The sequence below is a fragment of the Rhyacophila brunnea genome, unplaced genomic scaffold (genome assembly GCF_057557595.1).
Source record: "Rhyacophila brunnea isolate RB1 unplaced genomic scaffold, BYU_Rbru_1.0 scaffold_15, whole genome shotgun sequence".
Lineage (NCBI taxonomy): Eukaryota > Metazoa > Arthropoda > Insecta > Trichoptera > Rhyacophilidae > Rhyacophila > Rhyacophila brunnea.
Window position 1 is genome coordinate 11,632,459 of NW_028232806.1, and position 72,089 is coordinate 11,704,547.

Below are 72,089 nucleotides of genomic sequence, written 5' to 3' on the forward strand. Positions count from 1 at the left end.
TATGAAAATCGTTGACAAAGTTGACTGTTGGTGTCATAACTCACATTTTTCAATGAATAATTGAGTTATGTCATCAAGGCCTTTTTAACCAATCAGCGAGCTCTATTTCTCATAGTGTGCTGTGTGTCTGCAGCGCCTTAGGAGTATTATATATTTAAAAAATAATATAAATCGACTCAATCACTCATTAATATTCAAGGGTGATCAATATTTTTCTTCTAATTACAAAAAACAGTGCTCTGGTGGTTTTTTGCGATTATCTCAAAACTCGATTTTTGGAATATATGAGTTATGAATCTAGGCAACTCATATATGTAAGTACAAACATATATAATATAATATACTGCATTATACTGGAAGCAAGATTTATTTTATTGTTATCAATAAACGCTAATCCTCAAGTAGCAACGGAATCATTTTTAGTGATATTGTTATTTTGGCAACCCTGTCAAGATAAAGCTTAGTAATAAATATACGATTAATATTTTTCTGTCATATTTGTACTGTTTATCAATCGTGAGCAAGTGGCTTTAATTAAACTGATGTTTTGCTTTCGGCGATGCATAGCTTCTCAAACTAAACAAATGATTTGTTTAATATATGGAATTTCATTATTTTTTTTATTCATGACCTTTACCCGAGTTGTCTCAAAATGCTACAATTTATTAACGGTAAAACCTCTTTACGACAATTTTTTTTTTTGGTCGTTTACTACTATGTTTTTTTTAACATTAAATTGGCTCTTTCCAGTAAATAGGAGTGTGATCGGCTGACAAAATAAAAGTGATTGAAACTACTGACGCATTGAGTCTACTTCGGAAACACTATTATTATTTTTCGCCAGCTGAGTGGAATTAAGTTCACGCCGAGCGGCTTAAGCATCGGCCTATAATGTCGTGAGTCCCAGGTTCGAATCCTGGGTCTGGCAAATACACATATTGGTAGGAATAAGGAGTGGAGAGGTAGGTTTGGTTGACTCCAAGAATGAGAAGGTTTGGTTCCGCGATTACAAATTATACCCCCATTTATTAATCCCCAACAACAAATAATATTTACAGACAGTGTTGCAAGTACAATTCAATGATGTTATTTCTAGGAAGTTACTAGACCGATCGGATAGGGTAGAGCGGTTACCCGATGGTCGTGGTTACGTTGATTGACTGTGAGTGCTGAGTGATGAAATAAGTAGAAATACCTCCTTTATATTATATTGATCGAATGCAATGACGTCATGTATCGAGGCGACACTGTTGTCAGCAAGTTCTTTTTGTCGCCCGGAACCAACTAGAGAGCCTCTTCATATTGCTTCCGAAAGAATTTGTTTACGAGGTGACATTTGATTTGTTCAATTGTTTCAAATTCAGATTTGTTTCAAAAATACATTGTAATAGGAAGTCTTACGAATACTTGTTCCGTAGTAGACATTGTAAATATGATAAAAATGGGCAAGCGTGCGTCTAGTAGCAAAGGTCACTTTGTCTAGATGACGACAAAGGTGACTTCTGGCGTACGTGTTAAAATATGATTTGATGAAGGTTACATAAATGCTATAGTTTACATTGTAAGTTCAACTTAATGCTATGTAGGTATTACTTAAATAAATTAGGCATGTTTGAGATTCACGATGGGCAGCCACACACATATTGTTTTTAAATTTGTGTTTGGATTCAGAGTATGGACGTAATAGGTTGAGCAAGTGGCTAACATAAATTTCTCGTAAAAACAAAATCTGTTAATACAACCTCCGCTCCATAGACTAATATCTCCACTCTGTAAAGGCCCATACGATCCTCGAAGGCAGTCTAAGGATCGAACATGGTGAAGTAGTAGTAGTAGTATGGTCAATGTACTACTAGATACTGGTATCTTAATACTCCGTCACATATTGTAGAACCTCAATTTTATCAGAATATCTCAAAGACACGAACGCAGATTTAAATTCTTCACGCTTATTTCAATTGTTTACCATAATACCATAGACAATAGTGTATACATCACAATATAGTATGCGGATAATGTAACACTGCTGTAAATAATATATGAACGCTGATGTGCAAAAATTAATACTACTTCAATCTAGAGGCGGCAGGTTATATGAAAGTATGGTGAAGCAGGCATGTATGGTGAGGCAGGCTGGTAATTCTAATAATGGTTGCAGCAAAATTTCCACGTTAACATTGTATTATATGGGTAGGTTATAATGACCAAAGTAAATCCTCCGTGATGCCCAGCATTTTTTTTATCGCGTCGCTATTTTCTCGTAAGTTGTCGGCTATATTGTTGGTTTGCTTAATTCAGTTGTATGAGAAAGCCGATTTATTGTCCCTCTCTTTATTTAATACCTCTATGACTTCAATGTATGTAGAGTCCATTTGTTAACCATATTCATTTGACTATACATATTATATCATAAAATATGATTTTTTAAGACCAGTCTCAGATGTCTATGGGGTGTGTTATCTTATTTTTCACATACTGCGTCCATTAGCGAGTCAATTGCACGGAAGCCTCATATTTTCATATTATTTTAACATTTCCGGTAATAAATTCGTCACAATGATGTCCCGAACCAAACAAAACGATTTAAAGTTAACATACGCGTTCGCAGGATGGGTCAATAACGCTGTAAAGATACGTCAATGGATTTGCAATAATTCCATTTATTGCAATGCATTTATCTGTTTTTGAAAGAATGATTTTTATTCTAAGAGTAGTCTTATATAGTCTATAATATAACAGAGTTGTTTACGAAGGCTCTTTTATTTTTCACATGCGTGACTATTATCAAGTAAATGCATACTCAAAACTCACAGTTTCAATATCCCAATCATTTCACAATAAAGATATAATTGCGTTGGATATATTCATTGTTTCGCATTCGTGAGCACGTAGCTGATAATTTATTTATTATTTGTAGCTCCTAAAAGTTAAAACTATTTCGGTTGTATAATCGGAGATTATAATACATAGAAAATGTATTTCAAAGAAAAGGGAATCGCCACTGATAATCAATTTCAAATAAGCGAGTTTGTAGCTTTCGTAAGTAAACACATGCATATTTAAATTAAATTCTATGAACTAACTATGTGCACTAAAATCAGTTAATCTTATTATAATGGTGACAGTTAAAAGCATTAATGTAATTGTTTATGGAACTTTTTATACACATTAAATTAATAATAAAAATATGTATGCTGCTAATTATTTTTGATGAAAACCTGAAAAAATAGTAGGTAAGTCTGTATTAAACTTTTAATAAATTAAACCGCGAAATAAAAACTACTTACCAACAAAAGTGAAAATGAGATAATAGAGTTCTAAATGAATAAGTGTTTTAATTTATTTAAAAAAGAAAGATTAATTCATTTTGTTTTTATTCGTTGTTTGAAATCGATTTGCTTGTATCTCCATCAAACATTTTCATAATATTAATGTTTTGTTTTATTGGATGTCACATAATGTCTTTAATAATATAATAAACCACGTATTGAACTTATAACTCATCCGTTTTTATTATTTTTTTCTTAGCCCTCACGCATCTCTTGTGGAACGTTATACCATTTCGAAGTTTTATTTATTTTTTGCAAATTGATTTTTAGGACCAATTATTACTTTATTTATTTCAGGTAGGCATTAAAATAATGCATACCGGTATTTTCACACAATGCGTATCATTGATCGTGCTTGAAAAAATGTATGAATAAATGCCAGTGATATTATTTATTTAAGTTTATACGATGTGATGTATTAAAACACAATAAAGACATAACCATTTTACTTATTTTCTTACATACTTAACGGCCCACGTGCTCGTCGTAGGTCAAAATTGAGTTTTTATCGTATTTTCAAACCATGATCCTGGACACTCCTTAAACGTTGTAGATAATCTATTTATATAATTTTGAAGCCTTATTATCCTTTATAGTTATTTTAAACATTTGATGACTGCATAAAGTATTTTTGTTACATAAAATAGTATTCTTTTAAACCTCTCGCTCTGAAGTTTTAGAATATAGTCATATTTCGGTACATAACTGTGCAGTGGTGTTAAGATTTTTTACATTTATTAATTTTTAAACGCATTTATAAAACTATTAGTATAATTTATTACGAGATAATTTTTGTAAAATATTCACGATAAAAAATTATATTGATAATCTCTGTGATCCCAAATTTGACAAGAATTACGCATTTTATTATTCAAAAAATCGGCAAGATTAACACATTTGAAGATGATTCTAAAGATACTTATTATAAGCTATGTCTTTGACCATTCAAGTGTGATAAACATTTTATGAATAATGATTGCTTTATAATAATTATTGACCTAAGAATAAGGTAGTGTTTTTTTGAAATACGCCATTTTATTTGTCATTCCCCAGTGGTTAAGCTACAACATACGGCCGTAGCCATAAATTGAAAAACTATAATTGAAGTAGGGAGTAAAATGATATTAACGTGCGTGTTTGAACATGTACCGTTTAAAAAAAAATTAAAAAAAAATCGGTTAGCTACATGTTCAAACACGCGCGTTAACATAATTTTACTCCCTACTTTAATTATAGTTTTTCAATTTATGGCTACGGCCGTATGTTGTAGCTTAACCACTGGGGAATGCCAAAATAAATGGCGTATTTAAAAAAAAAACACTACCTTATTCTTAGGTCAATAATTATTATAAAGCAATCATTATTCATAAGATGTTTATCACACTTGAATGGTCAAAGACATAGCTTATAATAAGTATCTTTGGAATCATCTTCAAATGTGTAAATCTTGCCGATTTTTTGAATAATAAAATGCCTAATTCTTGCAAAATTTGGGATCACAGAGATTATCAATATAATTTTTTATCGTGAATATTTTACAAAAATTATCTCATAATAAATTATACTAATGGTTTTATAAATGCGTTTAAAAATTAATAAATGTAAAAAATTTTAACACCACTGCACAGTTATGTACCGAAATATGACTATATTCTAAAACATTAGAGCGAGAGGTTTAAAAGAATACTATTTTATGTAACAAAAATACTTTATGCAGTCTTCAAATGTTTAAAATAACTATAAAGGATAATAAGGCTTCAAAATTATATAAATAGATTATCTACAACGTTTAAGGAGTGTCCAGGATCATGATTTGAAAATACAATAAAAACTCAATTTTGACCTTCGACGAGCATGTCCCCCCTTAAGTTTTATCCAGACGGGAATTTGTATAAAAAAGACGGTTGGAAATTCTGTTAGCGGAAGTAAACTGACCTACACACAAAGCAGTATCTACTCAAATGTTTTAGCTATTTATTTAACCAATCGTGAAGATATTATTCTAGGATATAAGTTAAGTGGTGTAATATAAGCGTACGTAAAGAAAAGAAATGATTCCAAGCAATATTCATCGAAGTGAAATATAATATAGCTACTAATTTAAAAAGGCAAAGCAGTGAGTCTAAGCCGTAGTAGATCGTAGCCTCTACGTTTTGCGTCTACGCGTACCGTAGAGCTACATCTCGTGTAGGCAAGACAAGAAATAATGTGCGTAGAAAATAAAAGTGAAGTAATTTAAAATTTATTGCATTCGGCTATTCATAGATGTCCAATGTTAAAATTCAGTAGGTTATAGGTATGACATAATATGTATTATAACAGTATTATATTGATTGACTTTGATGTAATTCTGTATATACATTTTTATAAACACGTGCAGTGCTAGCTTTTATTACAAATCTGAAGCCAGTCACGCCCCTTGACAAAATGCCGTACCATTTTTTATCATCCTTTCATGACTAAAATATCTAAGAAATGTGTTGTATAGTTGCATTACTAACAAAATATAGAAATCACTAAATCTAATTTAAATGCCATGTCTGCTTCAATAGAGAATATTGCGAGTCCACGGTTTCAGATACATTTAAAAATACATCTGACAGCTTCCAAAACTCGCGAGTGACTGGCAAAAATATTTGGATGAATTCCAGTATGTACCTTCCTATATTTCGAAAATCTGCACGTGTCATTGCTGGTCATCAATGACGTAACCTCAAAGGACAACGGAAGTAAACTAGACATCGTGAACCCAACAAAAAATACAGTCCTGTTAAACCTTGTACGTTAATTAATACCTACATTGTTTCCAAGCAGTGAGTTATTTTTTTTAATGGAAAGATATTTCCGTTATTACTAAGTTTAAGTAGCTATTTCTAGATATACCTAATGATTTCGCCCTTCGAGTAACTGCCGCCCCCAAGCGATGCTCAATCTGCCTACCCCCACAGAGTAGTTACCTCTACAGGGACCACTTTTAAACACCAAAAGTAAACGATAATTCATACATAAAAGGAGTATTGTATTTATGCGGTCTACACAGGGAACACAAAATTAATGGAAACTGACTTGCCCTACTGAGTGTGATATAACAGGCTATAGATCTCGAGTGTGGAAACATATGGGATAAACTTAAACACGTGTTTAAGAATATGTTATTTGCAATAGTGACGTCTGTATCATAATAATATGTATTTTAGTTTGTCACGTTAATGTAACGCGCTTTCAATCTTTGGAAACTGTCGACGTGGTTTTTTTACTCGGAACAACATACCAAACCGGCCGGGACCAATGTGTGAAACCGGGACAATCCCGGTCAAACCGGGACGTATGGTAAGCCTACCTATACCTATCTAAAACAATCTCATTTCCATGAACCCTGCTATCAAGTTATTAAGTAGGAGCTTACCAAGGCCTGAACAAAAACGAACCATCAGTGCGAGTGAGAAAGCATTCAGCACGCTTATATCTCCACAATATGTGTTAGAGTAAGATATAATTTCTACGGCTGAATTAAATATTTTTTGTAAACGTCACCGGAAAATATTGATTTGAATAACATTCATTTAAAAACTGTGAGCATGTGTTGCTGAAAATTATTGTTTTTGTGTTAAATATAAAGTTAATGGTAATTATTTTTGTTAATTCCGTAAAAAATATGGTTTACTATGTTGTGTTTAAATTTGGTAGCCGTACTGAGAAGCAACATGATGGTATAACGTTTCATAGTTAAGTTAATAATAATAAGATTGAGGTTCTACTGTGCGTTATATGCAAGAAACACAGTTTCATTTTGCCGAACAATAGCCACTTTCTTTAAATTATTACTTAGAGGAACCTACTTAACTATTTATATTATTTCATTTATTTACCATCCCTAAGCAACTATCGTCTTTCTACTTTTCGTTTGGAGCGAAAAGAAGATTGATCCTTTGAAATTTGTATTATTAATATGGTTTTTTTTATAGATATTTATTATTATGTTGCAGGTAGAAGATTTAGTTCAAATGAGAGAATTTGAGCAAAAACAACAAGTTTTGAATAGCCCTGTTGATGGCAAACCTGATTATAGATGGTTGAGTACCAAAAAAGAAGATCCTGTGAAATTGGACTTGAAACAGATCCAGACACTTAAACAACTTGCTTCTAAGGTAAATTAACAATTTGCTGTTCACAGATATTTAGTTTTAATTATTTTTTTTTATCTGAGACTTACGAATGACCTATCTTTCGCTTGCAGGGTAAACACCCTAGCCACTGAGCTGTAGAAATTTGAAACACCTTTGAGCCCAACAAGCAAAAAATGTGTTTGAATCGCATTCAGTCCAAGATTTTTTCTAGTATATTCTAGGTTTACCTCTCGCGTTCAGGCATATAATTTATTTGTATGTCTATCTATAGCTATACATACCATGAGTTGAAGATAAAGATACTACCATAGATTTAATATTCTTACAAATATCATTGTGATCATAGCTATCCTCAGATGAGTGCTCCAATATTGCGATGCAAGCCGCCAACATTCTGCTGACGACTGAAAAAGACATGGACTTCCAGGAGATCCCAACATTTGTCTGCGACCTTCTCACCAAGAAGCAGACCAATTTGCTCTTGGAGCAGGCTGCACCGAGACGGGCACCTATCTTGAGGACTGGATCGAAAAGAATAGTCACCGAGAGGCAACATCCGCCAACTGTCTCATTTGTTTCTGAACCAGTCTATATCATATATAATACCTAATTAAAATTGTAGCATCGTATAATACTGTAATTATTGAATCTTAACCCCTTCTTAATGTAATACAGATGTTTCTCAAAATATAACCATGTTACGTTCCTACACTTAAGTTGTGTTGTTTGTAAATCAATTTTCATACAAAATATTAAAATTTTATCATGAAATTGTGTATGTGAATTTTTGTCAGAAAAAAAGTAATTGTAGAACACGTGACAAAACTGAAACTTCTTGTTAAGCTCTCCATTCTCGGATACGTAGATTATTAGAACTAGACCAGCCATATTAAATTTTATTTATATTGAAAATCCTCACCAATTTAATTTTTAAACATAGGTATATGATAACTGACATCTATTAATACTAATACAAACTAATTCTTTTATAAATAGATAAAAATATATTGGTTTGTGCCTACAATAACAGTTTACTTCAATATCGATGAAATTAAATTATATTGATAAAAATTGTCAATTGTTGTTTGCAAATTGCAAATTGTCATCTGATGGCCGGAATAACACAATCGGCAGCGTCTGTTTGCTAAATGAATGATCTACGGTTCAATCTTGTCTGTTGCCATAGCTTTTTAAATTACTCCGATCACAGACTAGCAGATTTCACTCGCCAAAGAATTTTCGTGTACCACGCATAAAAATGTATTGACTTAAAAAAAACATTTTATTTAAGTTGCAAGCGTGAAATGTCATAACTCGACAGGTTTTCAGTTGAGGAATACCAGTATTAATTAAATTATAGAGGAATAAGTGGGAGCGGACAATTATTAGAAAAATAAAATATAGATTAAGTTGTTGTTCACATGGTAGAATATTATATCTTGCAATTGAGCCCATATACGGCAAACAAGCGATATCCTGAAAACAGCGTTCAGAGATATTGGCAGTTAAACATTTCAGTTGGTTGTTGTGGAGATACCCGTTATCGAAAATATTTAATTCTGATGAATAAAAGTAGTTTGACTAATTGAGAACACGGCTTATTAAACAAAAAAACTATATTGGATAAAACACCATGTTTATAATAAAATATACAGTAACAAATTTACCGCTGTTTGTCCGTATAACATAAAATAATTGTACAACTCTCATTTTGATGGTACCCTAAGTTTTTAAGTAAGTCACTTGAAGTGATGTCTTCATTAGGAGGTCCATTTCCAACATTTATTGGGATAAATTCCAATATATTTTTTAACCAATTGGCACTTTGTTGGCTTCACAAAAGGCAAACCAGACAAAATGTCTTCCATTTACTTTGCATCCCGTTGGATTTTATTTCCCATTTCCCAAAACTTGGAAAATAAATTATTTTGTTCAACGGGCTGAAAAAATGTATTGCACAACTTATGACAGCACTTACCCACATACATCAAAGTATATTTTCTTGATAATCTTTCCTTTAAAAGTTTTATAATTTTGACCACTATTCGTTTTTGACGTAATAAATAGTTTCATCAATGACACGCCTTTTTTAGAACAAATAGATTCAGATTTTATAGTTTGAAGTGTAAAAAAATATGTATCGCAATAACAAATGGTAATGCAGCGACCGTCCGTAAGTATGAATTGTGAGTACAGTGTTGCAAACTTATCTAAAGAATTGATGGGGAACCACAGTCGAAAACTACCCAATCAAGACTCGCAACTGGACAGAATCTGATATTGGAATGGCGTATTCCATATGGGTTCTAGTCAATGACATTATTAATGGACGACGCACTCAATACAGTAGCTAGCAAGTAAATTCGCATGTATAGGTAGACGTCACGCAATTTCCATTATGCGATATCACGCATCGGGAATTTATAGCAATATGACCTTTATTGTAATGGCGTTAGAGGAGTGTTTCTAATGTCAATGTTCCTTTTTAGCGAACCCGTTCGAACCGAACCATTCGGCAGACCCAACAAAAAGCATCAGGAATTTATAGCAATATCACCTTTATTGTAATGGCGTTAGAACAGATTATGCCATTCGGCAGACCCAGCAATAAAGTGAGTGTCATTTTCTTTTCCAGATGATTCGTCCATATTAATGTCATTGGTTCTAGTAGTTCCATTTTGATTATTATTCAGATAAGTTAGTTGGACTGTATGTCGTGTACGGCATAGATATTATGGTATACGGAAAAACAGCATGCAACGCGTGGTCAGTTTGGACTGCCTACTGCCACCTATTGTTAGAATATCAAAGTAATATTTGGTGAGTGCATGCATAGGTGTATGCCGCGTAATTTAAATCGATTTACGAAAAAACAGCATTATCACGATAACGCTCGTTTTCCGGATATAGGCTCAATTAAAAAAAATATGTACATCACAGGTTAGCACCCCTTTAGTCGTTCAGGGGCCATTTGAAAGTTGGATGAAAGCCAGAACCATATCATGGGTATGTAGAATGAAATAGTTTTGGTAAGTGGCCGGTGGTTTCTACAAATGCTTTCATTGGGGGTGCACTGCTTTCTTAGTTCATTTAGAAAAAATAAAATGCATATTTTAAGTTGTTTCACCTCTATAACTCAAAGGTGATGTCTTTACTCAGCCTTTCTACCAGAGGCACCTAGCGGAGAAATATGAAGCTTGCAATTTGAGACATTTTTTTGATAATTTACAATTTCAACTGTATTAATTAATAAATATGTATCTGAAAACATTAAAAAGATTTTTTTTTATTTTAAGTCAAAGATAAACCTACAATTTAAGAAAAATGTTATAAAATGTGAATTTTGTTTACGTCCCCATCTTATTATAACATATATTTTTATGGTCATATTTATTATTAAAATTGAGTTTATTTTTGTTAGCATTGACTAATTTATAGTTTTTAATATCTTTTATAATTTTAAAAAACATCGATTTTTATTAAAATATAAATGTGTATAACTTGAAATTCTTTTTATTTATATCAAATCGAACTTCAATATTGTGACCATACCTAAATAAGTGTAAAACATAGGTGTCACCGTGAAATAGGGCACAATTAATTAAATTAATTATTATAATACCGCGTAATAATGATGTTATTACATAATTTACGATCATTGCTTTATTTATTTGTATAATAATAATATCCCTATAAAATTGCGACTGGTATAGACGGGTAAAATATATTAAAAAGTTCATTTAATCATGTAATTATGTATGTATATTATGACAATGATAAAAATATCGGACATGTATTTTTGACATGATGTGGGGATGATCCCCTGGATACATATATCACTATTATGCTTCAAAGACAAAAAAATCATATTTTGTTTTTTTGGAATGGTTCCGTTCGGCAAGTCATCACTCATTTTATTGACAGCATCTGGGTTGATTCACCATGGATGGCATGTGGTTAGGAGTCGCTTTTGAGAGTTTCTTTTTCATGAAGGGCCATGTGACCCTTCAGAGAACACTTCTGTGTAAAGGCCTTGTCGCAAATATGACAGACGTGATTCTTTTCCCCGGTGTGTATTTTCATGTGCTCCTTGAGAGTAGACTTTCTCTGAAACCTCTTCTTGCACACGGAGCACGGGAAATTTCTCTCACCTGTATGTATGACCATGTGCTTATTCAGATTACCCCTGCCATAGAAGGAGAAATTGCAGATATGGCAGGTGTGACTGCGTTCATTGAGGTGCACCTTTCGGAAGTGAACCGAGCGAGAGGAAGACCACTGAAAGGTGACATCACACAATTTACATTTGTAGCGTTTCGGCTTCATGCCGTGAACGTTCACCAGATGCCTCTGTCTCGCTCGGAAATTGTTGAAGCGATCATCGCAATGAGGACATCTAAAAATAACCACAAAAAAATCCATTCATCATTTGATTTACACGATTACCTGTTATACAAGGATTCTTAACAGATTTTTATGAGAAATACAACTAATAATATAAAATCTTTTATTGTGTTAACTGTTAATTTATGGTGGAAATGCATTGTATTAAATAATCGCTCAACATGATAAGTCCATGCTCTGCCATTGAAAAAAACAACAAGAGTGTTAGCCAACCACGGGATTCGAACCCTGGAACCTCACACGAGAAACAATATAAAAGAACTGCAAAGATGCCGGCAGGAAATTTTCATTGACCAATACAGTTGAAGTATAAACACAAAGTATACGAGTAATTATAGATTTTTTAGTGAGGAATGCCTGTTAGTCATTAATTTTGTATCAATACATCAAATGTAGGATTTGAATCTTTGACAGACGGCTATACACTCTGCAACTACTGCACCACAGATGCACATAAGAATGTTATTTTGGTCATTGTATCAGTATCCAACCTATCGGATAAGGTTCTGCTCACAAATACGATGTATAATCATCAAATTAGTACCTGTGAAACAAACCACAAATCTGCACTCACTTGTTGATTCTGAAATTCTGATGGCAACATTTTTTGTGGACAGCTAGATATTCCCTAGTCTTGAATCGCTTTCCTGGACAAAGTGAGCACTCGATTATTTCGGGCACATGCGACTTCTTGTGACGGCTGATCTGGAGGCTGCTGGCAAACACCCGTCCGCACACATCGCACGTGAAGTTGGGGAAATGGGTCGGCATGTGCTGCTGGATGCCGATGCGGCTCTCGAATACCTCATTGCATATGCTGTAAACATCATTATTATTTGAGTCATGTGTTTCCAAATACTGATATGTCGACAATTCAATATTTTAGGGAAACAACGCTTTTATGTTTCGGGCTTAAATGATTGGTTTTAACTAGAGCTTGTGATTTCTAGAATTCTTTCTATTTTCTAGATTCAAGAATATTTGATGTTTGAGAATTCGAGATTGGTTTATTAATTTCACGAGATGTTGAAAATTTTGAATAAAATGTAAGTATTATACAAGCAAATCGCTGTGGATTTTCCTCGAAATACAGGGAGTGTAATGCACTTGAATGATGATAAGTGGTAATTTTACTTAATAATCGTATGCGATGCGCAGAATATAAATTTAAACAAATAAAAGATAATGAACCTTACTAACAAAAGGGAAATTTTGTTTATATTTTTAAGAATATTTTTGTGATACTAATCACATTACAAACCTCTACTCTGTGGAGGCCCATATGATCCTATTAAGATCGGACATGGTCGAAAGAAAAAAAAACATTACATTACATACAGGGATTAATGGGTGCAGTGATGGCTCTACCCTGGGGGGTCAAGGGGTTGATAACCGGTAGCATTAAATGAAAATGATGAAAGAAAACAAACATTTGTTTCATTCTTCTAACTATACAACATATTTATTGTATTATAAACAAATAAATATACCAACCGTAGAAATTAATTAAATATGTAAGTATGTATCTACCTAAATTGATTTTATATAATTTTTGTCAATGTATAAATAGTAAATCAAATCAAATTGAATAATACGTTTTAATTTTTCGTTTTCGTTTTCCCATCCCTATTATTTTTTTGTCAATCCTATATTTTAGTGACAACAATAGAACATGACTTGCGCCCTAATACATTCAACGGCCAGCACTGGTGATTTTGCCGGCCATCCCTTTCTAATACGAATCTGCAGCATTAATGTGTACGGTAAAGCTTCAATTACATTGAGTTTCTTTACGAGCTGTTTGTTGTGCGAATTTATGCGAATTTTTCGATGATTACACTAGGCGACTTTACAGGCAGATTATAAATTCGCCAACAAACAGCTCGTAAAGAAGCTCAATGTAATTGACGCTTAATACACGTATATTCAGCTTGTAAGCTTCTTGTGCGTTTAGTTGATACCGTGTTGGGTATTTTTGAAAAAATCACTGTTAGAGCCATTATGTGAATATTAATAATGCGTAAACATACTGTCATCCTTTTTATATATCGATGTCAATTTACCATGTCCTATATGATTGGGTTTCTAACAATAATAATTACATATATATGTGTGTATATACCTGCCTATTATTTTATCTTATCAATGATAATGTTATAATAATTACAAATATTCTGAAGAAGAAGAAAACAAATATTAGGTACTCAGTCAGTTTGTTTTAAAGCATTGTTATAAAGAGGAAATGTATTTCTTTATAATAATTTTATAAGTGATTTATTGATGGTATGAAATACGACACCACAAACTGAAAATGTTAGAGCCATCAATGAATTCCGGATCTGTAAGGCATAAAGCTCACCAAAAAAGCGTTCGGTGCGCTCACTACTGAGTAGGCCCCCTCCCACCCGCGCATTACCCTTCACATATGTAATAAGGGGCTCAAAAAGCACAAAATAATTATTATTATCAGCGTCTCTCATAACGAAGCAATAAAAATATTATTAAATTTCTCGGGGCTTGTAATTAATATCGGACACGCAATAACTAAACAAAGAGTTCGCTGTTCTTAAATAATGGCTTCCTGCCCGTCTATCAACGACGCTTCGAGGAGCGTGATTTTGCTTTCCGTGTTCAATGAATGGACTACGTTGTATTTTCGTTAATTCGTATCGTTGAGAAGCCACAAACGGTGACTCATGGGGCAGGCGGACACAAGGCGTCGTCAAATCCAGTGTGCGCTGGCGTATTTGATTACGTTGTATTTTCGATGATTCACATAGAAAATGCGCGAGCCTGCTTTAGTGGACTATATGCCTTAGGTTTTTAAATTCAGCTCTCAATGAAATGCAGCCTTGTGCAAACAATGTTTGAATTAATTTTCCCACCAAATTACATACATTAGACAATTATTTTATTTCACTATATTTGTAGAAATTGTAGAGGTTTCGTATATAACCCTACAACTGGCATATTGTTGTCTATGGTCATTTATATACCATACGACCATTTATAGACCAGAAATGATACAGTTGTATTTTGGCCTTCCTATAATGTAGTTGACATGCCCCACTGTTCCGTGTCTCGCACCATATCTAAATTCCAAATTAATGTAAACCTTTAAACTCAAACTAAAATCAATGTGATAGTAATTTTTTAGTGCTGTGTTTATCCGAAATTTATTACCATAAAATAAAACCAAGAAAATACCAACTCCGTGTATTATTCATCACTGCCCGAACATACCATGTCATACACACCTCAAGCAACCTTCAGAAAATAAACATAACATCGGGGGTAAGAATAGCACGACGTTCATCCACTGATAAAATTCAACCCACAAAAATTATCATTTAAGGGGGGACGTACGCCGCGTAGGTCAAAATGGAGATTTTATGCTATTTTCAAAGACGATCCTGAACATTCCTTAAACGTTGTAGATAATCTATTTTTTATATAATTTTGAAGCCTTATTATCCTTTATATTTATTTTAAACATTTAATGACTGCATAAAGTATTTTTATTACTTAAATAGTATTCTTTTAAACCTCTCGCTATAATGTTTTAGAATATAGTCATATCTCAGTACATCCATCTGCAGTGGTGTTAATATTTTTTGGATTTATTAATTTTTAAACGCATTTATAAAACCATTAAGTAGTAAAATTAATGTTAACATTATAATATTATAGTGACATGTTTACTATAAAAAATTATATTTAATAATCTTTGTGATCCCAAATTTGACAAAAATTAGGCATTTTATTATTAAAAAATGGGCAACCTAACCGATTTTTTTAAAAACGGTATATGTTCAAACACGCGCGTTACCATGATCTTACTCCCTACTTCATTTATCGTTTGTAAATTTATGGCTACGGTTGTATGTTGTAGCTTAGCCACTGGGAAATGCCAATAGAAATGGCGTATTTCAAAAAAATACTACCTTATTGTTAGGTCAATAATTATTATAAAGCAATCATTTGTAGGATGTTTATCATATTTGAATGGTCAAAGACATAGCTTATAATCAGTATCTTTAGAATTATCTTCAAATGTGTTAATCGTGCCCATTTTTTAATAATAAAATGCCTAATTTTTGTCAAATTTGGGATCAGAAAGATTATTAAATATAATTTTTTATTGTAAATATGTCACTATAATAATTATTATAATGTTAACATTACTTTTACTAATGGTTTTGTAAATGCGTTTAAAAATTAATAAATCTAAAAAATCTTAACACCACTGCACATGGATGTATTGAAATATGACTATATTCTAAAACATTAGAGCGAGAGGTTTAAAAGAATACTATTTTATGTAATAAAGATACTTTATGCAGTCAACAAATGTTTAAAATAAATATAAAGGATAATAAGGCTTCAAAATTATATAAATAGATTATCTAAAACGTTTAAGGAATGTCCAGGGTTATGCTCTGAATATAGCATAAAAGCTCCATTTTGACCTACGCTGAGCATGTGGGCCGTTAAGTAAGTATCAGGAGTCAGTACATTATAAATACATAATATGTATAATGACAAGGTAAATGAACATTATTATGACATTTAAAATAAAACTTACTGGCATTTCCTTTGCTCGGGAGTCAGTTTGTACGGCAGGTGGTTGTATCTGACACGTCTACCGTACGGAACATGGGGTCGGACCACAATGGAGGAACCTGTGGTAACCTTCTGCTTCGGAGTCAGTTGGGGCTTTCTGGGTGAAAGGACACGCCTTCCATTTGTAACCGGTGCATTATCATATCTGAAAGTTGTAAATTTTACATTCGCTATGGTAAATGTTTTTGTTTTTCAAGCGTATGTGGTTGGTTTTATTTATTTTATTAGTTTCTTTTTTTAATTGCACTGTATATTCACATTAAAACAATGTGCCCATGTGTCTTCTTCTTTTGCCATATCCGCCCCTTAGCTGGAGCATATGGACACCACGCGGCGCCTCCAAGAATCCCTGTCGCTCGCCAGTCTTCTTGCTTCGTTCCAGGTCAAACCAACATCCCGTAGCTCCGCCGTATACACTCTGTACATTGTATTTAGCTGCCTTCCAGGACGCCGGAATCCGGTCGGCTTGAAGAACAGGCAAGCCAGGTTGAAGTTCTCTTCTGGCATCCGCAGCATGTGGCCGAGCCAGGTCCAACGTCGCCTCTTCACTTTCAGCATGATGAGAGGCTGCTTGGTGCGTTCTCTTATCTCCTCGTTGCTCCTAAAGTCATACCACCCGCACACCCAGTATTCGTCACAAACATCTGTTTTCGAAGCTCAGTATACGGTTGCACTGAGCCTTCGGAAGAATCATTTCTGTGGAGTGCTGAACCGCCCACTCCCTTTGGATCCCCTTGACATATCTGCGGAAGCTTTACTTTTGGGCATTCCCCGAGCGACCGACATTTCCGATTGCCCGCCCACGCACACCGAAATAAAATCGGCTGTCCTGAATTCCGCAAGTACAGCCTGAGCACAATCCTGCACCCTATGTTTCATTCATCTGATGACAAAGGTGTGGGAAGAAGAGCGCTGTCCAAGGGACTGGGTGAACGGTGAAATCATCACACTTCACAAAAAAGGTGACCCTCTAAGCTGCGACAATTACCGAGGCATTACACTACTCAGTGTTCCGGGAAAGATTTTGGCAAATATCCTCTTAGAGAGAATAAGGGACCCAATAATGCACGTCCTCAGGAAAAACCAAGCCGGGTTTCTGCCTGGTCGAGCGTTTTCGGACCAAATCCACAACCTTCGATGTCTTCTCCAGCAGAGCCATGAGCTGAACAGTCCGATGGCTTGCTGCTTTGTGGATTATGAGAAGGCATTTCGACAGTCCGCACCGCTCCTCCCTCTGGATGATACTGGGAGCATACAGGATCCCTCCCAAGATCATTGCCATAATCAAAAGACTACACGAGAATAGCGAATGCTGTGTCAGAATTGGAGACACTGTCACGGAATGGTTCGGGGTCACGACCGGAGTCAGACAGGGTTGTGTCCTTGCACCATTTCTCTTCATCATTCTCTTTGACTTCATACTACGGAAGTCAATACCACCCGACCGAGACATACCTGTTACCCTCACGGTGAAGCTATGCGACCTGGAATACGCCGATGACGCTGTCCTATTCGACAACTCAATCGAGGGCATTCAAGAGACAATCGACAGGTTGCATAACAACTCCTCTCGCGTTGGTTTGAAAATCAACGCGAAGAAAACCAATATCTTGTGTAATAGCACCTGTCCTGATCCAGATTTCCTGATCCTGTGGTGTCCATATGCTCCAGTTAAGGGGCGGATATGGACAAAGAAGAAGAAGAAAACCATTTTGTGATATTTTATTAAGTAGAAAATTTTTCACTTGTCCTTTTCTTTTATATGGTTATCTTGAAAAAATCAGTTTTATACTTTTAGGCCGAGATGCATGGACTGTCACGAATCATTATACGCTATTTCGCTGTCAATCGGCTGTTGGCGGATAGCAAAAAAATGTAAACAAGCATGGTGCATGTTAGGTTAGAACCTGTGTCTGAGACTAGTGACTGCTGACATTTCTCAGTGTCAAATAAGTCATTACTCATGAGTACCTACACAAACAACAACTGAGAAGCGATGGATACTTTACGAGCAACTGCTTGAATTTAAATATTTTGAGTACCGATTAAATACACAAATACAAAAGACTAACAGTATTAAATATGTCTTATTATATAATTAACAATGTTGACATTTCCTATTGTAACCAGAGGCCATATTAGTAAATAAATATGAACTTCTTACCACATCAGTAAAAAAAATATTCAAATCCAGAATACCTATTGTCTTACTAAGTATACTGTATCCGCAATGCGTCAATTGATTCAGTTAACTACTTACAAACAATGACATTATTAATGGACGACGCACTCAATACAGTAGCTAGCAAGTAAATTCGCGCATTCGCATGTATAGGTAGACGTTTCGCAATTTCCATTATGCGATATCACGCATCGGGAATTTATAGCAATATGACCTTTATTGTAATGGCGTTAGAGCAGTGTTTCTAATGTCAATGTTCATTTGAGCGAACTCGTTCGAACTGAACCATTCGGCAGACCCAACAAAAACCATCAGGAATTTATAGCAATATCACCTTTATTGTAATGGCGTTAGAACAGATTATGCCATTCGGCAGACCCGACAATAAAGTGAGTGTCATTTTCTTTTCCAGATGATTCGTCCATATTAATGTCATTGCTTACAAAACAATCATTAAATTGAATTATTCAAAGTTTATATTAACTAGTAATTTATAATTATTCAATTTAAATTGTGCAGCTTACATATTTTTACCATTTTGCAATAATTTGATTGTGGAATGAGATATTATGTTAACCAATTAGAGTTTCATAGTAATCATTCTATTTTGGACAATGTATGTCAATTTGACTATACATATTTCGATTTATAATTTAACCTTTTAGGTGTCTCGGGTTTAAATACATTACATAATAAGTAAACAATAAAAAATAAATAACCTTTTAAGCTTGTTTTGTTTCTTGTTTTTCTGCGTAATATTTCGTACAGGGGGTGGTTTTTTAATAATATCATCATCAAACAAAGACTCGTTATCGTATAAAGAATCATCGCTGTCAACATCCTCAACGTAAAGAGTTAAAACTCCTCCATTTGAATTTTCAAATTCATCATCAACAGCCTTTTTTGAACTCAAATATGAAGGAGGTTGGAACGTCGATATTCCTGGATTCAAAAGAAAAATATAATAAATTTCATGTTCACAAAACAGAAGCTAATGTCTTTATCGTTAACTTGGAAATAATTAATTAATCAATACAATGAGACATAATGTTAATATTGAAATTTAGAGACAAACCAAAGTTGTCAAATCGTCTTTTAAATGGAACCTTCTGTGGTTACCCTAGAAAATTAACTAAAGCAAGTATGACGTAGGTGGTAATTTTATATACAAAAGAACATAAGAGTACCTACTTCACTATAATAATATGAGTTTGTATGGAAATTAGTACAGTACAGTATTTCAGAGGTCCTTTTATACTTTATTGCAATAATATGTTTAAGCTTCATCTTTTACAGGATTTCTTCGATGCATTTGTTTTTTAATTAGGTGAGTTCATTATTTCTGCAGAGATCACAAGCTCTTTTTTATTATTCTCTTCAAGTTTTTATTAAACCTACAACAAATTAAGGTCGTTGGGGAAAATTTTCGAAATTCTTGGATTTCGCATGATTGTGGTTGTGCTCCTCGGGACGGGTCGGGATGGGAGTACAGCTTTTGAATCTTTATTATAATGATATGAACGGTGACTCGTTGTATATAGTTTTTGATATCTCACCGAGGTTTTGTTTGATGTTTTGTTGGGCATTTTCCATTTGAATTTTGAAATCGACCACATTTCTAAGTTTCAAAATGCAAGACTCGCATATCAAGCGGACAATTTGGTCCTTGAACTTTTTTTCCAACTGTAAAGAGAAAAGTATGTAAACATTAGAAATGTGATTTAACAATGTTATTATGAATACAAATAAGTATCAACAAAATAAAAAACTTAAAGAAAAACATTCTTCTATGCAAGTTGAGGTTCTCCAATAATGCAAAAGTGAAGCTTGAAAGGGGTTACCAAAACTGATAATTAAATTTTACACTTTCCTGCATTGGGATGTATTTACCAGGGCGATACACATAAAAATGCTTCACAATAGTGTTTCAAACCCAAAATAGAAAACCAAGATATTCACAAATTAAAAAATCATTATTCAGTTTCAATCAGCGATTCGTAAGATTGTCGAGTAACCTTTCTTTTAACCGGATAACTGCCGCCAGCGTCCTAACACGCTTTTCTATTCCGAGAAGAGAGGGCCAGCCAGGCAAAATGCACGTGCAAAGACGCTCCACTTGAAACGCAATATATCGGCCGAGGTCAATGTTTTGAATAATTCAATCACTTTGCCCACACAGCGACATCTCTTAGGATCATGGTGTAATACTTACATTTGACATTTTCTATATTATCATCAACGAAACGTCAATTTTAAACAAAGCTTTCTTGGGTGACCGAAACGCGTCGCTAGTAGGGTTGTGCCACGGATCCGATATTTATCAAATCACACGCCGGGATTCCCGTTTACTTATAGTAGATGCAATCGAAATTATGGTTCACTTATGCATACGAGAAACGGGGAATACTGTGATTCCTGAATATACACTACTACTCAATAGGAGTGACACATCTTGGAATACATACCACTTGAATATTCATAGTCGTATTTGACGTATCTAATTCGGTTTCGCGGCTGAAATATTTTCACTTTATAATTTATTTCTTTTTTTTATAATAATTACTGTTAGACTTTTGGCATTTTTATTCGTAATTTACGGGTACGATTTCGTAATTTTTAAACCTTCGTAATCCGTGTTGTGTGTCGGTAATTGTTTATTTTATAAGATATTAGTGTCGGGACTTATTTTATTCGCATAGTGTTTAACTTATTTGACTTTTTTGTGTTATATCTTTTTATAATAAGTCAAGTTTCTGGGATATTTGAACTTTTTTACATATAGGTAAACCTTTTGATCATCTTCCTAATCAAAATGGAAGGAACAGAAAGTATGAGTGCAAACAGTGCAAAGTTTGTTTGTTGTGAACCTTGTTTTGAGACATACCACACTGTAGAAGACAATTAATTTTTTTTTAATTCGTTATATTTTTATATGGTTTTAAGATTAAAGTAGCATATTGTAGAATTACTTCTCATACATAATCACGTTCTCATCTTTACTGTGTAAGTGTTGTGACAACCCTGACGTTTTGTGAAACATTAAGTTTGATTTATTTGGATAAATGGCGGCGTAAATGGACACATTGTGTATTAATTTGGTAAGTCTATATGATATAGTATTAATATAATGCCAAAAAAAGGATGTTTACTAAGGTTTATTTTTTCAAAGAAAATCGCGGCCCTCCGTATATGGCCATACTAATACCTCTTGGCATAGAACAGGTTATTAACCTGTACCAAATTAAATTTCATAACTTTTTGTGGGTTGCATTGATATACATACATAATTATTATTCAAACCGATTACTTACGTATTCTACAAAACATTTATTCATTGACATATTATTAAATAGAAATCCTTGTTAGGCCGCAGAAAATCACCCTGTGCCTATTACTGGTTTATATAAACAATCATGTAAAATCGCAAATAACAGTACACAAATAAATAACCAAAGCAACAAGCTGTCATTTACTTTTCTATTTAAGTACAAAGAACGCATCCAATGTTGCAGTTTGTAAGTTTTTCTATATATACCAGTGTTGGCGAACCTTTTTACGTACGCGTGCCAAAATTTTCCAAATATTATTTGTTGACTGTCTGACGTGCCAAGCAGATTTTCGTAGGGTGAAAAAATAGTTATAAGAATTCTATTAAAAAGGTTCAGAAATTATAATTGAGTTCACGAGTATTATTGTATTACTTAGTATGACTCTTTACGAACAAATTAACGAGGTTAATTAACGTTGAGGTCAGTGCGAAAATATTATGTGTGACGCATTTAATCTAAGGATCGACCTATGCGATTTAAATTAATCACAATGCTTATTCATGAAGAGTATCTGCCTGCCATTTTTTGTACAATGCGATCTATCATTAATGCAAGTATATCGTCATTTCACGAATAAAGTACTATATACTTAATATATTATATTTGTTTGTAAAACTTTGTGGTAAAAAAATATTTTTTAATTTGTTACATCTATTTTTTTTCTTCAACATAAAACATTCGCGTGCCATAGGTTCACCATCACTGATATATACCAATTCATCCAACTAAAATCACAAACCAATCCCAGGAGATCAGGAAACTTCCTGTATTATTTATTGTAATTTAGTTGTATTGGATGTACTCAGAAATTTCAATTTGAATTGAATATGTAGAATAAATTGACATTCTTCTTATTTTGTTAATGAAATTAAAAGCGCCCCTGTACAACAATTTTTGGTGCTTTTTACTGGTTCTCCGTCATCGTAATCTGTCAGTCGCCATTTTGAATTTTAGCTATCTTTTTGTCATCGAATTATAGTACGCGGTCCAAGCCATTATAGTATTTCGGCAAAAATTATAGTACGTGTAGAGAAAATGAAAGTTTTTTGTTTGTCACAAACATAACGGAGAATTCGAGAAATTACGATGTCTTACTTAATTATAACACCTCTGACGACCGAAAAATGCTAACACCGGCCGCCGTCATTAACTGTCACGTTAGTTTTTTAGAGTAGGTATACAACGCAAAACCATGTCCATTGACTAAAATCGCACACTGAGATCTTATTTATGCTATTTTTTTATAGTACTTATTCCACTTTAATTAATATATTAGGACCGGTTTCGTCCGCCTCAGTGGGACATTTTCAACGTTGAAAATGTCCCACTGAGGCGGATGAAACCGGTCCTAATATATTAATTAAAGTGGAATAAGTACTATAAAAAAATAGCATTTTTTTAATTGTGGTATTTTTGACGTACTATACTTTTTTAATAGTACGCGGACGAAAATGTAACTTTTCGAATAGTACGCGAATCAAAATGTACTATAATTATAGTTCGGTTGGCAACACTGCGCTCACTGACAGATGACAGCGGCCGGTGGCGGAGAACCAGTAAAAAGACCCCAATTTTTCTAGTCATCTGCATGGCTGATGGTTTCGAAATTCCTATAGTGTCCTCGACGTGATCAGACCATCGATTAGGAAACATCCCTCTTTGGCAACGATCCTTGATGATTCTGCCGACAATAAAGCCCTGAGAAACACATTTTGGAAAGCGAACTGTCACCGTTATTTCCTCTAGTACCTATGTACTTAATCATCAAATTGTATTGCCATTATAATTCATTCAAAATTACCTTCATAGAAAAGCAATAGTCCAGCATTTCCGAATACATTTCGTATCTGCCATTATACAAATGTCTGTGAGCCATATCTTTTAAATCATTATTTTCGTTAGCTGTTAAGCAGGCCTGGCAGAATTCTGGCAAAATATTTGAGTTGTCGGCATTAACTTCTTCCGCATCATCATCATTCTTCCTCATCGTGGAAACTGATTCTACTTTCACTTCAAACATTTCGTCCATTTCCATTGTAGCTATAATTATGATTGTATATTATAGTGTGTGTAAAAACCAAACACAGACCAATAGCAAAATTGTAATGTTGTTACAGGATTGTAAAATTGAAAAATAACGTCTTAAATTTAACTTTGGTTATATTTTCAATTTTGACATTTGGTTTCACAGATGTTGCCAATATAAATATTGAAATTGAGTTTGCCGCGATTTTTTTTGGTAAGTATAGCCACACCGCAGTCAGTGGTACCAACATTTCGACTAATATTTTAAAGATGAAAACATTAATAATTTCTTGTCGTAATGTTGCATCTCTGAAATAATCTTACACGTCAAAAGCATACAGTATCAACAAATTAGACAATTTGGTTATCATGGAAGGTCTCGTTTTAGTGAGTAATTAGCTTCGTTTAAATAATTTTACTATTATATGATATATTTTAATATCAAAGGTCTCAATAGTACTTACTCCAATCATCATTTGGCCCATTTACACGCTGAAATAATAATATGATTCAATCCGTCACCGGCAGTGTATAATATCAATGTTTCATCATTTTTAGTAATATATTAGCTTATTGTAATGATAATTTCACCCCTTATATCTCAATAAAATTGTTTCCTATCGTATGATGTAATTGAGAGAAGGTACTGATATCATTCGGTTGTATTTAAAATGAAATGGGAATGACTATGCAAATGTCACATTCAGTGGATAGTTTTACAAAGAAGTCATAATATCCAGTTTAAAATGATTGTATGTAGTAACTTGCTTGAAACAAATTTAATTGAACTACTGTGACGCTTTGAACAATACTTAATTGATCTTTCTAGGAAAAAACAACCACTTACAAAAAATAATTAAAACCAACAAGAAAACCACCTAATCAAGTTTTTATCAATAATCTGGGGAAGCATAATAGCGCCTTTACATGTGCATGGATTTACTGGCAGCAATAGTGCGTATTTTAAACTATTGTGACAATAACTGTTTACATGTAAAAGTCTCCAATTCTTTCTTTAAGAGTGAGCGAGACACAATGTTGTCATTTTATGGTACTATTTGACAGGTAGTGAAAATCGGTCAACCTAAAAATCCGTTTGTAGTTATTTTTTTGCCGGCAGGTTCGCCACTATCGTTCTACTGCGCAAGCGCAGATCGAAAATATCCCTACCGTTGCATGAAAATTCAGAAGCTTCCAAACTTTATTGATTCATGCAAGCAATCTTGCCAACTGCAGGATAATACATGTTTACCCATACATTTTCTTGTTATGGCCGCGATAATACTTACAGTCAACTGTAAATCCATGCATGTGTAAACGGGGTATTATGTTATAAGTTTTCAATTAATCATGATATTTTGTTTTTTGAATTAATTTTTAGCCACCTACGCTGTACGTAGTGAAAGCTCTGTGCATTCTGGATAACGATGGCAACAGAATCCTCGCCAAGTACTACGATAAAGAAAGATTTCCAACCGCCAAGGAGCAGAAAGCATTTGAAAAGAACCTATTCACTAAAACACATAGGTAATTAATCCTTCTCGTGCCATTCCTTACCGGAGGTCCATCACCATCGTGCCTATATTTGCTTTATCGTCTTCTACCTGGAACAGTTCGGTGATGGTGCTCTTGTACCAATCGCGGACGTTCTTAAGCCATGAAATGCGGCGTCGTTCTCTACTGCTTTTCTTGGATAATGAGTCGGGGAATGCTGTTCTTATGTCCTCAAAATGTGGTCAGCGTACTGTGGTTTTCTCTTTTTTATATGAACAGCTCCATCTGTTAAGGTACTATGATTTGTATTATAATAATATGGTGGATTGGTAATTCATAAAGAAGAGAATATCAAATATGTATGTAAGAAACTATTTTTTTTATTCAATTTAACAAATAATTCATAAGATTTAAGAATGTAACATTCTTTTATTGAACATACATAATTTGAAAACACTTCTGAGAAATATATAACCACTAGAAAAAGTCTTTGAACAAAATATGACACCCAGCAGGATTCGAACCTGCCCATGTGCACTGACCACTATGCTATAGGTGTCTTATACCTATACTATCTGCAATTTATAGTCTTCGTTCAATAAAAACCAATACCAATCGTTAATTATATTATACTTTTGTATTTTAGAGCAAATGCAGAAATTATCATGTTGGACGGCTTGACATGCGTCTATAGAAGTAATGTCGATCTCTTCTTCTACGTAATGGGAAGCTCACACGAAAATGAGGTAAGTTGCGTTGACATTATGTTATATTATTATTATTATAATATGGGGTTCATACGTTGATGTGAAAACTATTTATATTGGCAAAGTTTCACTTCACACTTAAAATTGATGATCACAGCTGGCAGGCAAAATGTCATCTTATATCTTATGTCAGGGAATCCATGAAAATAAATAGCAAGTAATGATTAAATTAGCTGTCAGTCATTTCGTTCTGAGATATGTTGGTCTGGGTCACACTAGATAAAAACCCTCGTGTATATTAGTGTTGCATGTCTAAAAAAAGCCTTTTGTACAATGAACAATCATGTAACATCGCAATGTATATTAATAAGTATCCAAAGCATGACATTAATAGAAAGTCAAGAACACCATTCATTGCTGGTAACGCAGAGAATATAAATTTTTCAATAGTAACAGATAGAACTATTCTAATAGTTCTCCCTTTATTATATTGTACATAGTTCAATCTCTTTAATATTATATTTGAAATCATTGATATTATACTCAAAACAGCTACACATACATGCGTGCAATCAACGTGTCACCTGGACCTGGGGTCGATTCAGCTCTGGATAGAAAACCTTTCCCTGGGTTTTGCTAATAGTAGTCCTACAGTGGACTATTTACATCACATGTGTTAGAATCAAACTATTGATGACAAATAGTGACAAACCATCTCTGTATTTTTTTTAAATCTGTGAAAATAACACAAAGTCACACTTTAAAAATGATTCTAAACCAGTGAAACTACTATCAATAGTTAAAAAGGTTCTTTAATATAACCGTATGCTCTGCTTAAGGGCAAACATGGTAATTTACCTTTTTCACATACTGTTCTTTTCAAATATTATCAGATGATCTTTACTTTTAAAATGTGTTTCAGGTGATATTAATGACAGTTTTAAACGGTCTGTACGAATCAGTTAGCCTTATCCTGAGAAGAGGGGTCGAGAAGCGAGCCGTCATCGACAGTCTGGATACAGTCATGCTTGCCGTAGATGAAATTTGCGATGGAGGGTGAGTCGGCCGTGTCTTTAAACCTTATACATTCAATCATTGAGTGTACTGTTCAGGAGCGATGCAAAACAATTCATCTCACTAATAATATGGATCATAGATTATTTTTAAAATTAATGATTCTGAACAAGTACAAAGCTGACGTGAAATTCTTAAACTTAAATTATACTTATAATTAAATTGATAGATAAACCAATTTCATGATTTCAAGATTCAGAAGTGAAACATACAGTAGCTCTCTGTTGAGAATCGTGACTTTACTTTTAAATGCCCACATAGCTGAAGGTATTGAGAGGCTTGTAACGTCCTTTCCTTGGTCGGACCATCGTGTAAGCGACATCTGTCCCTATGAACCTTTCCAAATTATTGTCTTCACTTCTGGCTATATGGCCAAAGATATTTTAGAGAGCCTGCCTTTCACATTTAATTCTTTCAGTATGGAGACATGTATTTTTCTCTTTGCCTTCAATGCGATTTACCTTTCACCGAAGTCCTCATTGACATAATAATGGACTACAGTTAAATTTAATAGAACTCTTGAAATTAATATAAAATTATCCAAAAACAATAAATGAAAATTTCATCCACGGTTATCCTTTATTAAATTTAGCATGAAATTCAAATAAATATTATTGTCAAGTGAATTCCATTAATTAATTTGAATTTTATTTCTTTTATAGAATAATATTGGATGCTGATCCCATCTCCGTAGTTGGACGGGTGGCTTTGAGAACAGACGACTTACCTTTAGGAGAGCAAACAGTCGCTCAGGTAAATATTGCTTGCTTTATTACTCACCAATCAATCGTCATTAGAATAAAAACAGCCACACTTCTTATACGAACTTATTGTGACAAATTGTCTTACGACTACCTCATATTTACATTTCAACTTATGACCAAACATCGTAACATACAATTGTCAATTTAAGAACGTCTATTATGTATGTCTATTCTTTTGCTTTTACTAACACTTTAATAATATTATTGCACGCAGTGGATGCACAAGGTATGATGTTGCAGTTGTGTTTCATTATCTACATTTACGACAATTCACAATTTTATTATTTTATACACGTGACTAACCCTAATTTTATTGCTTTACATAATATTATGTTGTAATTAAGCCTACAATGATAATGTCAACAAGTAAGATTTAAGATGACTGACAATGAATATTTAGCATTTTCTCTAGAAAGTGGAAAGGTGACACGATAATAATAGTCGGGTATATAAATTATGTGACATCGAAAATGACGAATGCTATTAAAATCTTTATATTAAATTTAAAAAAAAGTTATAATAAGAAATTTGAATTGTGCCATACTTCATGACACGATCTAAAGATACGTTACATTATTCAATTATAATTTGAAAATAAATTAATATTAATATTGCATTAGCATGGTAGCGTAATATTTATAGAATTAGAAACAAAACTGCGGAATGAAAGAACTTAACACATTCAGTTTGTTTTTACTTTATCCATAAATCTAGTAGCTCTGTTTAATGTGTGACATTATAAAATAAATTTATTTCAAGGCCAAGAAAATTATCCATTTATGGGTTGTCCGTATATGAAAGGTGGGATAGGATCTTATGATTTTTGACAAAGATGTAGAAAATGCGGCATCACGAAACCAATAGCATTATACACGAATTTTGTTTTATAACAAATGAAGCGGGGAGTTAAAAAATGTGACATCACTTATGTCAATTTGTTATTTGTGAATCCAAATATGAAGGCCTGAAAATTGTATATTAATATAGATAGTATAGTAATATTTTATTTTTATGCCGTAAATTCAAATCCTAACAAGTGCATGGCTCTGTATTTGGAAATGTGTTGGTGTACATCACTCTTTCTACATCGAGTTTTCTTTTCTTGAATATTGTAGATGGTCGATGCGGTGCACAGCATTTTCTGGTAGCCATCTTTAAAATGACATCACCGAGGACGCGAACGGTTCTTTCCTGAAACCATTTAGGCAGCTATTGTTAATTTAGTGTGAATAGAAGTTTGCTATATGTATATAACAACTTCTTCAATGATGTTACATTATTTTTAAACAACAGGGTCGCTGTAATAGTACGCCAACTATTGCCGATGAATATGAATTGAAGAAGTCTTATAAACCTCGATTAAGTCTGAAGAAACTGGGTCTCTAGAGTGTTATACTAAATTATTAAATTGGTTTACTTCATTTGCATAATATGTAATATAATATGAATTATTGCGGTCGTAAATAAGTATCCATAAAATACGAGATTGTCGATTATGTATATATTTCGCTATACGGACAGCAAGTCCATGACTCTTACTAACAATGTACAGACAGAAGAACAACTTAACCCATTGAAGACAGATTTAAAAGAAGAAAAAAGGGGACCAACAGCCAGATTAAAAGGGTTTACTAAACTGCTACAACTTTTTTTATGTATATTTAATTTCAATATTTTTCTTTAACTTTTGTAGGTATTGAAACAATTCAATAACTTATACTTCTCTTTTAAAATATGTAGGTAGGTACTTGAAGGTTTTAAGAATCGTCTAAAAATTAAAATTAAAACATTTTTACCAAGTACAATCACTTGGTCAACAGTGGCATAGAATTGGTGCCGATTGTCTCTAATGAGTTAACTGCAAAAATCATATTCTGAAATTCTGTTAAAATGTTTCATATATTTTCTACCTATTTTGGGAAGCCAGGCGATAATATGGTGACGGTCATTCGGATGGACTAACCACTGGAGAAGCATGTTGTTATATTTGCATGCAGAGACATCTATTGACTACGTAATGCAATTATTGTGGGTGTGATGATAGCCAAGGCATGAAATATAACAGACTACCTACCTAATGTACAACATTAATATTTTACTCATTCCAGTAAACCTACTTTATTAATGATCTTGGCGGTACATTCAATATAATAATTACTAGTGAATTGTACAAATCTTTTATATAAGTACCTAAATTATATGTTGGTAAAAAAGTGTTGGTTATAAGTTATAATAAACAGTTTGAATGGTTGTATGGATGATCGTTAACCCGGTACACTGCGACGGGTAAATAAACATGCCCTAATGAATTGAGCCTGTGTTGCGATGGGTATTTAGGCATGCCCGAAACCAATCAAATTCAAATTTTTCCGGAGTTTATTAAGCAATTGTTTAAAAAAAAAGACACACCATCGAAATGATTAATTTGTTATATTTGACCTAGTTATGTAATATATTAACGCAAATCGTCTTTTAAATTACGTTACCATAGTAGTTGTTAATGAACATTCTATTTCATGTTATGTAATATAGAATATTATGTAGCTTATTATAAAAATTCCTTTAAATAAATAATAATTATTATATTATTCTTCTTCTTTCTTTCGACCATGTCCGATCCTAATAGGATCATATGGGCCTCCACAGAGTGGAGGTTTGTATTAACAGATTTTATTTTTACGAGAAATGGATGTCAGCCACTTGCTCAACCTATTAGGTCCATACTCTGACTCATACACAAATTGAAAAATAATATGCGTACTTGTCAGACCCAGGATTCGAGTTACAGGTACTACAAGTTATAGGTATTGTGTATCATCATGTAAATTAATTCTTATTGATACCCAATAATGACAAAGAATCATTGTGATACAAAGTCCAACATTTTATACAATGCTCAACTATTTTGAATGAAATGTTAGACATCTTTACCCACCTGGTTTCGTGCCACTCACAGCATATTATACACCAGAGGTCGGCAAACTAAATCCGGTCCCCCACCTCATATGGTACGGCCCGGAAGCTAAGAATAGATTTTATAATTTTGATTTCTTTAAAATTCCAAGTACATAGAGTGTGGTGTTAAAAATTGAAAGAAGGAGTGAAATCTCCATTCCCACACTTGCTAATCTTTTAATTGGTAGTATGATGACATGCTAAAAGGTAATTTTCAAGAGAAGAAGGCAGCACTTACCTGTGTGAAAGGATATTTTCAAAGATGAAACACTCATGCGTAAAAAGTCGTTATAAACAAAGTTTGCCGATCCCTGAAACAGGGTGCCAAGTTAGAATTACCACAAAATAATCCTTAAGGGCACACATGCTTACCTAGAGTTTCTGTTTTTTCATTTTAAGTTGAACTATGACATTGAATACTAGGTATGATTTTTAAAGTGAAAGTGATATTATGTTACATCTCTTTTACGCATGCTAATATGATTAAAAAGTTATTCTTTCTCTTTCTGTCACATTCGAATTTGATTACCGAAGTTTAAACATTTACTATGCGTATTAGCTGACGTGCTTCGTCGTTTACAAATTATAACATAAATTTAAAAAATATATGTATTTATAATATTAAATATATTTTATAATGTACACAGATTTTTTTAACAACTATATTATATATACTTTTATTTATTTGTCGCATATTTAAAATGTTCTTGCTTTATTAAAATCTTTTTATTAGCCGGCCAAATAAATCCGTATTTTTGGCCATAGACTAATATAAAAATCTCTCTGCTGTCAAAAGTGTCAAATATTATGTTTACAAATTGCAAGGTACCTAAAACAATTGTGTTTTATATCAGGAATAAGAAACACTATCTGTAAGTACAATATTATGTTATTTATTACTATCGTAGTATTCTGTGTGTTTTGCATATATTATTCAAGTGTTTATTTATTGTTTTCTTAGTCTATACATGCTTTCAATGTTTCATAATTCCGACGTAATACAATCCTTTTTTTGAGGTTAGTTACATTCATTCCAGAATTATATAAAACCTGTGATTTCATATATATTTGTTTGATATAATCTAAGGCGTTCTAGTTGTTATTAAACATGTTACCTACCTGATTACTTTATTTTAGTTAATCAATCTTTTTTGATGCTTTGTATTATCACTAATCCGTTTTAATTACCACTCTTCAAACAGTCGCCAACTATAAAAGATTAAAAATCACACTATTAACAGTTCCTATGTTATGTTTTTTGCAGATGGAGAAAATGTTTACCGAGATCTTTGCTTGTCGACGGTTTCATATGAATAAGATGGAATGAAATAAATCTTTTAATTAATAATGAAATAAATCCGACTTTCGGCGTACGATTCGAACATGGCCTGATTTATGACGTCGACCATCAAGCATATACACCCATTTTATAGATTTAATAGTACAATTACACAAGGTAAATATAAAGTGACTAATGTTTAAAAAATAAAACAATTTTATAAAAACATTTTTGCACTAAATTTATTATCGATAATGATATAAGAGTTGCTATTTTGATTCGTAATATAAAATATAATATAATTGTGCATATCAGTTACTTGTATCATATTAGGTATGTCATTTGGTAGAGCTTACTCTCCAAGTCTTGTCTTTTTCAGTCTCAATATCACTTTGATATTAGAAAAATTGTCTTTCCAACACCAATGAAAGGTGCATGTATCTATACACACACATTTCAAAGGCTTTAAGTTTTCTAGATACTGTATATTACTTCTTCTCTTCGGCTATATCCGCATCTTAGTTGCAGCATATGGATACAATGCGGCGCCTCCAAGAATCTCTGTCACTCTAGTTTTTTTGCATCGTTCCAGGTCATACTAGCAGCCCGTAACTCCGCCAGATATGCTATATAGATAGTATTTAGTGGCCATCCAGGACGCCGGAATCCGGTTGGCTTGAAGAACAGGCAAACCAGATTGGGATTCTCTTCAGGCACTCGCAGCACGTGGCCGGGCCAGGTACAAAGTTGCGTATTCACTCTCAGCGTGATGGGAGGCTATTTGGTGCGTTCTTTTATCTCCCGTTACTTCTAAAATTACCGCACACCCAGTATCCGTCGTAAACATCTGTTCTCGAAGCTCAGTATACGGTTGCTCGGAGCCTTTGTAAGGTGCCATGACATAAAAACTAGTAAGATATTTAAAATAGCTGCTAGAATGAATACATTGTTGAAAGGAAATGAAAACTGATAATATGATATATCAATTAATTTGTCCATCTGAAGTTGTAGATATCGGTTAATAATTATGTGTTATACCAGTAATTAAATGCTGACTTCAAATGAAAATTGACAATTAAATATTGAAATAATATATTACCAGTTTTGATTTTTTTAAGTACTATACTATATCCATGGTTCATATTACAATGTCATAGTAAAACTTAGAAGAATAAAATATGTCGTAAGACGAAATCAATCTTGGGGTTTTAATATAAGTTAAATAAATAGTACACAGCTAATTTGTTATTACTTTGAATACATGCCATGTCTTTACATCAATAAAAAACAGAAAAACAATTTAATAATGTATAAATATTTATATAAGACTTAACAACGGCTGACATATAGTTAGACACGATGACCTCCATTTAATTTCCTCTTATTTTAAAATTCACCAAGATATATCCTAATAAGTAGGTAAGTATATTACATTTGTACATATAATAAGTAAATCAAGTACAAAATTAAATTACTATTGAAGCAGTATATATGGACCCCACAGAGTAATTAACAATATAATAATTTATATAATTATATCGGGTATATACCAGTGGCGAAGACTCCATACTAGGCGATTATTTAAAGCCTACCTTCTTAAGAAAAATATTTTTTAATTGCATATTGACATATTTATATACTTAATCACTTCATTATTTTATGTTATATAACAATAATTTATTTTGCCAACGAGATCGCATATGTAGGAATGTATTACAGTATTACACAGTTTACAAAACAACTGCAAAGGTATTAAAAAAACCACAGCGCGCCGCGCCGCGACTTCTCGGTAAATAAATTTCCGATTATGTTTGGAATAATTCTGAGTTTTTTTCGTATGGACTTTACGTCTCGTAACCTCAGCAAGTCTGCTGATTTGTACGAAATGAGGCAAGCTCCTTTCGCAGAGCCTAAAACATTCGCGCATAATATTGTTGTCACGACTGCGCACTTTGTCCAAAATCATTAATAATTAGATAATTAAAATAATAATTTCAACGGCGTTTAATCGAATATTAATAAATAAGATTTTTGATGCGTATACATGTTTTGAAAAATACGTAATTTAAACACATCGCTCATTTTTATGTCGTCAATGAGTTTTTGAAGTTTCATTGAATTAGTGTGTCGTTATCATTTATTAGTGTGTGCCTATTCATTAGTAGTAAATATCGTACTATTCTCGTAAGTATACCTGACAAGTGTGCTCTTTTTATCATATCTCCACAGCCTACCTCTTTCCAAAAGTCACCCTTCGCCACTGGTATATACTATATTGACACATTTTAATGAAGTCTATTTTTCTTGGTACCTACGTTCAATGATAAATGTTGTTTTATATTGTAACATAAACAATGGTAATATGCATTGATCTTTCTGATTTTTAAACTGTGATATCTATTTTATATATCTATTGATTTCTATGTGTATTATTGATACATTATTTATTTCAAATACAATAATTTCAAAACTAACAATAAATAATATATAGAAAGCGTCATATTGTTTAGTTGGAAAATCTACTAGGAAATTCCATCCAATCCAAATCCAATTTTTACCAGGTGGGTACTTGTAGGTCAGTTATTTTTGGAATAAAATGAATCCCTTAAAAAATATGAAATAAGAATAGAATGATAAATATTTGTGAAAATTTACCAAATCAACATGTTTAACGTGAATTTTTTCACACTAAAATGATAAATATTGTTAAGAAAATATACACAAACAGTTCATTCAGAAGTTATGACGTTTAAAAGATCCCGCGAGTTAACTCGTGCATGGCACTGATCAGTTATGAGGTGATATCAGTTATAATCATTTATGAGGAATGGTTATAAGCCATTGGCACAACCAATTTGGTTTTTGACCTTGAGAACAAAATGTAATTTTTACACGGGACCAAACTCCACGGCTGCAGAGACGAATGCTTATACAAAATATGGCACAGTGGAATCGCCAGCAAGATCTTTAGGTATCATTATTTAGATGTAAGTATACATATTATTTTGAATTTCATAAAATTACACTCGTTGTGGGTGTCTAGTAACAGTTAACTATATTAGTAAATTAGATATATCTTGATGAACTATAAAATAGTGATGTAATATAGACTTGTTGAAAATATATTAAGCATAATAAAATTTAAAATAAAAATTTAGAAAGTCAGCCTTTCTGGTTCTCTAATATTCATAGATCTACTGGTTCTGGGATCTACTATTTCTGGCAGTAGACAATTCATATAAAAGTGATATATCTTTTTTTCAATCTTTTCAATCCAAAATGTCTCGTCTTTTTTGATTAATTCTATTTTAACAGGAAAATTATGTCCCGTCCAAACTCCAAATAAACAGACATCTTTCTTAGTAATATGAAGCTGCCCCTGAATCTGGAAGTACCAATCGTGATTTTTATCTATTACCATATTCCTGTCTTTATCTACTTTCCAAAATTTAATTTTTTTCTGTACAATAGCTTCATCTGCACTTATTCCAGCAGCTGAGAAAGGACATTTTATTTCAATAATTGTATCATCATCGCTGATGCCATCTGGCGTTGCACCGATAAAATCATACACATCATCGATAAACAATCCACATCTCTCAATCTTAATTCGTTCTTGTACACTAAGCTGTTGTAAAGCTATTGATTCATTTTCTTTACCATATTTTACCGCTTTCACGTTGGCTAATGATTGGCTATATAATAAACGTTTTACCAAAGGCCCAAATTTTGTATTTTCTCGCCGCTTACACACCTTTCCAAAAACAGAGGCAGTAAGAAGGTTTCGTCGCCTTTCTAGCCATTCTGCACATTCAGATTGTAATACAGTGCGTCTTTCTATATCCCTCCTCTCATAGTTTGTCAGTTTGAGTTTTTTCAAAAAAGTTTCTTTTAACAATTGATATTGATTTTTGTCCATATCAGGTTTTTGGCAACTCTCTCCATAATCTGGATTAGATAAAGGAACAGAATGTATTGGTTTTCGCCAAGGTTTTCCTATTTCTTTTTTATTTATTTTCAACCTTCTTGATTCTAAGCGATTTATGAAGGCTTTTGGGCTATTTTTATAAACTTGTTTTTGAATTGTGCAATGTAACTTATTTGTATTAAATGCGATTACCGCCGCTGCACATCGTCCCATGTACGATTGTCTTTGAGAGTAGTTAATTCTCTTGCCGCCTACAAATTTTGCAATCATGTTATTAAAAGATTCTGAAATATTAGTAGAAAAATTATAAATTAAACTTTTTGAATTTAGCACCAAACGAGAATTATATATCATTAATTGAGAAAATAGACTGCATTCTTTTAATGCTGGTACATAATTTACATCAAGCATGTCCTCTGTATTTGGTTCATTTGTACAAAAATATGGTAGACAAGAAGTATGGTCTCCAAAAACATGGTGCGGTCCATTAATTAAATCTTTTTTCAAAGCGATAACCTTTTCTTCGAAAGTACTATCTTGTAGTTTTCTATACTTGATTGCACCTATGACGGCTTTCCGCAGACGTCTTTTTCTTGACGCAATGATTTTTCTTACATTCAAGGGATATCTTGTGTCTTTGGTTAATGCCTCTATTTTGCCACAATAATTTCTAATTAAATGGTTTTTACATTCAACTTTCTCGACAGTTACATTCGGATATGGGTGACAATCAAGAATTTTTTTGTATGTGCTGGAATCTCCATCAGCAATCAATTTTGAATAAATCAATCCATGTGTATTAATAGATTCTTTAAAGCCTTCTAATATTGCTGTAGATTCCATTCCAGCTGACGGACCGGTGTAATTTAAAAAGCATTTATGTTGTTGAGCAGGGATATTTTTATTTTTAGCTTTGGCGCACAAATCGCAATATTTATTTTTCACTGACATGTACAAAATCTTTCCGGTTCTTTGACCAATGATCGTGGCAGCGCCAGATGCTGCGGAATAATTGCATCTGTATGAACGTTTCGACCAACAGCCGTCTGCAACAACTGATATCATGGGAATACCAGAAGAATCGACGTCACCATTTTCGATTGCAAGTTGTCGCTCTTCTTTCGCAGCGTTTTCCATACTCTTATTTTTGGTTTCTTCAAACCACTCGTACACCTTCTGTTGACTCTTTCTGTATGTTCTTGCTGTAATCGATGGTACGTCAATTGCTGAACACATTTCTTCCAGATTTGAAAATCCACTGCCGATACTGATTATACTGGATACAAATGCGTCACACAGATTCATTTTGTTTTTGTTCATTTCAGTGGTATATAATTTTAATTTTTTACCACAAAGTTTACATTGGATAAAAAATGTACTACTAAAGTTATCCCGATTTTCCCCAAAAATTTCTAAATGTGATAAATTACAATTAAATGGAGAATCATGGTGGCTAATTAATTGAAGTTGTTGGAAAAAATATGAAAAGTCTATAATTCTACGGCCTTCTACACGGAATTTAGGGCTTGAATCTTCAATTTCATTTTCTATAATAAATTCTTCGTGTTCGTGTTCAAATGTGGGATGACATTCTGGTTCAGGTAGTATGCTTTGAGGATTTCCATGCTCAGGCATAGTCTTCGGCAATATATCAATACTATAATACATTCAAAAATATTAGTTTAGTAGATAGTTAACAGAAAACAAAATGTATAGCTGCTATTAATTATTGTACCAGATTATAATTTTTGTCACAGACACACTAATTTCGAATAAGACATGGCACAAACATAATATAAGTACAAATGATCATTATACTTAATTGTGTGTATTAATAAGTAATACGCAAAACTTCCTTTTGCAAGATAAATAAATATTGTGAACCAAAATTTTCTGTGAAATGTGGTTTTTTCAACTATGTATAATTATGTCAAATTATAAAATAATAAATTCAAACCTTTGTGTTTTTAATGTATTAATATTTCCATCTTTTCTCCTACGTCTTTTTTTGGAACTTCCAGCCATCGGATAGTGAGTTCGTGGCATTTTTTGTAAGTACAATCGATATAAATAATTGTGATAATATTGTTAGGTACCTACGTCAAAAACCGAGGATGAAAATTTCGCATTCCCGCTGAAATAAATGACGTTCATAGTATTGCCAGGCTAAACTTTCGAAATTAAAGTTAATTTAAAAGAAAAAAATATTTCATTGGAAAATATTATGTAAGTACAGGCATCCATTATTATGTTATTATTTGATGAAAGTATTCTTTAAAATCATCTGTATTATTATAATCTCGCAAATTCATAATTTAGTAAAAGTTAAATTTTCTGTAATATAAATATCAGTAGGTACCTAACCTAGGTAGATTCATAATTTGGCTAAGTAAAAAATATAGATATTTTTACTTCGCGATGTGTTTGAGGTGTTCTAAATTATGTAAGTATGTTTAATAACAAATGTGAAATTCGTAAAACCTCATGTGTATTATTTATTAAATAAAAATAGTAAAACTAATAGTAGATACAAATGGTGAAAAACTTCTTTCAATTATTTACTAAAATATCAATCCAATAATATTTTAGTAGATATGGCAATACTGGACGACCTGATATATTTCACTGAAATAAAATAAAATCTATCACAATTTATAAAATACATACCTACTACAATCATAATTATTTTGAATGTAGAGGGAGATAGTTATAGAAAGGGACAGAAAACTGATTGCTATGTTGCAATATTAGGCAAAATAGATTGCAACAGTGTTAAAAATTGTAATGTATGATTTAGTATGACATAACGTAGAATTGACGCAAATACAAATTTCTTCAGATTTTTTTTTGTTTTGTCCTCAAATGTCAAAATATGTTTTCCTTTTGAATAATTTGTCCGAATTTATGTTTGTATCACATATTTTTGTGCTCAATTTGTAGCATTCACTTTTATAAACATATTTTTATACAATATTCGTGGATTGGCGTATTTTTTTGGTCATATGAAGTGAAAATAGCACCAGCTAAAGATTCCATACATCTAACGCCAAATTTGCAGGCGGTCTGACGTCCCATCGAGTTGATCAAATATTTCGTGAAATGGTTGTTTTTAAAATGTATCTATTTAGTATTATAAATTTATATTTAACAAGATATTTCATCATTTATTCAATGATTAATGATAACCCTTCTGATGCGTAGCTTTAGATTATTTGGAATGTCTATAATTATCGCATATTTTAATAACAAAATATCCAGTCGATTCCGTTAGATTTAGAGCCAACAGAAACTGCAAATATTATAATTATACTGAATATATTTTACTACATTATGTTTGATAACATTAAAGCTATCTATAATAAACGTTTTGACATAATATTTAGTGGAAAAAACGGTTATCAACACAGTCTATTAATGTCACAAAAATATGGCTTCGTTATCAATTATTACATTTCAAGGTTCCAAAGAATATTATTTTACGTCATAAAAATACTTTATGCAGTTATCAAATGTTTAACATAAATATTTGCCGATGAATAAGCTTCATAATTATATAAATAGTTTTTCTATAAATCTTACGTAAGATTCAGGCTTAACCTCCGAAAATACCAGAAAATAGCTGACATGGAACACCTTCCCCCTTAATAGGCTTAATAATAAATATTTCTGATATTTGATTAACCTAAAAGAAGTTCTAAAAGTACTTATAGTATTGTATTTTTTTATATAATGTGCTATATTTTTAAGTAAGTTTAAGTATATAAATAAGAATTTATTGTTCTTAAATTATTTAGATAAATTGTATTGATGGCCATATTTGATTTGAATATTGCTTGTTGTAGATTTCATTGCTTTTGTGTTGGGAAATACATTTATACAATTAACCAAATAATTTATTTGTTTGGGTGCCTCATATCTCTACTCAGATATATGTAAAAGTTATTTTTTTGTAATTGACTGGTTTATTTTATATCTGTCGCTTTTTTCATTCACAAATTACTTTGTATTTCATTATGCCATTTTGTGCCTTATACTAGTAGATACTAACCGAATTCAAAAAAAAATACTTTTGGTTGGTAGTCGAGCAGTGGCATCTATGATCTATAATGTCAACTTTTTCATTTCAGTATTAGTAATGTTACTATGACTTCATGACACACAGATGTCGTTGTACAACTATGAAAATACTTGAAAATAATAATATTATTTAATTATTACATATTAAATTATATTATAATTTAATAACATGGAGATTTAAAAAAAAAAATTATTTTATGCTGAATTGTGGAGCTATTTTCTCAAAATTTCAGAAGAAAAATAAAAGCTCAAATCGAAGAGATAAAATTATATAGGTTTTATAAATTATTAGTAATATGAACAAAAAATAGTTTCTTAAATTATGAATCTAGTTATAATAAAATTAAGCTTAGTAACCAAAGAACACTTCTTAACCAGTGCTGATTGGTGGACATACATGTCAGCTTATGGATCAGATCTCTAGCTATTAAATTATATAGGCTCTCGGCAACTCATGTATGTAGATACATGTTATTTTATGTTATTAAAATGTATGTTGCTTCGGTCAGTTTCGTATACACATTATGTTCTATAATGAACAAAATATATGCCATGAAAACAATTCATAGTTTCCCTGTAGTATTATTTTAAAATTAATTATTTAATATTTATATTGTTTCGATTTCATAGTATTATCCTACCACTATTTTTATTTAGCAGCTCTGTTATTCTGTATAGAGTTAATCAGACTCTGTCTCTGTACCTTGATCTTGTTTTTTTTTTTTTCAATAAATTCTTTTTCCGTGAAGAAGGATTTTTTATTCCTCCGTCATATTAATTCTTGTATATCTCTTCAAAACTCCTGTGTGCGAAAAAAAAAAAAGGCTGATTAACTTATAAAAATTAAATAAAGTATGCAATAGTAACACTTTTTTATTATATTTTTGAGAAAATCAATAAAAACTAACTATAAAGGTTTTTGAATCTTACACGTCGTGTTATAGCGGAAATTGATAGACGTATTGATTTTGTTTCATAAATGACAGTCAATCGTAGCGGATTTTGAAAGAGGCGATAAAATTTTCGTGTAGAGATTTTAATAATGAATCCATTGATATATAATACCTATGTCTTAATTATTTCAAAAAAGTGTTGTAGCGGGTTTTGAAATTTAGAGTAACATAATAGTCGAATTGTAAATTAGTAAAAGTCACACAGAAACAGGAGTTCTCATACATAGCTGTCTAAAGCCATGTATTCACTAGGAGACGAAATGTCCCTTAACATGATGCGTAACATGACGTCTATGTGACGCTGCAACATTGCGCACTGTCCCCCAACATTGTACGCAACATAGTGTGGCATTTCTACGTGACGCGGGACATGTTTCATGTTCTCGCACCGCGAGCGAGTGCGTGGGCTGCCCACCAGTTCCGCGTCAGATGTGCGTAACGTGTGCTCAACATGTTGACATGTGACGTAGATTATTTTTCAAAATAGTCGCATCTCAATTTCAATATTTAATTGATGTACTCTATCTTGCTCTAAAAGTTAACACAGCCGAAGATAGCACTTTTGACAGTTAGTTAACTTCAAAATCTCTTCAAAATCTCAAAAATATAATATTATAGTACACACTTTTTACATTTTCACGACCTCATTCCTATGGATCTGTTGTGTGTTCGACGCTTCGATCGCAAAAAGATTTTTGAATAATTTATTCATGGTTGTTTATAATTGTAAGTTTGTATTTGAATTTAAAAAAATTTCATTTGACGATATGATTTAATGGCATAATTTTGTATATTTTATAGATAGAAGAATATTTTTTATCTAATATCTATTACGGTTTGGTGTGTAATTGAATTTTAAAAATTAACCGGTACTATCTGCAATTTATATTCTTAGTTCAATGAAAACAAAATACATATGACTGACAAAGGTTAGTGTGCATTATTTATGTCAGATCTCCACCCTTCGCTACTGATTGCTAGATACCACCACTGATAAGGATCACCGTTGCCTAAGATAACTCTTCCCACAATATTACTTACCTTACCCACACTTGATTGGTTGATTTTTGTCCTATTGATTCATTTACTTATTTTTTTTGTGGAAGGAACCTACCGTTTCCTTGACTTGTATGACCTAATGATTTTTAAACGAATTTCTTGTAAATACTTGGCTAATTTGCTTTGTTTTATTTTGTTTCAGGTGATTCAATCAGCCAGAGAACAGCTCAAATGGTCCCTATTGAAATGAATTCAATTTGATATTATCGTATTATTATTAATGTAAAAATCATTACATGTAAATCTCTTTTATTTAACATAAGGAAAATATAATTATATACCAAAAACATTTGATCTTTATTTATCTATCTATTTACCCACCTCATTTAAGTAGAAAATAATATAACACTTTGGCTCTAAAATAACACTATCACGGCTGGATATTTACCATAGGGGCTAAAAGCGCTGTAGTCCAAGGCCTCCGAAATTAGAAAGCTAAACTGAAGAAATCCATGAAAAAATCTCTAGGCACAGGAAGCAGCTATCTCCGCGCCGCCCCTTTACTGAAGGAGGAAGGTATTTTCATAAAAGTATAATATTATTGATATCAATTGCAGAAAATAATACGTCACCAGTGGAAATATTTACAATGCATATATTATAGATCACATGCCACCGCTGTTAATATGTCACAATTTCACCGATAAAAAAAATAATCTTCTATAGTCTTCTTCAAGCTCATCATTCTTTTGAACCTTGTGAGAATACGCACGACATGCGTCTAATTGATGAACTTTACTATCATAGAACTTATGTTAGATATTCTGTTGTGAATATCTTACACACATAGAACAGGCAGGAATATTGATTGAACGAATCAACATTTAAATGGTTAACATGAAAAGATATTATTATTCATGTGTTGGATAATAGCCAGCTGGAAATTGAATCCAGTAGTTTGCTAGTATGGATAATTTTCTAGCCTAAAAGATATACACAAAAATTGTTAGGTATACAAAGAAATATCATTTTTTTTAATCATCAATGTATGTAGGTATGTATATATCAATTTTAATTCTTTGTCAATAGGATATTATTATCATTAGTCTATATAAAAGTGACATGATATTCATCAAATCATCACCATTCATCACATATTATACCTACCTACATTCAAAATATTTCATTGTTTTTTTTTCATATCAATCTTTATTCAAAGGCATATCAGTGATTCAATTGAGATAGAATTTTATCATTGTTGAGATTCATTAATATCCATTGGAGGGTATCATTTCTCAGAAGAATAAAATTGTGCTCATTGTGATTGAATCAATTTAAACATAATGGATTCTTGATAAAGTTATATAGAACAATGCATATTTTGATAATAAAATTTTGCATACCATGTGTATCATTTTTCATTAAAAAGAAATACAATATCTCAGTGGTAAAGTCTCCTGTCAGACAGACATAAATTATTATAAACAGTAGGCAATGTGTTATAATAACAACCAGTAGTATGTAGGTATAATTGCTTGCCAATTTGTTGAATCATATTCGACTTTGCTCACAAATTTTAGTATGGAAACTAATCTTTCCGTTTTCTCTAAACTGCTACGTTCACCTATGTTCATACAAATATTAGTTAGGATTACAGAGCCAATATCATAGTCAGCGGCGGCTCCTCTAATACCATGCAAGTGCAATGCACTGCCTGCATTTTTGAAGACATCGCTCAACTTTTCATTGTTATTCATACGTGTATCACTCACTTCACGAAGTAGAACATGTAGCAGTATTATTAACAATACTCCGTTCATGAGCTCAAAGCGATTGTGATCCAAATAGATTTTCAGTTTGCACAGGATTACAATGAGGTCATTGTATACTGCTTAAACGGTGGCCGAATGTTCCTTTTTTCGTTCCGTTTTGTGTAGAATTTTTTAACACATTGATCGCCAACTAGTTTTACATAAAATAGTTAAAAAATGATTATTAGTCTCCAAGGTATTATTTGATAGGTAATGAAAGAATATAATGTTTTTTTTCATTTTGATGATTTTTTTACGTAAATATAGATTTTTATGATGTGCCGGCCACATGTGTCCGTCGCGGCGCCAACAAGTTAATTTATTCTATTGCGCCGGGCCGGCCACTTCGCCGGTCACCTGTCCATATGTGTTGACGAGAGCATGGTGCCATTTCGCGGTCGAATTATATTTAGATTTAGATAGTATAATAAACAGAAAAGGCACAAATACGGAATAAATGTTTTCAAATTGGGTAGTATAATACCTGGATACACATAAACTGGAAATATACGTATACATACCTTATAATCATTTTTTTTATTCTATTTTTTTTTATTTTTACATATTTTTTATAACTTACATTTTTATAATCTATTTAATTTTTATTTTTATATCAACAAAAACACATTTACAATTTAAAAGGAAAACTTTTTTTTTTCATTATGTACATTCTTTACTATAGTGAGCCTATATTTTGTGACTGGGAAGACATATTTTCAGGCCAAGTGGCAGTAATATACAGAAGGGCCATGCCGGTCACCGCGTATTGAAAAATGCACTGCGCGCGTGCCCGCCGGCGCTGTAGAACAACTCTAAGGCAGGTCTTCTTTGCCGGTCACCGGTGACCCCCATGGCCCCCTGAACGTAATCCAATGCCGGTCACCGGTGACCCCCATGGCGATCAACGTGTTAAACACTTTTAGATCTGCGCACGAAACGAAGGACTCTAGAAACAAAAACGCCAGTTTCTGTTTTATAACAATGTTGGGGAGTTAATTTTAATAATTTTACAGTTAACATATCGTCTCTGTTCTGGCAGAACACACTAACTGGAGAATACTAGTTTTGAGTAATTTGACTTTGAAGTTGTTAAAATGTTTGAAATGGTCCATCATGTGAGTTTATTAGGTAATCGTAAAAAGGATGACTTTAAAATAAAGACAGTTTATTTATTAAGAAGGTTTCCAGACGGTAAGGTTTGAAGTAAGGCATATTTCGGTATAACTAACTCAATATATAATTTTTTCGAATTAGTGTCTTCTGCCAGAACAGTGACGATATTTAATGAATCGCCAACATTTTACGAAAATACAAACCTGCCGCGTTTATTTCTGAACCACTCAAATTCATTCAAAATAATAAAAAAACACATCAGTGGTTATTTATTTGGCTAACACATTGTTCTCTCAGAGCATAAAGCCATAAACTGTGACATTTATATTTCTTTATTGATATTAAATCATTCTAGCTGTTCAAATCTTTTTTGAGAAATAGTATAAATAAACAAAGACATATTTAATTTACCTTCTGAGAAGTCGGTAAGAGAACATGGTAGCCTTCGGTAATTGAGGTAATCATGAAAAGACGCTTTACGATCTTACGTGGCTAGGACGCGTGCTCCGGATGCCGCCAAAAAGTGTGACACGTCGTACCCTTATGGCACAGCTTCAAGGGTTCCGTCGCCATGGCCGGCCCTCCCTCACCCTGCAGCGGTGCCACAAAAGCGACCTACGTGCTGCAGGTCTGACATGGTGGGAGGCGCAAGAGTTGGCGATGGACCAAGGGAAGTGGCGCGAACTTGTGCTTGCCCTATGCCCCAATGCTGGTCGTGACAGGATGAAAGATCTTCTCTTTATAGAAGATAAATCATTGCGCACTACCAGAAAATGCTATTCTGAAGACCACCGACCGCCACTGATCATAGTATGTATTTAAAAATGACAATAGTTTGTCACATTGTCATTTCATTACTTAGGATGGAATAATAAATTATTTTTATGATTCAAGGCAAATCTTAAATAACAACTTAATATCAAGTCTTTACCGCATTGGCTCCATAATCTAATGTGGATCTTGGCCACCTCAAGAAGGGGTCTCATAACGACATTTTTTTCTGAAAAATGAATGTTGGCTACTTGCTTAACCTATTAGGCCCTTGCAATTGCTCATTGAATAAAGACATATTGAAATTTTCCCATTCCATTTTCCATGACTTCATAAGCAGACACCGTCATCACTCGTCCATTGTATATTATAATGTAGGTATCAATACAAGAATATATGGTAAGAATATTAATTTAATTAAATTGGCATATTATACCTACCAATTATTTTATTATTAATTTTTAACATGAATCATGATCAATGTATGGTGTTGTTAGTAATTAGCTTACAAATTGTTTTAATTATGTTTATCTATTGATAATTCAGTGCAGTGACGTCCCTAGACAAAATGCCGCCCCTAGGCAGCGCTAGAATGCCGCCTCATTTTTTTATCATCCTTTAATGACTCTAATATCTAAGAAATGTGTACAACTAACAACATATGTACCACCAAAACATTCACAATTAAATTTATAAATATTTTTACCCCAAATGTGAGAAATTTTTGACGTTGGTAGGTAATACAGTGGCTTCTTACATATCGCGAACCCGGAAAAAAATACAGTCCTGTTAAACCCTTCTTGTTAATTAATACATTTGGTTTCCAACCAATGAGCCAGTTTTTAAATATAAAGATAAGTTTAGGTAGCTTTTTCTATATGTGCAAAATGATTCTCCTCGATTTGTCGCCCTTCGATTGACTGCCGCCCCCAAGCGACGCTCAATCTGCCTAGCCCCACGGGACGTCACTGATTCAGTGGACCCATTGTTAGCTTCACTATGTCTAATCTCAGAGGGAATAATATTCTCTACCATTTATTATGGTAACCCCACTTTTACATTAATTATTGTTGACTGTAATCTTTACTTACCTAAATGGAAAGGAAGTAGGGTGACATTACAGACACTCATGCCCTGCATACAAATATGTAATTTGATTTAGCTGAGAACAAGCCCTGTCAGTGTTATGCCGGGTCCACACTGGCAACATGTCGCGCGACAACCTCGTTAAATTTTATGATAATTATCATACTTATCGTAAAATTTAACGAGGTTGTCGCGTGACACGTTGCCAGTGTGGACCCGGCATTATATTAATGCTTTAGTCATCATGATTCGAAGATAATTTGTTCATTACTTGTGTCACTGTTGAAGGTAAAAAGCTCTCTGATTTGAGATACGCAAAAAACACATTGCAAAATCACCTGAGCTCCCATAGGTTGAAAAAGAAACCTAAGAGAGCCTTCTCAATCTCTAGATGTCTCCGAGACAAAACAGTCAAAATGGTATTGAAATGTGGTACTGGAGTTAAATCTTGTGGATAGCCTAACCGTAATAACGCCTACATAATCAGCGAACTCCATATTCGAGACAGCCTATCTTCAGTTTGGCTTCGCTGACTCTTCAATAATTGAACAATACCACAGGTTTCACACTGACAAAGGCCTTGCATGCTGGGAGGGATGGAGCCAAGCAGTGGAGGATATTTTCAGACAGCCGCTGGGTCACGACGAAGAAAATACAAAGAAAAAGTGATCTGTTGAAAACACACTTCGCTTGATCCATAAAATCCAAATCGTCGGTTGATAGGTTTGCAAAATAAAATGAGAATTTAAAATTGTTATAATTTTTTTATTCATTACTCATCCATTTTTGTTTATCATTACAATTACATATATATATATAATAATATATATATATTATGTTTATATAGTCAGTAGTCAGTAATGATGAATTTACATACAATAATGTTGTAACATAAATAACTTGCGAAATACAGTTCAGTTTTAGTATCCGAAACCAGACAAACGACTCAAGTTATTAAACCTATCCGGATGGGTTTTCTAACATCACATTGTTAGGTGTTCAGATTTGACAACATAAGTCGCAATGTCTAGTATATTTTAGAAAATAAACTGCAGGGTGTATTCCACGACTTATTAAGTAGAAACTATTTTTATTCGTGTCAAAATTCTATTTCCCTTTTAAATGTGTTTATCTCACATTTAAGAAAGACACAGTGATTGCAAACATCAATATATTGTCTAGTATATATTTTAATAACAGTTACGGGTCGATATTTCATCCAGAAAAGTCACAGTCAATCCAATTATAATACACACATTCAACAACTCTGTAACTGTCACTCGAGTACAATCTTAAATCATTCAAATACTAGTTATCGGCGCATGACACCTTTTGTTCATTCTTTGCTATAGTTGCACCAACCTACCTAAATGTTATCTCATAAGAGTTACAAGCATAGGTTGACATTTCATTATATTACTATAAAATTTATTAGGTGATGTTCGGAGACTAACTTATATTGAAGGTCTAGTTTGTTACAAGGTTCTAAGTGTTCATCCTTGACAAAACAAGACAAACAATGAAGTAGTATTCTAAGCTGCCTCATTGTTACTTTTGTTTCGCCAAAAACAAACACTTAGAACCTTGTAGTTCTTCACTCGCCAGTGATAATAAATAAATTTTATTTGTTTTACTGATTTAAAAATAAAACATGTTCAGTATTACTGATCTTTGGATCGTTATGATTCTACATGGTCACTTAAAACGTCAGTATCTATGCAAAATACTGTCTTGTAATGTTAAATAAAGTAAGAAGCATTTAATGCACTGAGATTTCATAGAATGATCTTCAGACCCATTTTGACATAGTGAATATTGATGAGGCATACATTTTCATGGATTATTTGTTGGTAAAAAAATGAATCGGGCCATTGTATAAAACTAAACTGAGCTAAGTTTTTTTTTGTGAATTAAAAAAAATTACACAGATTCTACACAAATTATCAATGCCAAATAAGTTGTAAATCAATATTGTTTTCATATAAAATGTCCATTTAAATATTTGATATGGGGTAATAATCTCAGCAATCTTCAGTATAACGTTGTTACAGAATATTTTATTTTCAAAAAAAATCTTAAGACGTAATGTCATTATGGACGACCCCTTAGTTAATGTTGTTGAATAGGATTGAGTCAGTGATAAATTGATTTTCTACAAAAAGCGGAGTAGATCAGAAGAGTTTTACACACATGCCTAATTATGAAGTATGCCTGTTTATAAAATATCAATAACAAACAACATGGGAATATTTTCAAGTCATAATACGCAGATCCCTAAAGTGTACTAATTAAATTTGTTACAGGCAGTGGGTATTATTTTAATAATGACATATTTGACTAAATAAAATATGAAGAAATACAAATGTCACTAGGGCTAGGTTTTTACTTAGGCCAAATTAACCTAGACTGGTTGGCACAACTATGGAAAGGTTTCTTTTCATCGTTGATTAGTTTCTTTTTATACATTTTCTCGAATCATTTACATTGTTAGTTATTAAATATAATAATAATAATTATAATAATACGTATGACATACAAAAATCTCTTTTAGCAGCCGTTAAAAACAACTATATTACTATGCAGCGAGGAGAGTCAATATTATCCCCGTTTTAAAAATATTACAAATATAGTTTAAAAAAATAATAAAAATGCATATTTTATATCACATTGTTGTAAAAAGACTAATGAAAAGTCAGCTCTAAGCAACCGTGAATGCTGCTTCACAAAATCAGCAAAAAAAAAAAACAGTAAAATAAATTTTCAAAACTTTGAAAAGATAAAACATTATTATTTTAGTTTTACTGATTTATATAATAAAACAGCATTTACAGTAAATGAACACGTTACTATCAAGAATTAAAAGAATCCTTCATTATACAATAAGAAATGCAATAGTTAATTTTTTTATAAATACATTAAATAACATAAAAATAAATGAGTATGTATTAAAATTAAAAGATCCCACAGTAAGCATTCAATTTGTCAATATAAGACAAGAGATCTATAAGATAATTTCACAGTAAAAAAGTATATTATAATATGCAAACTATTGTAAGTTAACCTCTTTTTTTTGAGAGAAAAAAAGACTAATTGATTATTATTAGGTATCACGCTAAAATTGAAACTACTGCATTCATATTATTTTGTGCCATATTAAAATATTAAAAAAATATCACAAAAAAATAATAAATAAATGTATAAAACCGTCAGGGGTTTATATCTTCATTTCGTTGTCCATTTTACTAATGAGTATAATAAGAAAGAGAGGGAATTGTCGATTACGAGGCTCTGGAGATATGGCAAGGGTGAAATCGATAACTTCGGCAAAAACTATTTATCCTGACAGACTAGTATAACTAATGTAAACCTTGCGGGAAACTTGAACTTAAGTATATACTAATGGCTAATCTACTTACTGTAAAATCATGCAGATTGTGTTAAAAAACATTTACTTTGTAAAAGTTCGGATCTTGCATGGGTAAATATCTTCCTAGACAATTCATTGAGTTTAATTATAATATACAAAACTAATGAATAAGTACTTAAAAATTCACCCTCTTATCAGCATAACCTCATAATTATATTTTTTATTAACAAAAGTTTGCTAATAATATTTTAACAAATTGGTAATAGAGGAAGTGGGAGCATGGTGAGGTGACGGCGTCAGTTTTGCGAATGATGTCATCACTCACACAAAATAAAATGTAAACTATAGCGGAGAACCCACAGGTCGTGTGGGGCGGTAGCAGACTGGGAGGGACACATGCCACAAAGTGTGTTTGGGGCTAAAATGAACTTTTTTGTTATTTATGCTATTTGAAATCTTCACCAATCACTTCGTTATGGTCGGTTTTCATAAAAAAAAATATATGCCGTCTATGTAATATCCAAGATGATTAAAGGCAAACATTGGAGAAAACAATTCCTCTGATGATAGAGAGAAAAGAAAATTCCATTTCCTGGGGGCTCTCTGTTATTTGCGTACAATATGAAAATTTCTCCAAATAATGGGTAAACGCACCAACAATTCCACAGTTTACACTTGAATTTTTAACAATGTCTTGACTTTGAAATGATATAGACAGGAAATTCGTTTTTTTGTATGAAAAATTCAACTAGGCAACCCTATAAATAAATACATACACATACATACATGCAACTGTTTGCAAAATAATAAAATAAAAAGAAAAAATAATACTTTTCTTATTTGTATATAAATTCTACCTTTAATTAAATTTTTATAGTTATACGTCTTCTTCGTGTTGCTTAAACAATTATGCTATTATAATTATAGTAAATTGTAGGTTATCCTTACATTATTATCATTATATTTATATTATATACACGTTGTTTTTTAAATTATAATACTATAATTAACGATAATAGACTTAATATGTGGTGTGAAATATACTTTTTTCACAAATAAAATTAAAATTAAATAATTTAAAAAAAAAATAGGACGTATGTGTGGTCATCATTTGGACTTGCGAGTTATTTAAAACGCAGATCGGCATGTTAAATTAAATTGAAAAATCACTATTTTTATTATTATCATCAAATAAAAAGTACTATGGATTGGTGATATTACACGACCATTGTCAAAACGGACAGATGACACCATTATGTTTTATGTGAAATTATGAACTTTCAAGTCAATGCATTTTGTGCTAGTTAAAGAACACGCTGAAAATAATTCTTATTGCTAATCATTACGCCACTGTTGTTTCAATTTGAATGCGATTAGTTAGATGTAAATTGTCATGGAGTGCTTTGTATTAGTTTCTTAAACTGATAATTAGATCAACTAAAATCAAAACATGGGAACGCGGCAATAAGCAGCATGAAAATACTTTTGTTTAATATCTTTTTGCGTCGAGTATAACAGAATTATTATAAAGATGCCATTATAATATTAAACTTACAAATGCCAATGCCTGGTCTGGTCTTGTGAAACCGTCAAGTCCTTTTGAGATATATTTTTTATAGTAAAAAAACAAATAAATATTATGCTATAATATCAAACAAAGTCTTTCCATGTCTCCACAGATATCTAGAAAAATGCATTCCGTGGAAATGTATATTCAAGAATGATATTTTTAATTATTCACATTAGAGATTCAATGTCAAATCAAAAGTTAACGATAAGCTTGGTGGTTTTCATCAACATTAGAAATAAAATATACAAATATCATTAGTCAATACACAAATATGAAAATGTTATATTTGGAAATGCAAGTATGAAAAGTGATCATTGTAATTAATGGAATCAAATAAAACAATTACACATTAGTTATTAGAAACGTACTACATAATTATGTACATATTTTAACCTGTGCACTTATTCAAGACAGTCGAGTGCATTGGTTTTGTGTCATAACATTGCCACACATTCCATACATTATGTTATAAATAAGAAAATTTTATTTGAGGGAGAATAATTGTAAAAAAGCGTTGTCCTACAAATTTACTTATTATTCTTCAAGAATATCAATAAAATGTAAATTTGATAATAGAGATAAATAATGTTAGATATTATAAATAAAACATATTAAAGTTATGAGGTTCGTTACGTTAGATACGATTATGAATTTTGAATTACAATCATACACATTTTCATAATAAGAAAAACCTTGAAGAATAAAAATTTTCAATTTCACAATATTTTGAATCGCCTTTTCACTTTGACAGCATCGTAGAGGTAATCAACGATTACTTAATAAGAATACAATAAAATACAAATATTTAGTACGGATTAAAGAATAGATATTATATCCTTCACTCATAAAATACAAAAACATAGAACAAAAGATATCCTAATATGGACTGACGGAATATTGTATAATAAAAAATACTGTTTTTCATGTGGGATTTAAATTCAAGATAGAGTATAACACACAATAGCAGTTCGGTATTTCTTACGATCATAAAACTGGTAAATTACTGACTAATTTAAAGTTTTAGTAATCCTTTTGGGTGTAATGAAAATATTTTCCAGCTAACTGACTGCAATATGGAAAAGGATAATTATATTAATTTATTGTCTGTAAAAATTTATTCATTACCTAAAGTGACCAAATCTTAGGAGCAGACAATTTCATCAGCTCTGTTACTTCAAAAAATATTTTAAAATAATATCAATATTCCTTTACACTTTATACAGAATTGAAGGTAAAGTAAAATAATATCAAAGTTCTAAATACAGTCCAAATATTTCATAGGCATTGTACTGCATAATAACATAATCATATGTTGAGTAGGTATCAGTGTTATAAATAATGTTATGCTAGGTTTGTTCAGTTGAAAAATAGCTGTCCTTTGAACTGTAGTCAACATCACCCATCAGATCCTGAAATAAAAAGAAAACAATACATTAGACGGATTATATTGTGCATGATATAAAACACATGGTAAATATATACTTGAGTCAGATTTAAACAATTTTAATCTAAATATTTAGATTGAATCTACATGTGCTAAATTCAGGGAGATTGTTTAATAATTTCTTCTCCCATGGAACATGTCATGATATTTATTTTATTTGCATGACAGCCAAAGGCGTGGTCATTCTCAAGCTTACAATACACTAAAATGTTATACTTAAAATTAAAATATGCAATCAGAACAATATTTAATTTACAAATTTAAAAAAGGTTGTTATTAGTAATTGAGCAATTTTTATCATTTATATGTATTATGGTGCATTTGGCCAATCGCTGTAATATCATAATAGATACTATTTTATCTAAATAAATAAATGAACACATGTTCAAATTTATCCTATATTCCTCCACACTCGAGAATTAAACCTTGTTACAGCCTCACCCGGAAGGCCCCCCTGTGTTACATGATGTCAATAAGTGTAAAGTTACAAACGTAAAAATCGATACTCATAATAATTGATAAAGCTCGCAGTATCAGGAAACCAATAATGTCGTAAAGCAATCTGATGGTGAATACTAATTAGTGTCAAATTCATTTTATAAACTACAAATTTATATTTGCAGACAATAAATGATTTAAATTAAATTCGTAAGGAGTATTTATAATAATGTAAGTACTTATAGGGTTTTACAGAGACAACAATAATATCAAGACTTCACTCAAAGAAAATTAAAATAAAGCTCTAAAAAGCTCTTAACGAGTCCATGGGAACTGACCCACGGATCGGAGGGCTAGGAAAAGTAAGTAGAGGGATCTGAATATTTTTGAAAGAAAGAATATTGAAAAGTGTCTTCAGAGCTGAATACAATGGAAATCGTATTTAGTGTGGATGGTAGGTAGGTACAACCACGAACTGTTTGTGCTTTTTCATATATAAGCAGGTCATGTCCCAAGAATGGAAGACACCTAATCACCTGAAAGACTCATCTTCAATAGATAGAAGGGAAAATGAGGCAAGGAGACTATCAGAGTAGAAAGATAAACTAAGGCAGTAAGTAGAGAGACCGCGCGGCAGACAGAGGGGAATCGAGACATTTCCTACAGGCGGCCAAGGCCCACATTGGAATGTAACACATACATAATATTATTGACACCCAAAAAGTATAATAACATTTAAAAAGTTACCCATTTATGCAGCTCACCAGAGTGTGAACATAGATTATTTTCTTTTTTAGGGATGCAGCGATCTGGACCGCATCACATGTCGTTATAAACAATTTTCATGGGATAAATACCAAACTATACAATTAATATATTCAAAGAGTGTGAGTGTAAGGAGCTAGGGAGGCCTTAGTATATTTACGAAATCGAGATAATATTTTACCGCTGCACATAATATAGCAAATTCATTTTAAACTCACTAATGATTCTTTTAAGTCTACCGTCACATGGCCTCATAGTATGCATGTCGAAAGTACACTTTAACATATTATTATGTCACTAAACTTCTACCGGATAGTTTGTGTTAAAATTTATAAATGTATCGAAGTTAAACCGCAACAGTAATATTACTTATGTAAGTATCGTCACTTTAGAATGCAACATTGCACTTAATTAACTAATCTTTAATGCATACTTAATTTCAAAAATCCTGTATACGACGATACAATCTAATGTTCCAGCTGAACCGCACAGATAATACTTCCACAATTCAGTTTATCTATATCAAATTTTTCCGGACAATAGCTCCTATTCAAAGTATGCTTCCTTCATCAGTAAAAAATAGAGTAAAAAATCAAATATTGAACATATTATAATTTACTAGAAAAACGTACAAAACATAAAATGACCATATACCTACGTGTGGAAACGTAGTGGCCCTCGTAGTACGGTGCGTAAGGTGCTAGCATTTCGGCGGGGCAAAGCCTAGGTGTTACTAACTACACTACTGGCCTGTTGTAGTGTTTTAAATATGTAGAAACTAATTTAATAAACGTGATCTTTCTTCATAGAAAAAAGAGATTTAATAACTACTTAAAAATATTAAATGGCACATGGGTAATAAGCCAAACCATTTATATACCTACCTATCGTGATGTGTAAAAGCATGTGCACAAAGTCTCGTGTTTTCAAAATCATAACATTACTTACACAGATGAAAAATCTGAGGTATCGGTATGTGGCCCTTTTAATAACCAACTGTCCCTTTAACTCTCCCCAGAGAGAAAAATGCTGCCACTTTGGGAATCACCGATTTATCCCATGACTTCATCCCCGTTTTAAAAACAGCTAATTTCGACATAAACCATCGATCAACTATTTGTACGGCTTTTGTGTAAAAGCAAACAAACACATTGTATTCGAAAATGTTTACATTGGCGCAAGCAAAGTAAGAAGGTCTGGTCTGGTCAACGAAATATAAAGAGGCACTTAAAGCTCAGACGAGATCTTCACATCTCCATGTCAAGGCAGTAAAATTACCGGAGGACCCGCGCGACCATCTCTGCGCACCGCGCCGGATTTGTAGATGACACTGTCCATAATAATATGCGCAAATTTATTGCCGTTCTCTATCCGTATATAATGCCGATTACAAAGGAGTGATAAAAGTATTTATACTCCGTGACCAGAGATAATGTATGCCGGTACAATAAACCAACCTCTCATAAACAAGGCTGTCCGATTAGATTCAGCTTTTAATGTGCAGATATCGTTGCAACAGTGGCGAAATCTGGCGTTTAGACGGAGGTAAACGAATATAACCAAATATGTTGAAAATCTGTAGAGGTGGAGGAGGCCTAAATGTGTGAAATTGAAGCAGAAACAGGATCACTGGTCTACTGATTGAGTTAGCTACAAGTGACTTCGCATTGGATGTTCGTTTGAAGAGAATTTCACACTTTTATGAAGGCAGCCAAAAGCAATACATTGACTAATATTTTTAAGATGAATAATCACGTTAAACGCTTAGAAATGCATGCGAAGATTATGTAAACAAACTTCAAACCAGAACGTAAGCTGCCATCTTGTTTTTGGGGCTGCCAATAAAAGAAGAAAATAATGAACTTTTTACCAATACAACCACATGTAGGTATAATCATTCGATTCAAAAATCTAACTGCTTTCAAAATTCCTAATACGAAATGTGTAAAACAGTAATACCAAATCTGCAGTACATGTGTAACGCAATTTATTATAATATCCATACTTGGCTTAAAAAATAATTGAATTCATAATAAACGTATGAGCAGCAAAACAATTGCAGCTTCCGTATCCTCATCATTACAAGTGGCCCTGTGCCTCTTCATCCAAGAATGCGTCTGTGTATAATATAATAATTTCACATGATGTGGCCAACGAATTCGAAGTTTCGTGTCTTCGCAATGAATAAGATTCGTGGGCTGTTTTAAAACCCATTCTTTGGAATGGCTAAATACTATGCCTTTTTATTATTCTGTGTGGCGCATAGTCATGAAGTTTCACTCTAGCGAGGAGTAATTAATCCATAGACCACGGGTTCCCCCATCTAACCCAATTGTTATGGTTTCGCCAACTACTTCAGAAAACAATTAATAAAAATGTAACGAATAATACATAAATAAACAAATACCGCCAGTTTCCTCTTCAAGAGATTAGGAAAAGTGTAATAAACAAATATGGAGTGAATTTAAATGCAATGTTTGATAATAGTAAAGTAGAAGCAACTGTCAACAAACGGGGACGAGTAAAGTCAATAAAATTGTATGACAGGTATGTATTCCACATGCAGTGTTTTTTTCATCAAACTAAAAATCCATTTCTATTCAAATGCCGAGATGGTCGCAGGTTACTTGGCTATTGACAAAAGCGGTCGCGTCACAAAAAAGGTTTGGAATATACTCATATTAAAATAATAACGGATATTTTAACCCACGATAATGGCCGCGCGGCTTAAGCGTCGGCCAATAACATCGTGGGTCACAGGTTCGAATCCTGGTTCTGGCAAGTACACATTTTATTTATGTATGAGTCAGAATATGGACCTAATAGGTTGAGCAAGTAAGTGGCTTACATCCATTTCTCGTAAAAACAAAATCTGATAATACAAAATCTTATTAGGATCAGCGAATCTATTATATACACAAGACTGCTCTCGGGAGCTACAACACGTATCTAGGGTAGGAAAGTATCAAAATATTAGCACTTATTGTAACAATATGTTAGTTGTAATTGTTACAATAAGTGCTATATTTTAACAGCACCTCTCTTGGCTATGATAAATTTCAGAGCGACAGTCAGTTTTGACTGTTTAGACAGCTAACTTAGTGTAATTGTTACAATTAAGTGCTATATTTTAACAGCACCTCTCTTGGCTATGATAAATTTCAGAGCGATAGTCAGTTTTGACTGTTTAGACAGCTAACTCAGTGTAATTGTTACATTCAGTGTTAATATTTCGATACTTTCCTACCCTAGATAGTTGCCGTAGCGGGCCGAAAGCAGTTTTGTGTATAGAATAGATGCGCAGAAATGGTATAAAAATTACTATAATCAACCATTCAATCTGAATCAGAAAGATGATTAGGTATTCAGTCGTTGTCGGTCCCAACGTTAGAAGCTTGTGGAAACCTTCATAAAAAAACAACTAACGTTTATGGCAATGACTCCCGAGATACCTATGACACCTACGGTTATTAAATTTGGAAAAGCTCCGTGTACATTTAACGATAGACTAAAAAAATTGACGTATTAAATTATCTCTCCGTGTCAGGGTTTAGACTAGAGAAACGTTTTTTTAACAAATCATTGTTCCTTTACAAAAGTGCAACTCTATAATGGACATACAGACACACGTCCATTATTGAATAGCATAATATTCTAGAGGTCAATAGGAGATTAGTCATTGCTAGCCGGTCATAATTTCAATAATATTACAAGAGTATTCCAACTACATAATATAATATAATGTATCTAGCTGCTATGTTGTTATAATATGTGGATATAATATTTATGGCGAATCTCCTTTGTTGTAGTTTATTATATTATTGCATTCCGTGCGAAATTCCGCGAGGAGGAGATAGCCGTAAAAAGACAAGAGCTATAAAAATTTGCCAAAAAAAAAACGTTACATCTATCTATCTAAACATCGCGTGTCGGATCTAACACTCGGACTACAAGAAACGAGTTTCTTCCACCACACAGCGTCGATGTTATTATAAAATAAAGGCATATTATACTAAAACATCAATGTTGGTAAATAGACATACAACATATTACAAAATCGTACAAAAAAAAAACATAAATACTTAAATATTATATACTTAGATGAAATTTACAAAGTATTTATTTAAAACGCTCGGTTTAGTTGTGGTGTTCATTTTTCATATACATTTTAGAAGATAGTTTTTTATGGTAACGGGGAAGTCCAACGGAAAAGTATAACTAAAAAAGCCTTCCGCGTATAGATTGGTTGGGGGGGATATAGTAGGCCTGATTCTGAACAATGACCCAATTGGGTGCACATGGCCACCGTAGCTTTAGTGGACCACTCTGAAGAGAACTACTGATATGAACGTTTAAGCAGAGTAATAATATATTTTTCTTGTTATTAAGGCATCCAAATAGCGCCTCAAAGGAATAATAAACAATAAAACTGAAAGTGAAAGATATATTATGTCAAATCAGATACCTAGTAGATACTATAAGTAGATGTACGTAAAATAATTTAAAAAGTAAGTAATGTTTGGGACCGATTTCGTCATGTTTGAAGGCCTTTAAATTATGTGGATTTACTACTACTATAAGACCCGTTTCACACGGGACACCTGTGTGGCGCCATCGCCGCGGCGTGGCGAGATTCCGCATTTGCAGATTGCCGCACCGGTGTCCACGTTGATAGAGATTCAATACAAGAGAGATATCTAAAATTGGAGTATCCAGAGATGTTGTTAGAGAAAAATACGATTATGTTAACCACTTAACCTATACTAATAATAACATTGAAATGTCTGTCTGTGATTTCAAAATATTTGCCATTTGACTAGTGTTTTGACTGTTTCCATGATAAGCACAAAATTTAGTATGTACATATATATTTTTTGTTTCTTTATACCCAAAAGTTATAACTCTGGGCCTGGGCCAATAATGATTAAACTTGCACAGATTCAAGGTAGACTACAATATTGATACCGATATCTCAAGTTTCCGAAGCTAAAATAAAATCTTTAAAAAATAATGAGCGTGCAACAATTCAACTCGAGTATGTAAAATAGTCAGATAGCAGCGGTAGAGTGATCAGGTGAGGGTTAGCGCAGAGCCCCACGCAGCAAGATCTAACCGTTGTATATCTCATTGATTTGAATAAATTAAATCTAATCAGTTTTTTTTCCATTCTGTCTTTTGTTTACTTTTTATTTCCGTATTTCACGTATACCTACGTTGTCACGGACTATCGCTAGTATCTAATATAATACGCAAATAAAAAACATACATATTATGCGTTCATCATCAACTGGAAGACGGAGTGTTAAAAAAGGATGCGTAAATTTTATATGATATGACATAAGACGGGCGTCATGTCAAAAAAACCAGTGTCATAGTTCATCCGCAGGTGACGGCCACGAAGGCTAAGTATAGCCCAACAACACGGGATGATGGCCAACCAGCGTCTGGCGGATTGGATAATATCGACGCGAGCGACGTGCTCACAAGCAATTATTGCCGGAATGAAGACGTTAGAATGGCGATGGGCGGGTCGCACTGCCAGATGAAAAGATCAACAATGACTTAACACATCGACGATTAGCGCTCATTAGAAGCGACGAGAAGGGGTGGACATGATACGAAGCGACATAAAAGAAAACACTGCACTTCGCGTAAGCCGCCCAGAGGGTCTATTCCAGGAGTCTCGCTTTACTGAAGCGAAATTTAGCATCTGCGAAATTTGGCTTTTAACAGTAAACGCGACTAATAGATTATACCGACTAATAAAGAGGGCATACACAATAAGTTTATTGATCGGCAGGATGTATCTACCCATACACCTAACTACAAACATCCATCTTAAATATTACACAGTAGTTTTACAGTGTAATATCGCACCTCGCAACTAAACTGCCACAATCCAAAAAACGTCAAACAGAGAAAATCAGCTTTGTAGTTTTTACCTTTCTCATTTTTGTACTGTGTTTGAAATATGTTTAGACATTGAATGAAGTTTTGACTTGAATTTGATGACTTAGAGATATGAAATTTTCGGTACATATACTATGAACGATATACAATGAAACGTAGTAATTAACTCAAAACACGTAAATTTGGACTTGTGGCGATTTAGTTGCGAGGGTGCGATGTAGCGAACACTGCCTGTTGGATGATGGTAAAAGATTGGTAAACGAAAAGATTAACAATACACACCATAACAACGAGTAACAGTAGACAAGAACGTCAAAGTAATGTAGGCTTATTCAAATAATTATCATTTCAGAATAAGAAGGATATTAATTATGTTCATTGTGTGAGGATTATGCGACCAAATTATATCTAAAAGTTACCTTTTTTAATCTCAATACTTACGGAATGAAGAATAAATCAATTTGCACTACATATTTGTTGCAATTACTAATTAATTTAATTTTACACATAAAGTATACATACTACACAGCACCCCTAATGCCGAGCATAATATACTGTACGTCCACGAACAATGTTTTCCATCCGCGGCGGAATACAAAAAAAACATGTAGGTACACATGTATCAGAGCATTTAAAATGTTCGTTAACAGTTTTTATACAACGATCATTTTCTCATCTTGGTTTGACTATGCATAATAGCCAACATCCGATACGATATGGGTGACATAAGTACCAACAAAAATTTAAAACCTTGTTCAAGATAACAGCATTTTCACAAATTTTCTTTTCAATTAGAAAACTTTGATTTTCGACAAAACTATGACTTTGATTAAGCAAAACTTATATTTCATTAATGTATGTACCTACGTATTGAAACGTCCTCATACATAATTAATTAAATGATTAATTCCGGAGGGAATGAAATTTATGACTTGTTTCTTTATCGAAGTGTAAAGAAAAACTCTAGCTAAATCAGTTGTATATACATATTGTCAATGGTTGATGCGGAAGATCATCTACTCAGTGGCATGACCAAAAGAAGGACGATACGAGCCTCACAATATTTCCAGCTATGTGGACGGCGGAATGCTGGAGAGATATGCCTGGGACATTAAAAAGGAGTCACGTTCCTCAACAGCAAGGGCATATTGTAATGCCGAAGGAGAGTCAAAGACGAACTATTGTTTCAAGAGTAAAAATACGATGATAATAATCCTCAATCTTTTCTGACGAAAGCGGCGGAGAGACGTTGATAAAGAATAACAATATTTTGATTTACTCACAGCTGATTGAAAGCCTTAAACGCCTCGTCACAATGCCACAATACGTGAACCTTCCTCTCTTTCATACGTGAAACAAAATATACAATAATAACAATATAATGGTATTAATAAGATGAAATGAAAAAGGAAGACGAAGAAAAAAGCGATACGGAGAAGTTGTGAGTAGGTATGCAAGAGACAAAGCGAAGAATTTATAAGTTCGGTTGTACATTTTTCACGCCGATATTATATCTATCTTATATCCTCGTATTGAAGATTGATGACCGCTATCGGTGTGCTGAGAAGCACTGTACGCGGCAACGATCAAACTTTGGCCCGTGAATATAATAACGAGCCAGGTAAACAACCCCGAGATTCAAAACACACAGGCAACGTTACGTTATGTAGAATCCCTAAGTACGCAAAAGTAGCGAGTAACAATCACGAGTAGTCATCAGAAATAATTCCTGCTCATATCTACTCCTCGTAAATACTATTATATATCTACTAAAGACGTCTAAGACGACCTTCTCTATGGTCCATATTATCTTCGGTTGAGGATCGTGACTTATTTTAAAATCAGTTTCGCATTTTTTGTCTATGCTGTAAAATGCATATTATCTGCAGAAATTTTGGAGACATAAACGGCACTTATCTTAATGATACTAGTAGGTTCTAAATCTAAATAATGATTTAAAAGATTAAAAATTAAAAACAAATTAGCGCGTTACAAACACTTGACTTCGTGAGCAGACACAGCAGCCTTCGGTGATTGAGGTTATCATGAAGAGACGCTTTACGTGGCTGGGACACGTGTTCCGGATGCCGCCAAAGAGTGCGACACTTCGTACCCTTGTGGCACAGCCTCAAGGGTTCCATCACCGTGGCCGGCCCCACCCTCACCCTGCAGCGGTGCTACAAAAGTGACATAATATGTGCTGCAGGTCTGACATGGCGGGAGGCGCAAGAGTTGGCGTTGGACCGAGGGAAGTGGCGCGAACTTGTGCTTGCCCTATGCCCCAATGCTGGGTCGTGAACAGGGTGGAAGAAGAAGAAGAAGAGATACATTTTATCTCCCGTGTTTTTCAAAAAACGGCAAGCATTTCAATACAATTTCAGATTCATTCATCAGTCAGGTGCACACATTAATAAAATAAACAAATATTGCCAATATGGATACAATAACTTAATTTCTTATGAATGGATGACATTAGATTGATTATTTCGAATACGAAACATAGTAAACTATGGATATATTATAGAAATGGTGCAAACAAACCAGAACAGAGAAACCGGAATAAATTTAAAAATACCATCAACTGAGGTTGTATAGTGAATTCATTAGAATTCACGAAAAACGTTTTTTCTTCAGTGAGACAATTGTTTTTCAGCAGCGACTTAGGTATATCGGGTAGTTTTTTTTATTCTACGAATTCGGGAAAATTTTAATTCAGAAAATCTGTTCCTGTCAAGTCGTCAGTCTACCGCCTGACAGCCGTGTTTACTAAAACACAAATACTAATTCGGGATCACTGTAGACAATCTCATAGAAATCCAAGAGACCTTAGCTTCGTATGTGTTAAAGAAGACGATTTGTAACGTAGGTACCTACCTAACAATTATTTACAATACTTATGTACGTATAAGTTCAGTTACGGGGATATCAATAGACGTTTCCTGGTTAGGTAAGTACTGTTGAGTATCGTCTAATCAGAGATAAAACGAATTAAGTTCAATATTTTAACATGGCATTTCATTGATTTTACGTCTGATATGATGAAATGCGATATTTTCCATCTACTCTCATAATTCATAACTATTGATCTACCATTAAAAATTAATAAAAATACCAATAAATAAATGAAGCGACCCGCAGTGGAATGGTTTGTGGATGTCTATTAGACGTCGATGCGGGTTCGAATCCCGTGCATGGCAAATACATAATACCTATTACATATGTGTTTGTTCCAACACAGGTAGGCGACATGTGTTTTCGCGAATAGCGAACAGTCATTTAGTAGATAGGTAATAATAAAACTTACTTATAAGTACCTAATAGGTAGGTACCTAATAATTTACTTAGTTTTAAATACCTACATGTTATGTTATGCCACACCTGAACCGAACCACAAGTCGTAATGCTCAAACTGTACGATAAAAATGTTTTCTGGAACTAAATAAAATTTCTATTCTTGCCAGGCCCGACACGACTGGGTAAACATTTTGACGTTTGGCTACATTACATACCTAATTGTCGCTCGGACGTTATTCATTGTTTCAAAAGACTACAATCACTAACGTGATGTTTGTCACTAAACACATTCCACGATAGTTTGTGGTGACATTCGGAAGACTGTTTGAAACCAAATGATAATAATATAATATGTAAGTACCTACTCTTATAATTTTGAATAAGTAGCAACGCCACGTATTTTATTTATAAGGCACAACCCAATCACGACGGGCGTGGAGACGATCTAGCTGGTATCTGAATCGATGTGTGTAATAGTTAGGATTTGTGCTTTGAATCATCGAGTCTGTTCGAGTAATTTTGCAATGACACTCATAAATGGGACGGAGGTTTTAAAATTGCAAGAAAATTTAGGTGCATACATAGGTAGCTACTTCATTATTCGCAATCTTGTATTGTTCCCGTAAAAAAGTTCGCCGTATACCAATGTAAGCGCGGCTTACACATGAAACAATCTTATTCCCGTCATAATATTACGGAATAAAAAAACGCAAGACTGATAATAACATGCGTCACCCACGCGGGTTGCGTTTTATTAATACAACGAAAAAAAGTTCACAAACCCGATCGCCGGTGAAAGGTTGAAGAATGTCTGGGCCGCATGCATACCCACCGGCCGCATTAGGTGGTGCCATATAATAGACTCAATACACACAGAGGTGGAGGAAGGAGGAGGCCTTTTCCATCTAACAAATTGCCGTGCATTGTGTATAATGTATACCGTACCGATATCTGCCTTGTGTGTGTATACGATTATTGAGAACTCTCTCAGAAATAATTCATCTGTGTATGTTGCGCGGACGCGATTTAGTTTAGAGGAGCCTGCCCGCTGCTATGGAGCGGCGGAGAAATAAAAATGTTAATTGTTACAACGGGACCAACGTGATATTGTTCACTTAAATACTTACGAGATGTTACAATAGTAATTTATAATAATATAATAGTTATACAGGTATACGACAGGTTCTATCATCTCATCGCTACATTGACGCATGGCTATTACTAACATACAAAAATGGTTAGTCGACCGCTAAGGAAACGTGAAACATGGAGAGAGCTCGATATACACAGTAATCATGCTTCATGCAGGTAGTAAGGACTAAAGCATCATCCAAAGACTAGAAATAAAGGTCCAACACGAATTTGGACATTGGAGGGACTGGTGGTTTTAGTTAACGTTCAGAGAAGTCGAAGCAAGTGGTAGAGCTTTCTAGGGGAAGCCTTCACTCTGCCCTAAGAGAAGCAAAAGACCAGCCTTGAGGTAACGACCGGATATACAAACGATATTAATATTAGTAATCGACGAACATGATTCATATTATTTTAAAGCTTTTCAAAATACTCAACCGTACGACAGAGATGATGCTGTTTATTGTACGGTTGCCACCATTTGATGGCACAATACATGTCGATATTTTTGGGAGAATCGTGAGAAGAATATAAACTGCTGACGAAGACCACGATCTGAGACGACTGAGAAGAAATATAAAATAGGTAAGGTGTTTAATTCATTGTTAATATTAGACTAATTTATTCCAACATAACTTCCCACTTTCAGTTTTGACTTACTGCACGTTGTACTAATTAATTAATTATATAAGCGAATATGTGAATATATAAACGGATACAGTCAGACACCCTATACTTAGAAAACATATAACATTATGAATAGTATGGTAAATCAATGGTCAACAACAACAACAACTCAGGTCTCACCAAACCGTATAGTATGTGAATGTTTGTTTGGGGGGTTGGGGATGAAATACAATTAATTTAATACTAATTGTTGAGGAATATAATAAAATACAGACTTTTCGTTAGATGTCTTACTTTTAAATGGTTGTTATTCGTCATGTTTCGTTTTCCTCCAGTCATCGCCGATGCTTCGACCAACGGCATTGATTTTAGCAATCGGCAAACGACGAAGGGATGAAAGCATCGCTTTGTTTCTGCGAGTTTCGCGTCAATAAAACGAATTAATGAAAGCCCCGATCGAGGTCACAGTATAAAAAAACAACGATAACTAATATTCGATTAGAAAGATCTTACCAGGAGATAAGTAATGAAATGAGGTTTCTACGAATCAGCGAGGAAAAAATACACGAGCATACCGGGTTCTCCAAATCCACGAGAAAAATTAGGTCCGCATTACAAGATATAATACCATGTTATGGTGGTACTGAAGATTGAAGATGATTCTAGCTGGACCAGCTATATCTGACAATAATACGAAGTAAGGTATATTGTCTACCAGTAACAATATGTGCGCATTTTTTATACACTGACAGCCAGAGGATCGATGTTCAGAAGGAATTGACAACATTTTTATATACAAGTATAAAAAAGTGAATTATCATTATCGGACGGAGGCTTACCAATATTCCACTGTGGGTGTTTTATATTATACCTACATAACCATTAACTTTAAAAAATGTCATGAGAAACTGTTTAGCAGTAAAACGAACTCAAGCTTTTTAATGTAGGCATTATTATACCTATTAAAATCAAAAACATATAAATTTATACCTACGACGGTGGGTATTATTAACATTTTAAATCTTCCTTGGTCCGCATAATTATTATTTAAACATAGTAACCTAGTACAAAAAGTTATAAGCACTTTATTCCTAAAATTGGATTACACTCTATAAACGTCTACAAAATAATATTATTTTCATACCCAATTTAATTAATGTTTTTGTTTGACTTGCACCCCTCCACACCAAAATCACTAATAAGAAAAATGAAATATCAATATTTACAATAATACCAAATTAACAGAATATTGAAAACCGTTATGTAGAATTGACAATTATCATATTATTTAACACTGAAGTCGATTCACATAAGTTTTCAAGCCTCAGTTCCTCAATCATTATCTACTGAAGTAACCAGAAGAATAAATGGCGTAAAATACTGATATTTAATAACGCATTTTACCGTTTTAGGACTACATTTATTAAAACAAATACATTATCCAGAAACCAGAAGAAAATAAATACCGCTTGGCGATGTTAGTAATAGTATTTATTCAACACATGATAATTGGGGAAAGATTGTGTTGGTACATGTACCTACATCATCATGTATTTATTATTCAGTGACATTTATATAATTATATAGGTATGAAGTAAAATGTATTAATGTAAAAATATCCGCTAATTTCACAAGCGGGCGTATAATACCACGGATTTTAATATGTGAAAAAGTGTAAGTAATGATTTCGAGTGGGTAGACTTGTTAGGTAATTTTTATTTAAATCGTGCGGTAACGATATAATTTATTTTCTTAATTTCAACATTTAACTGCAAATCCGCGAATAACGAAAAGACTTTCACGACAAAGATGAAATATTAAATGCGCGCGTGAATAATATACCCAAAGTCGGTTGGACAACCTGGCGGTAAATTATTAGCATCTGTCTTCAGTCTGGATTTCGTTCAATGCAGGATATGGCTTTCAGCCCATCTCATCCACTCGTCCCAGTCTTGTCTCGCATAATCTATATGACTCGCATTGTCAACAATGGTCTGATGTTCCATTCACACTTAATGCAACTATGATTCACACTTTAACCAAGCAATCTTTCTCGCTATATCGACATGTGGATGATCTTGGTGAAAAAATCATGACTTTTCAACCTATATCCCAGGCGCGAATACTAGTCATGTTCTTTCCATTCTGCCTTTCCCCCCACACTAATTTTCACTGTCTAGAAAATCAGTATTTTATATTTTTAATATAATACATAGAGAGATACGAACATTTGGTATTACAACACTTGATAGCAAAAACCAGAAAGTTTATAGAACGTAATAATGTTTAAATTAATACTTACTAAATTAATACAATTATTGACTGCCTATTGCCTTTTGGTTACTTACTGAAGTAAGTACTACTACCACTGCAATCATAGGTATTTTTCATAAAACATCTTAAATATTAATGGTTACGGGCTCTTACGCACTGTCAGTCAACTGGTCTTCGTCAACCACACAGTATGCAGTTGCCACAACCAAATGCGTACACTCCGGTTCGTGGTTGCTGGCAACCACGGTTTCCAGAGACAAATGGACAAAACTTCTTTCTTAATCTTTTTCACCATCTTGGGTATTTTTAAAAAGTTGAAGTCAGAAATTCAGGTTCTAAGTTTCATATCTTATCAAGAATGTACAATAATTATTACTATATCTAAGTCCCAATAATGAAATCCGAAATTGCACCGAAAATCGTGGAAATCTAAAAAAAATGATTTTAAAGCGGTTTAAAATATACCAAACAACCGATCTTCGTAGATCCTGTATATGTTTTTGGGAACATGCGTTAAAGAAACCATAGTGAAAAATACGGATTAAAAGTCATTCTAAAGCCACTGGTTCTCAATCAGTGCGCTCAGCGGTTGCCGATAAATAAAATCGGACCCCGATAGACAGGCAGGTTACAATATTACATTACACACCTCATTACAGATACTTTTGTCTTCAGCTCGCCATGTTTCTTTTTATTTATTTTTTTACGTTTTTCTTTTCTTACCATTCAAATTATATTATTCTATTGTGGTGATTATTTCTCAAAAGATTACCAAATACACGGTGTTCCCGAATACTTTTTCGTGGAGCAATGCAATGAAATTCACACAATGGAAATAAAATCATACATCCATAATTTTCTTACACCGTTGTACCTATTATTTATTTTGTGGAATGAAAGCGTCTACTTATCGTATGAATAAAAGAAACAAAAATTAGGTATTACAATATTATCATTAATTAATCTATTAGATACTTACTTATTATGTGTGAAACCTTTATTTTCACACTGCAGATGGAGCATATTATGAACTTCTAACAAAGTGAGAAGTGGGCAGTGCATTTTTGCGAGAATTCAATGTAACCCATTCAAATATTCAATGAAATCTAGTAGAAACTACTATTCCACAAGTAAATTATCATTTCATTCCTAAGCGAGGCACAGATGCCTTCAGAGTCATGGTTATATTATTAACCAGGCAATTGGAACGGAGCTCAGTGCAGGTGTACAGGAAACTTTTGATCCTCCAGATCTCGACTAGATGCTATTTTCTACTGTCAATTACTCAATACTCTAAATTAATATTAAATGACAAGCAATAAACGACGACTTGCAGTCCGTGATGATAAATGATAATATTTACATATGTATTTCAATTAATAAAATATTAAAAGAAAATCCTCTTTTAGCAGCTTGTGAATTATAAGATTTGAGCATGGAGCATAGAGGCAGAGGAGCGGAGAAAAAATAGTCTGCTCCAAATCTTTGACATTAATTAACAGACCTTTTTTACGAGAAACTTTTGTTATGACATCCGCTCAACCCATTGGGTCCACGCCCTAATTACACTGAAAAGCATGCGTGTATACTACCAGACGCATGATTCGAACCCGCGCTCACGCCGTCGGTGACGTGAGCTAGTCCACCGTTTGGCACATTCATAATACATACCTACATGCAATAGGTATACCTACACGTACATAATATGGCATTGCCATCATATTATAAGTTCAATGAAATTTTATCTTACATAATAACAAACTATTGTATCTTTAAATGTCGTGCAATGCAAATAAAATAGACTAATCTAATGAATTTCAAACAAACTACATTATTGACTAATGAACGGCGCTACATTACAGAAGTCCAACCAAACATAATATTAGATTTAGTCAGATCGCTTCAAATAATGTATTGTACGAAGGGTAGCTATTCACCACTCAATTTGTGCCATAATAAGGCTTGCCACCCCTGCCCGGATTTGTCAACCTGTATAAACGTTTTTTTTTGTGTTCAGATTCCAGACCGTATGGATAGATTATTTATCACATTGTTTTATAATTATTGTTTACTTATTCAATGTTATGCAACCTCGTTTGATAACTGGAAGCAAATGCACACATGTTCGTTAATAAAATGTCACAATTACAGTGGCCAACAGTATTGAAAAATAAATATAATAGGAATATGTGAAGAAATAGTATTTTAATTATATAAAAATATCACATAATAATAAATCCTACAGCTTAGATTAAAAACAGGATTTATATTTCCACTTTTAATAAGACATATTTTCAAGACGGAATTAATAGGACAGACATGCGAAAGCCTGTCTCACACTGTGAAATATGAAGATATTGAAAATAGCATATTGTTTTACACATAGTTAAGTTTATACCGTATTTATTCAGTCTCGGGAATCGTATCATTTTACAGCCGCACCCAGAAGGTAACCCCCTTTCACTAAGTATACATTCTCCAATGGCAATCTTAAACATAATGAAAATTTAAACAATATGTAGGCCTAATACCTAGGTAGGTTTATTATTTTCGCAGTAACTTGTTTTTATACGTTACGTAAGTTAAATGACGTCGGTACCTACATGGTTTTTCAGCAAGCAGGTAATCGTTAGTTATAAGGGCGCGTAGGTGTAGTAAACGGTTCAATTCGGTAATTATTTTTCCAATAGAGGCAACAGCTGGCAGTTTCTGAAATCCCCGAGACGGTGCATTACTCGATTCCGAAACACGCTGTCGACAAATGAAAAGAATATAAAAAAAACAATGGCTACGATTGCAAAGCGGTTAAGAGTGGTGGTAGTGGAATAAAGAAAATAAATGATGACCGATGATTCCGGACATGGGCGAAACTGATTAAAATAATTAACTTGCTAACAATAATAATTAAAAAAATAATTAGAAGTAATTGCGACGCGTCTACCGGTGCCTGGCCTAATCCACTGCGCCAGGGGCAATCCTTCGGCAGCTTTGGCTGGTGATGGGTGATGAGCAGGGTGCATTTTATGAATAGTAATATCCCATTATAATAGTATTGTCTATCTCTGAGCAAGTGATACCTCTGTGTTGTATTAAATTTCTGCAAGCCAATTTCATGAACATAATTTAACATAACTGTATCCATGGAACTAAGCTTGTAAACAAACACGCAGAAGAAATCTTTCTCTACCGTACATACATAATATTATAATATAGCGAGGCTCAAAAAGAGACTCGTGGAATTAGCTATAATTCATTTCGCAGTGCGGTTTCAAAGGTTTAAAATAACTCAGTCAGTTCCACATTTGCATTACTATTATTGTTGATGTTGGCAACTTCCTTCATATAGCTTTAACGTTAAATTTCACATTTATGATGAGTGAAACTACGAGACAGGCTATCCTGAAATGATTAGGTAAGATATGGATAGTCAAATAGCTTCTCGATATGAAATTGAATTGTCATTATTCACGTGTCGATTGTGGATTTAGTCCGCACACGCCCGTCCGGATAGGAAAGCGGCCTGACTTTCCCTTATATTTTCCAACTTAAACATGGGCACTAGGGGTTGTAATCTTCGAGTAAATTTTAAATATCGTCATTACGGGATTAAAATCCAAGGACTGGGTAAAAATTAAGAAGATATTTATTTCGGGAAAAAAACTGTAGTGCGTATACGATACGAGGATTTTTATGTATTTTTCTCTGACGACGAAATATGTGCCCCTTTTTGGTACTTGATTAAATTTTCCATTCAAAATCATGTTTTGTAGCTTTTCTCACCCTAATGCCAGGATTTAAGGCTTAAGCAGTTGCAATCCTGAGATATCGAAATATTGCAAAGCCTATTGTAGTAGTTGTCGACTGATAAATTCAATTTTCCCTTTTTAGACACAATGTTGCGATACGGATTGTTACTGGGAATGCATGTCAAAAGAGGTGATAAATAAATGCATCGCTACTTAGTAAGTAAATATACCTGTACGAGAGATGTGTACCTACAGGGTGGCCGGAGTGTGAAATCACGAGGGGTTGAGGAACTCTCCGCAGGGGTGTAGAAGACGGAGGGGCATCATATCGATAAAAAAGAATTAGCTCCATTGTGGCAAAGTGACATCGGGTCGCGGATTGAATGGAGCCGCAGCGCTAATGGCCCGAACCACGAGATACGTACGCCGATATTGTGATGACGACACGATCTATAGGGCGTTTACAATACAATCAATAATCATTACCGGAGAAATA

At 33.1% G+C, this 72,089-nt stretch overlaps 2 protein-coding genes across 2 annotated transcripts; one reads left to right on the forward strand and one right to left on the reverse strand.

Moving 5' to 3' along the window:
- Positions 1-10,954: 10,954 nt before the first annotated feature.
- On the reverse strand, positions 10,955-24,183 carry LOC147074916 (uncharacterized). The gene is made up of 6 exons (XM_085942943.1): positions 23,796-24,183; positions 20,222-20,348; positions 19,385-19,607; positions 16,446-16,628; positions 12,435-12,677; positions 10,955-11,852 (listed from the first exon to the last, which is right to left on the reverse strand). The coding sequence occupies exons 1-6, from the start codon at positions 24,027-24,029 to the stop codon at positions 11,414-11,416; spliced, it is 1,449 nt and encodes a 482-aa protein (XP_085799069.1). The 5' UTR covers positions 24,030-24,183; the 3' UTR covers positions 10,955-11,413.
- Positions 24,184-24,341: 158 nt separating this feature from the next.
- zetaCOP (COPI coat complex subunit zeta) lies at positions 24,342-42,596 on the forward strand. The gene is made up of 6 exons (XM_085942946.1): positions 24,342-24,406; positions 25,401-25,546; positions 26,160-26,259; positions 27,143-27,276; positions 27,957-28,047; positions 42,452-42,596. Exons 1-6 carry the CDS (start codon positions 24,389-24,391, stop codon positions 42,497-42,499), a joined length of 537 nt encoding a protein of 178 aa, XP_085799072.1. The 5' UTR covers positions 24,342-24,388; the 3' UTR covers positions 42,500-42,596.
- The last annotated feature ends 29,493 nt before the right edge of the window (positions 42,597-72,089 follow it).

Excerpts from the sequence above, each read along its gene's own strand:
- LOC147074916 (XM_085942943.1), bottom strand. The coding sequence starts at position 24,029 with ATGGAAATGGACGAAATGTTTGAAGTGAAAGTAGAATCAGTTTCCACG. Across the intron at positions 20,349-23,795 it reads ACTATTGCTTTTCTATGAAG|TTGGAAAAAAAGTTCAAGGA; the intron begins GTAATTTTGAAT and ends TTCTCTTTACAG. Across the intron at positions 16,629-19,384 it reads AAACAAAACAAGCTTAAAAG|ATATGATAATGCACCGGTTA; the intron begins GTTATTTATTTT and ends TACAACTTTCAG.
- zetaCOP (XM_085942946.1), top strand. Across the intron at positions 25,547-26,159 it reads CTATTCACTAAAACACATAG|AGCAAATGCAGAAATTATCA; the intron begins GTAATTAATCCT and ends TTTGTATTTTAG. Across the intron at positions 28,048-42,451 it reads GAGAGCAAACAGTCGCTCAG|GTGATTCAATCAGCCAGAGA; the intron begins GTAAATATTGCT and ends ATTTTGTTTCAG.